At 40.8% G+C, this 72,089-nt stretch overlaps 2 protein-coding genes and 1 pseudogene across 2 annotated transcripts in view; 1 reads left to right on the plus strand and 2 right to left on the minus strand.

Annotated features, from left to right (window-relative positions):
* Positions 1–36,040: 36,040 nt before the first annotated feature.
* Positions 36,041–38,425, minus strand: LOC132655345 (disintegrin and metalloproteinase domain-containing protein 20-like). Its single transcript, XM_060388348.1, has one exon. It carries the CDS (start codon positions 38,423–38,425, stop codon positions 36,041–36,043), a length of 2,385 nt encoding a protein of 794 aa, XP_060244331.1.
* Positions 38,426–54,085: 15,660 nt separating this feature from the next.
* LOC110542932 (cytoplasmic aconitate hydratase-like) lies at positions 54,086–57,432 on the minus strand (annotated as a pseudogene).
* Positions 57,433–69,834: 12,402 nt separating this feature from the next.
* The window catches only part of LOC110542931 (disintegrin and metalloproteinase domain-containing protein 20-like), a 2,379-nt gene continuing 124 nt past the window's right edge, over positions 69,835–72,089 (plus strand). The window contains exon 1 of the mRNA XM_021629407.2: positions 69,835–72,089. This exon is cut by the window's right edge and continues 124 nt beyond it. Coding sequence (XP_021485082.2) covers positions 69,835–72,089 — 2,255 coding nt within the window.

Genomic DNA, 72,089 nt, shown 5'->3' on the forward strand with positions numbered 1-72,089 from the left:
AATGAAACTAGAAACAATAAAGAAAACACAATCTGTGGTAAACTTGGAGATGGAAAACCTAGGTAAGAGAAAAGGAACTACAGACACAAGAATCACCAACAGACTACAAGAGATGGAAGAGAGATTCTCAGGTGTAGATGATTGAAGAAATTGATATACTAGTCAAAGAAAATGTTAAAGCTAAAGAGTTCCTGACACAAAACATCCAAGAAATATGGGACACTTTCATGAAAAGACCCAACCTAAGAATAATAGGAATAGAAGAAGGAGAAGACTCCTAGCTCTGGGGTCCAGAAAATATTTTCAACAAAATCATAGAAGAAAAGTTCCTCAACCTAAAGAGTTTGAGATGCCTATAAATATACAAGCTTACAGAACACAAAATAGGTTTGACCAGAAAAGAGAATAACCCCACCACATAATAATCAAAACACTAAATGTACACAACAAAGAGAGACTATTAAAAGCTGCAAGGTAAAAATGTCAAATCATATATAAAAAGCATATCTTCCAGAATTACACCTGATTTCTCATCAGAAACTCTAAAAGCCAGAAGAGCCTGGACAGATATCTTACAGACACTAAGAGAACACAGATATCAGGCCTGACTACTATACCCAGCAAAACTTTTGATCACCATAGAGGGAGAAACCAAGATATTCCATGACAAAAACAAATTTAAACAGTACCTATTCACAAATATAGCCTCACAGAAGATACTAGAAGAAAAACTCCAACCCGAGGAGGTTAAGTACACCCCAGAAAACACAGGAAATAAATAACCCCACATCAGCAACACAAAAAGAAGGGAAACACACACACACACACATACTCCAACACTCTAACTAACATCAAAATAATAAGGAGTAATAACGACTGGTCATTAATATCTTTCAACATCAATGACCTCAACACTCCAATAAAAAGACAGGTTAACAGAATGGATGCAAAAACAGGACCCATAATTCTGCTGCATACATGAAACACACCTCAGCAATAAAGATAGACATTACCTTAGAGTAAAGAGCTAGAAAAGGTTTTTCAAGCAAATGGATCTAAGAAGAAAACTGGAGTAGCCATTCTAGTATCTAATAAAATAGACTTTTAACCAAAATTAATCAAAAGAGATGGAGAAGGACATTTCATACTCATCAAAAGAAAAGTTCACCAAGACAATGTCTCAATTCTGAACATCTATGCCACAAATGCAAGGGTACCCGCATTTGTAAAAGAAACATTATTAAAGCTTAAATCACACATCGAACCCTGTGCACACAATAATGGTGGGAGACTTCAGCACCCCACTCTCTACAATGGACAGATCACTGAGACATAAAATAAATGGGGAAATAAGGAAACTAACAGATGTCATGAATCAAATAAACCTATCAGATATCTACAGAACATTTCACCCAAACACCGAAGGATATAGCTTCTTCTCAGCACCTCATGGAACCTTCTTCAAAATTGACCATATACTCACAAAGCAAGCCTCAATAGATACAAGAAGACTGAAATAACCCCTTGTATCTTATCAGACCACCAAGGATTAAAACTGGACCTCAACAACAACAGAAACAGAAAACCTACTACCTCATGGAAACTGAATAACTCCATACTCAATGACCACTGGGTCAGGAATGAAATAGAATAAGAAGTTAAATACTTTCTGGTATTCAATGAAAATGATGACACAATATATTCAAACTTATGGGACACAATGAATGCAGTGCTAAGAGGAAAGTTCATAGTGATAAGTGTCTTCATAAAGAAATTGAAGCAATCCCATACTAGTAATTTAGCAGCCATACTAGTAATTTAGTAGCACACGTAAGCTTTAGAACAGAAAGAAGCAAATACTCCAAAGAGGAGCAGATGACAGGAAATAATCAAGCTCAGGGCTGAAATCAATAAATTACAAACAAAGACAATGATACAAAGAATCAATGAAACTAAGAGCTGGTTCTTTGAGAAAATTAACAATATAGACAAACCCTTAGAAAAACTAACTAAAAGACAGAGGAAGAGTATCCAAATTAACAAAATCAGAAATGAAAAGAAGGAATAATAACTGACAATGAGGAACTTCAAAAAATCATTAGGTCTTATTTCAAAAGCAATAATAATTTTGTATTATACAAAATTAGTAAATCTAAAGGAAGTGGATGATTTATTGCTAGATTTCACTTATTAAAGTTAGATCAAGATCAGGTAAACAGTTTAACCGTCCTATAACCCCTAAGGAAATAGAAGCTGTCATCAAAAATCTTCCAAGCAAAAACAAACCACAAAAAAACCCCATAAAAACAAAAGAGTTAATGCCAATAATCCTCAAACGATTCCACAAAATAGAAACAGAAGGAGCCTTGCCAAACTCCCTTTATGAGACCACAATCACCCTGATACCTAAACCACACAAAGAATCAAGAAAGAAAGAATTTCAGACAAATTTCACTCATGGACATCGATGCAAAAATATTCAGTAAAATACTTGCAAACCGAATGCAAGAACCCATCAATCACATCATCCATCATGATCAAATAGGCTTCATTCTGGGTATGCAAGATGGTTCAAGATATAAAAATCCATCAGTGTAATCTACCCTATAAACAATTTAATGAAAAAAAAAATCACGTGATCATCTCACTAGATGCAGGAAAACTTTGACAAAAATCCCACATGCCTTCATGATGAAAGTCTTGGAGAGCTCAGGGATACAAGGTCCATACTGCAACATAATAAAAGCTATATACAGCAAGCTGGTAGCCAACATCAAATTAAATGGAGAGAAACTAGAAGGAATTCAGGGACTCAAAGCAAAATCAGGGACAAAAAATCAGGACAAGGCTGCCCACACTGTCTCCATATCTCTTCAATATAGTACTTTGAAGTTCTAGTTAGAGCAAAAATACAATTAAAGGAGATCAAGGGATCCAAATCAGGAAGGAAGAAGTCAAAATATTGCTATTTGCAGATGATATGTCAGTATATACAAGTTACCCTAAAAATTTCACCAGAGAACTCCTATAGCTAATAAACACCTTCAGCAAAGTGGCTAAATACAAGATTAGGAAAAAAAAAAAAAAAAAAAGAAGTCAGTAGCCCTCTTGTATACAAATGACAAATAGATTGAGAAAGAAATTAGGGAAATTAGGGAACAACACCTTTCACCATAGTCACAAATAATATAAAAGTTACTTGGGGTAACTCTAACCAAGCAAGTCAAAGACATGCATGACAGACCTTCAAGTCTCTGAAGAAATAAATTGAAGAAAATATCAGAAGATGGAAAGATCTCCTATGCTCTTGGATTGGTAGGATTAACATAGTAAAACGACCATTTTACCAAAAGCAATCTACAGATTAAATGCAATCCCCATCAAAATATGAAAACAGGTCTTTACCTTGAAAGAATAATTCTAAACTTCACCTAGAAAAACAAAAACCACAGATTAGGTTAAACAATCCTATACAATAAAAGATCTTCTAGAGGTATCTCCATTCCTGACTTTAAAGTGTACTACAGAGCAACAGTAATAAAAACAGCATGGTACTTGCTTCAAAATAGACTGGTTGATCAATGGAATTTATTCAAAGACCTGAAAATAAACCCACATACTTACAAACACTTGATTGTTGACAAAGGGGTCAAAACCATACAATGGAAAAAAAAGACAGCATCTTCAAAAAATTGGTGCAAGTTTAACTGGATGTCTACATGTAGAAAAATGCAAATAGATCCATATTTATCACCCTGCACAAAATTCAATTCCAAGTGGATAAAAAAACCTCAATATAACAGCAGATACATGAAATCTCTTAGAAAAGAAACTGGGGAAGAACTTTGACTGCATTGGCACAGGAGACAACTTCCTGAACAGAACACCAACAGCATAGACTCTAAGAGCAATAATTAATAAATGGGACCCCTTGAAACTGAAAAGCTTCTATAAGGCAAATAACACTGTCAGTAGAATGAAGTGACAGTCTACAGATTGGGAACAGTTCCTCACCACCCCTACTTCTGAAAAGGGCTAATATCCTAAATATACAATGAACTCAAGAAATCAAACCCCAACAAACAAAATAACCTAATTAAAAATGAGGCAGAGAACTAAATAGAGACTCATCAACAGAGGTATCTTGAATAGCAGAGAGGCACTTAAAGAAATGTTCAGCTTCCTTAGTCATCAGGGAAATGCAAATCAAAATGACTCTGAGATTCTGTCTCACACTGCTCAGAATAGCTAAGATCAAAATCCCAAGTGACAGCACATGTTGGTGAGGATGTTGCTGATGGGATTCAAAATTTGCATGACCACTTTGAAAATCAATCTGGTGCTATCTCAGAAATTTGGGAATGGCTCTACCTCACGACCCAGGTATACCATTCCTGGGTCTATAAATCCAAAAGATGCTCAACCGTACAACAAGGGCACTTGCTTAACTATGTTCATAGCAGCTTTATTTATACCAGCCAGAATCTGGAAACAACCTAGATGTCCCTCAACCAAAGAATGGATGAAGAAACTGGCACATTTACATAATGAAATATTACTCAGCTATTAAAAACAAAGAAAATAGTGAAATTTGCAGGCAAATGGATGGAACTAGACAAGATCATCTTGAATGAAGCAACCCAGACACAGAAAGACAAACATGATGTAATCACTTATAAGAACGTTTTTGCCATATAGTGCAGGATAAACACACTATAAGACACAGATCCAAAGAGCTAGTAACAAGGAGGCACCAAGGGAGGATGCTTAACTCTCCCTTGGAAGGGGAGAAAGAATAGACAGAGGTAATGGTTGAAGAGAGGGAACATCATAGGAGAGGTGGAGTAGAGAGAGAGAGATGAGGGTGAAGATCTGTTCTTGGGAGAGTGGGGTCAAGTGGACAGAATGTCTGTAGAGGAAGTAAAAAGTGGGTGGTGCCATCTCTGTGACAAGCTGGAGACCTAAGTCAGTGTAGGCTCCTGGGAGGACATGAGGGGGACCCACGCAAAGATTCCTAGTAGCAGAGACCCTAGAGCCTGAAGAGGACACCCTCTAAATAGACAAAGCTTATAGTAAAGGGAGGACATCACCAACCCACTCACAAAAAAATTTGACCCAAAATTTACTTCACCTACAAGGTATATAGGGATAAAGATAGAGCAGATAAAGCAGAGACTGAAGGAATGTTCAGCCAATGCCTGGTCCAACCAAAATCCCACCCTATGGGAGAGTGCCAACCCCTGATACTATTAATGATGCTTTCTTGCAGACAGAAGCCTATCAGAGTTGTCCTCTGAGAGGCTCTACCCAGCAGTTCTTCAAAACACAAGCTGAGACACACAACCAAATGTTGGGTGTTGTAGAAGACTGAGAGGAAAGAGAAAAGGACCTGGACGTGACAGGAACTCTACAAGAATACCAAAGAACCACCTAACCAGGAACCAGAGGGGCTATTTGAGACTGAAACATCAACCAAGGACCATGCATACACTGGACCTAAGCCCCCTACAAAGATGTGGCTGATGGGCAGCTCAGGCTTCATGTGGGTTCTCTAGTAAGGGAAATGGAGGCTACACCTGACATGGGCTCTCTTGCCAGCTTTTTGGTCACTTCCTCCAGGTAGGACTACCTTGCAAGGCCACAGGGAAAGAAGACATGCTCAGTCCCGATACAACTTGATTAGCTGGGGTGGATGGGAAGGGGGGGGCTCTCAGTTTTAGAGTAATAGAGGAGGGTGAAGGGATGGAGGGAAAGAAGGTGGGACTAGGAGGCAAGGAGGGATGGGACTACAACCAGGACATAAATTGAATTTAAAAATAAAATATATTTAAAAGGAAAAATGAGCTTATTGCAAAAAATTATCAGTTATTTGAAATTTCAGTAAAGCTGAAAAATAAAATTTATCCCATGGAATTATCCTTATGTGGACCTTTAAGATTGTAGGGTTGAGATTGTAGGAGACAGAGGGGTAGAGAACAAGGCTCACAGAATCAACAGAGCAGGGTTTACAGGAGCTCACAGACACTGAAGGAGCAATCATGCAGTCTGCATGGGTCTTCATATATGTTATAATTATTTACCATGGAGTTTTATGGTACTTCTAACAGTGGGAGTAAGGGCTGTCTCTGACTCTTTTGCATACTCTTAGGACCCTTTTCTTGCTACTGTGTTGCCTCATCCAGCCTTGATATGAGGATTTGTGCCTCATCTTATTGCATCTTGTTACTGTGTTTGGTTGATATCTCTGGGAGGTCTGCTCTTTTCTGAAGGGAAATGGAGGAATAGTGAATCTGGGGGAGAGAGGATGTGTAGGGGAACTGAGAGGAGTGTAGGGAAGAGAAACTGTGGTTATATTGTAGGTTTGACAAATAAGGATGTCCTGAACAAATATATTCATGGATTTGCATGTTAATGTCTGTGACATGCATTATCTCTAATGCATCTACTTTGCATAAAAGCTGTATTTTCTAGCACAAATAATTAAAAATGTAGTCTAGTACCCTCATGCCTCTAAATTCCTTAGGTATCGATATCATAGATTAGCAATTTTTACTGTGTTTATTATTTTTCTGAACAATAGTACATAAGCATTGTTTCAATCAAGTACATGTACACTTTTTTGCTTCTAATAAATTCCTAGAGTAAAATTACCTGCACCAAAGCATATTGCTGAAAAGTTAGGACTCAGTACCCACTACATTTAAAGAAAGCTACAGAAATGTAAATTTTACTGGTGTTCTTCTGAACATTAGGCTGTGTATTTCATAGAGAAACTCTTAAAAAGACTAAGAGAAGTGTTAATTTCCTAGGAAAATCTTATGTAAAAGAAGGAAAAGTACCAGATAACGATATGAAAATTAAGATACTATGAATAAAAGCATCTAGGCTTGAATCTCTTTGAGGCTTGGGCAGGGGTAACTCAGTGTGGCTTTGATCCCCAACACTGGAGAATAAGGGGTTTAATAAAATGTTGAATCAAAAATATGATAATTATCAGGTAAAACTTACATTTACAGTGTCCAGTCCATACATATTTGACAATCTTGGAGAAAATATTCCACTTCATATCCTATCCAAGTAAGTTCTATCCTAGTGCCCAAAGTTCTGTACCTAAAGCTTGCTTATTTTGTCTGATTTATAACCTGCCATTCCAAGGAGACCAACACCAGAAGGCCTGCTAACGCTCCCATGCCCGCCCATTCCTTCAGATGATTCATGGCTGCAGCAATCCATGATGATAATCCTGTGGCTAGTCCTGCGTTCACTCTGGTAGAATTTACTGTGACAATGGCCACTCTCAGCTGCTCTATCGTAGTATCGAATTCTCCAGTCCAATTACCTAAAATATAGCTCTACAATTGTTTAGACAGACTTGCAGCACAGGAAAAATTCTCATGTTATATGCTAGTGGCTCAAAGTCCAGCATATTTTCATTGACAGCCAAGTTGAGTGATTTGCCATAGGGTATCAATTTGCTCCTGCACGAGGTCAATCCTCTGATTGAACACCATCAAGCTTCCTTTTAGTTGAGCATTAATTCCTTTATGTACAACTAAGGCATGAGCTACATTGGCTAAATGATTATTGAGGGTCTGAGCAGTCTGCCCAGTATGACTCATGGCTAATGCCCCGGTGGTACCATTCCCATGTTGTTTGCATCCGTATAGAATGCTGGTGCCTCTGGAATTGGTGTTCTCTTTACAATATGTAAAAGAATCCAATGAGTTCTTTTTATAAACAGGATACATTTGTTTTTTGGTTATTTGTTATTAATTTCTCCCAAGTAGTTACTACAAGCTCTTTGGCAATTTTCATTGATTACCCACAGTGACATAATCTCAGAATTAGTAAAAGGCACTTCAATTTCAGCTGGCTTTGTTCCTGATAATTGATGTAGAGTTATTATACCTTTCAGAATTAATTCAGAAATCTTTTCTATGTATATCTTCAATGGTTTATTTTGTTTATGTGCTAAAAGAATTCATTCCTAATACTATGTTCCATTTACATAATGAGCCCAATAGGAGAATTAGTTGAAGGCTAAATGGCCAAAATACATTCAAGTTAAGATCAATTTGATCCACATATCTATCTTGCAGTCTTTGTTCTATCAGAGTTTTTTTTTTTTTTTTTGCATCAGCTGTTAGACATCTTGGACTGTTAAAATCTGAATCTTCTTGTAATTTGAAACAAATTAGCTAACTCATAATTACTTAATCCAGTTGTAGGTCTTAGTCAGTTAACATCTTCCATTAATTTTTGAAAATCATAAAAGTTTGCAACTGGCCTCTATGGAACTGTACCTTTTGTGGTCAAATTTTTGTTGACTTATTTTATAACCCAAATAGCTAATTGAATCTCCTCTTTATATTTCTTTTTCTGCAACCATCTTTAATCCCTGGCATGGCAAAATTCTTTCTGTTTCTTTAAACATTTTCTCTAAAGTATCTGCATCAAAATCAGCCAACAAAATATTATCCATGTAATGATAAATGATAAACTGAGAAAAATTGACTATGAATTATTTCTAATGGTTGTCATACAAAATATTGACATAAAGTTGGACTATTTAACATTCCTTGTGTGAGTACCTTACAATGACAACTCTTTATTGGACCACTGTTTTTCAGAGTAGGTACTGAGCAAGTAAATTGTTCCCTATCCTGCTCATGCAAGGGTATTGTAAAAAAGCAATCTTTTAAGTCAATTATTACTATAGTGCATGATATAGGTAACAGAGAAGGTAAAGGAATCCCAGACTATAAAGGACCCATTGGTTGAATTCCTCTATTCACTACTCTTAAATCTGTTATCATCTTCCACTTTCTTGATTTCTTTTTTACAACCAGGGGAATTTCATGGGCTGGTAGAATCTTCTATATGTTGAGCCTCCAGTTGCTCTTGTATCATTTATTCAAGTGTCTGCAGTTTTTCTATTGTTATGGGCTATTGGTCTTGCTACACAGGTCTGTTTGATATTCATTTAAGGGGTAGAGCTGTTGGAATTTCAGCAGTGGCTACTCTTATAAATTTGGAAACTCAATCCCTGTGATGCCCTGTCTTTGAACAGTCGGCACAATTTGTAATTGTTCTTGATTACCTGTATCAAGACCTTCCCCAATGTATCGTTGCACCCCTCATTTCACAACAGACAGAATTCTGCCAATATTGGGCAAGCTTAAATGTAGACCAAGTCAACTGTTGAACTCTGCCAAGACAGTATAAGCATGTCCTAAACAGTTCCTACTTCATATATATGTCTGTCAAATATACTGAGCCAGAGAGAGTTTTGGGTGACTGTTCACACGGCATACCCTCTGTCAATTTTCTAATTTTTTGAAGCTGCTAACATGCACTTTCTATTTACTCAAGTAACTAATTTGATTCCTTCTCAAGTCTCCGGTGGGGTTGAAGACCAAATAGTCATAGCTCCACAATTAAGCTTAAGTTGTTTAGAATTTAAGAAAATGTTTTTATACAGATAATACCAATAAAGATAAAAATTAAATTAGGTATAGAACTCTAAACCTGTCAAGATAGAAGAGATAATCAAATACTTTCTCCTAAGTTGCCAAATGCACATGGACTGGGCATTGCACATGTAAATCTTACCTAATAGTATTTATAGCTGTATTATAATTGTTATTGTATTGAAAGAAAAGGAGCCTTTCATTAGATTTAGAAGAGGAATTGTTGGTATATTGTTCCTGTGGAACGTGTACAATTTACCCTTGTTCATTCAAAAATGCTGATTTCTCTACCCCACTATCCGGTTTCAATCCAGACATTGCATTGATGCTTAGAATAAGCATCATCTGTCTCAAATTTGTGTAAACATGGTACCATTTGTTCTCTGTATTGCCAATACAACCAGGCAGTGCTGAGCAATGGAGAGACTAGGATGGGACATCCTAGTCTGGAAGGGAGGAGAAAGAGGAGTAAGAGGAGAGACCTGAGAGGAGAGGATCTGGAAACATCAGGAGAAATGAATGGGACCTAAGATAAAAATGGGAGGAAGTTATGCAGGCTTGGATGGTTAGGATGGAGTAATTATTGGCCACTGCTTTGCTCTAGGTTAATTAAATAAATCCTAGTCTCTGTGTGGTGATTTTTGGCATACAGCTGGTTTAGGAATAACTGCTGTTTAACTGAAAGATAAATCTATATTAAACATTAATAACCATCAACAATCTACCAAAGCCTCTATTTCATCACCATTCATTTGTAGTATTAATTTGATTCTTTGATCATTAATTACTGTTTGCCAGAACACGTTTTCTAGTACTCCCAAATGCCCCTTTTCTTTCTATGGGAGTGGCTTTGCCCTTGATGTAAGGAAACAGTAACAGCTGAGGAATTCTATCCCCTGAATTAATTTGCATCTCTCTCTCTCTCTCTCTCTCTCTCTCTCTCTCTCTCTCTCTCTCTCTCTCTCTTTTAACATATGTCATGATGTTAATTTCTTCCTTGCAATCCCCATCTATAATACCTGGATGCACAATAAATCTTGGAGATGTTAATTCACTTCTCCCCAAGACCATGCTTACTGTCCTTGAAGATAAAGGACCATAAACACCAGTGCTTACTTTGCAACATTTAACTTTTGGGGATGGGGTAAGAGGTTTATCTGTGACCAGATACAAAACTACAGTGCCTTCATTAATACGTGTAAGATCAGCAATACTTAGTTTTAGTTTTCCTGCTTGTTTGTTACCTCCTAGCTGATCAAAGGAAATCAGCTTGTATTTATTGCTGCAGGTCTTCCATCTGACAGACTCCTCCATTCATTTCCCAATGACAAGAGGTTACCTTGTATGTCTCTCCTGGACCTGCAATCATTAGTTTGGTATTTTTTCTTTTCACAGTGGCTACAAAACCTTGGAAGTCTTGGCATTCCACTACAGCCAGAAGCTGCTTGTTCTCTTCTATGAATACCATGTTCTTCAGAGTTAATGTACCTGCTATTTTGAGCTCGGAAGCTTTTAACCTTATAATTTCTTTGTGAATGGCCAAATTCACTCCAATGAAACACCAGGTATTATGATATCTGAGACCTCTAGCTATGCTTGTCCTATGATACTGGCATGATGTTCCTGAAAGCCAATAGTAGTTGTGTCTCTTATCCATTCATCTATTGGGGCTGTTCATGCTTTTAATGGTCTAATTACTCTCTTGAATTCAGTATTTGCATTCTCAAATGCCAAGGTCTCTGTCAACACCTGTCTGGCATCATGGTTTGATATGGCTTTCCTTACAGCTGAAGCTAATATCTGTAAGAAGCCTGTGATGGCTTCTCCAGGGTCTTGTATTATCTTAGTACATGAAGTAGATATTTTCTTGGGCTCATCAACTATATCCCAAGCTCTTAAAGCTGCAATGTAACACTGTTCTATAACCACATCACCTGATCAGATTTGTTCTTTTAGGTAGGCATAATGGCCTTCATCAAGCAATTAATCTTTAACATTTGTCACCCCTTGGTATATTTTGTCATTCAATTTTGTGGCTGCATGCCTCCACCACAATGACCATTGTAACTGCTGACCAGCTTCTAGCACAGCTGACACCAGGTCCTTCCAATCTTTGGGAATAATTCAACTTTGTGTAGCCCAGTTGCTTATTATTTGTTTAATGACTGGGAATACATTCCATAGAAACACACTCTTTACAATGCTTTATATCAAACATTTCTATTGTACACTATGTCATTTCCTCATAATCCTGACCATCATCATTGGTAGGCATATGCTGTAGAATTACTGAGAAAGCTGATGGTGCCTGTGTGGTAACCAGGCAGCTCCTCGGGTGGCACACTCAACTCAGTATTAACCCGTTTGCCCTATACAGTCTCCTGCTTTTCCTGGTCCCTTGCCTCAAGGACCACTGGGAGTTGGCAGCAAAAGTGTATGGATCAGGGCAGGGTGAGGGAAACTCTAGCCCTCAGTTACCAGGAGTAAACCTGTTTTTTCTTCCTTTACCAGCAGCACTATTTGCTCTCCAAGTGATCCAAACTCTACCTGCAAACTCACTTATTGCACAGCTAACTCTGTAATTTCTTCTAAAATGAGAAAATTGAGTGACATTTCTGGTTTTTCAGCAATTTTCCTTACTTTCTTAAAACGGGAATATAGGAAGATGACTAAGCAAAAACATAAAATCCCATCTGGGAGCAGGGTAGGACAGAACCCAGTGGCAGTAGCTGCCATTTTGCTGACATCATGAAATAGTATTTCCATGCCTTCAAACCTGCCATTTCCTCAACAGCATTAGAAACTAAATTTTCCATTATGCCTAAGCCATGTCTGGGCACCACCTGTTCACTTTGATTTTTTTAACCTACTTTATTTGGAGTTTCTAAACACCTCTACCTCTCTTCAAACCTCCTATCCTAGGTAGGAGAAAAAAAGAGGGAAAGGGGATATATCCCTCTTTAGACTTAGTTCCTTCGGGAGATTCTACTCTTCCTTACCAGGATTCCAGAAGTCTAGCCAAACATCAGAAAGTAAACAGCAACCAATATCAGTGGAATGAATCAACAGCAGCCTCTTCAAAGCATTCTCCAGGGTGTTTCTCTCTAGAATACTCTTGAAGTGTCCTCTTTCTTTCTCTCTCTCACCCTGCCTCTTTTCCCCCTTTGCCCTTTCCCTAGTCCCCTGATAGCGGAGGACTTCTTCCCATTACTTTTGACCTTAGCCTTATCAGGTCTCATCAAGGCTGGCTGCATCATCTTCCTCTATGGACTGCCAAGGATGCACCCTACAGGGAGAGGTGATCAAAGAGCTGGTCTCTGAGTTCATGTCAGAGACAGCCCCTTCCCCCTTACTAGGGAACCCACTTAGAAACTGAGCAGTCTATGGGCTTTCTTTGAGCAGGAGTACTAGGTCCTCTCCATACATGGTTCTTGGTTGGAGTATTGGTCTCTGCAGGTCACCCTGGGCCCAGAGTTTTGGCTCTGCTGGTCTCCTTGTGTAGCCCCAGCCCCTCTATGTCTTTTTATCTCTCACTTCTTCCAACTTTTGAAATCAATCTGGTGCTTTTTCAGAAAATTAGGAATAGTGCCAACTCAAGATCCAGCTACATCATCACCAGGCATATATCTGAAATACGCTCAACTATACAATAAGGACATTTGCTCAACTGTGTTCATGGTAGCTTTATTCATAATAGCCAGAATCTGGAAACAACCTAGATGTCCCACAACTGAGGAATGGATACAGAAATTGTGGTACATTTGCACAATGGAATACTACTCAGCAATTAAGAATGAGGAAATCATGAAATATGCAGGCAAATGGGTAGAACTAAAAAAGATCATCCTGAGTGAGGTAACCCAGAAACAGAAAGACACAAATGCTATATACTCACTTATAAGTGGATATAAGCCATAAAATATAGGATAAATATACTAAAATCCACAGTCCTAAAGAAGCTAAGCAAGGAGGACTCTGGGAAGATGCTCAATTCTCGTTCAGAAGGGCAAACAGGATAGACATCGGAAGCAGGAGAAGACAGGTCAACAGGACAGGAGCCTATCACAGAGGGCCTCTGAAACTCTGCTGATCAGGGTATCGAAGCAGACGCTGAGACTCCTAGCCAATCTTTGGGCAGAGTGCAGGGAGTCTTATGGAAGAAGGAGGAGATAGATAGGCTCCACTTTTCAAAGGTTCCACCACCTTCCAATCTTGCCACTCTGAAGGACCATACCTTTAACACATGGACCTCTGAGTTAACACACTCATATTTAAGACTTAGAAATAATTAAAATTATAAAAATCCAGGGATGGGATGGGACTATAGCTGATTGTTAGAGTGTTTGCCTGCATGTGTATGTTCCCTAAGTTCAATTCCCAGACACAGAAATGCCAGGTAAGTGTATTATAAGCACATCCCTACTCTACTCATATTCTGGTTATAGCCATGTTTTTCTTTAGCCCAAGCTGCGTCTGTATGCACTGTTTCCTTGGTTTAACGCTGCAGCTTTTCTTTACTTATTATCTCATTGAGGACTCCTGTTATTGACATACTGCCAGTCTGCCTTATAAAGTCCTGTATGGCATCCATGTGAAAAAGCAACCTGGCAGATAAGGTCCAAGGTGACATGGAGATATTTCAAACAGGTCTCAATCTCAGGCTGGCACTCTTGCTTCTCGTCCTCTGCGATCTTTTTTAGTCCCAAGTTACTCACAGCATTTATACTCTGAGCCTCCAGGAAGATAACAGTAAATGGGGGGGGGGCAGACCTTAAGAGCATTCTAAATTCCATTTTCACTTGGGAAGGATCAAGTGGATTTCTTTCAACTGAACTGAATTTGCCTATGTACAACATTTGATAAGAACTGTTATACCCACATATCCCTTATTTGGATGAGATCTGAGACATCAGGTGTCATTCTAAGTGTTTTAAATATATTTATTCATGTCATCCTTATCCAATGAGGATGAAGTAAGCAAAGAGAGTATAATGCCAAATTAGAGGAGACATCCTTGGCAAAGCTTTAAGTGCATTGAATGATGGGTATATGTACAGCAATGCCTAGCTCCATTCTTGGTTTCATGTCAACCTAAAGGCCTATAGGAAGTAATTTTGATGTCTTTTGTACCTTGAGTTAGACTAGATTCAGATCCAAATGATGGTGGGAGTCGCCAAGTTACAGAGCAATACTTTGGAACCCCTAACACCAAGAAGCCAAACATCCCTTGGTGGGGTTAAAAGGAATGACTGACTAACAACAGAAGTTTATCAAATGCCAAGGGAAACTGAAAAGTTTCTTTAAAACAAGGGAAACAGTCAATAGAACAAAACAACAGTCTACAGATTGGGAAAAGATCTTCACTAACACTATATCCAGTAGAGGGCTAATATCCAAAATATATGAAGAATTCAAGAAATTAAACACCAACAAACGAAATAATACAATTAGAAACGTGGTACAGAACTAAACAGAGAATTCTCCATAGAGGGATATCAAATGCCTGAGAAACACTTAAAGAAATGCTCAATGTCTTTAGTCAATAGGAAGCACAAATCAAAATAATTCTGAGATTCTATCTTACCCCTGTATGAATGGCTAAGATCAATAATTAAAGTGAAAACATGCTGTCAAGGAAGTGGAGAAAGGGGAATACTCTTCCATTGCTGGAAGCAGTGCAAAATTGTACAACCACTTCAGAAAACAATCTGGTGCTTTCTCAGAAAACTGGGAATAGCCATACATTAAGACCCAGCTCTACCACTCCTGGACATATATTCAAAAGACACTCCACCATACAATAAGGACATTTGTTCAACTATGTTCATAGAAGCTTTATTTGTAATGGCCAGAATCTGGAAACAACCTAGATGTTCCTCAGCCAAAGAATGGATACAGAATTTGTGGTATATTTACACAAGGGAATGCTACTCAGCAATTAAAGACAAGGAAATCATGAAGTTTGCAGGCAAATGGTGGCATCTAGAAAAGATCATCCTGAGTGAGGTATCCCAGAAACAGAAAGACACACATGGTATGTACTCGCTTATAAGTAGATACTATCTCATGATTTCCTTGTTTTTTCATTGCTGAGTAATATTGCATTGTGTAGATGTACTACATTTCTGCATCCATTCCTCCACTGAGGGGCATCTGGGTTGTTTCCAGGTTCTGGCTATTACAAATAAAGCTGCTACAAACATGTTTGAACAATTGTCCTTATTGTGTACTTGAGCATCTTCTGGATATATGCCTAGGAGTGGTATAGCTGGATCTTGAGGAAGCGCTACTCCTAATTGTCTGAGAAAGCGCCGGATTGATTTCCAAAGTGGTTGTACAAGTTTACATTCTCACCAGCAGTGGAGGAGGGTTCCCCTTTCTCTGCATCCTCTCCAGCATGTGTTGTCACCTGAGTTTTTGATCTTAGCCATTCTCATGAGTGTAAGGTGAAATCTCAGGGTCTTTTTGATTTGCATTTCCCTGATGACGAATGAGGACAAAGGCAGAAGACTCCAACTGCTCTCAGTCTTCTCTGTCCTAGGGTGGCCACTGGGACTCAAACTGTGGCTAGTGCTGGTGGGAAATGGTGGAAAATTTTGTTTTGCTTTTATTTACAACTGAAATCAAAGACTTACATGGAGCTGTGGTGATTGCCAGGGACAGGAAAGCTCTAAAAGTAGAAGAAACAAACAACCTAGCTCCTTGACCTTTATCATTCCTTTTCTGCTCTCTACTTATCTCAGCTGTCTGGGTGTGAGGAGGCTTCTGTCTTCAGCCCAGGCCAAGGCCTTTCTAGAAGGACAGAGGGTATGTGGTGGGGCATTATGAACTGATTGGCCTGCTCTTTGATCACCTCCCTCTGAGGGGGGAGCAGCCTTACCAGGCCGCAGAGGAAGACAATCCAGCCACTCCTGATGAGACCTAATAGACTAGTATCAGAAGGAAGTAAAGGAAGACCTCCTCTATCAGTGGAGGGGGAGGGGCATGCGTGGGGAATGGGGAAGGAGGGAGTGATAGGGAGGGTAGGAAGGAGGGAGCTACAGGGGGGATACAAAGTGAATAAAGTGTAATTAATAAAAATTAAAAAAATGAAAAATAGCTAATAATTTAAGCAAAAATAAAATAAGTAGATACTAGACATATGATATAGGAAAAATACACTAAAATTTGTACACATAAAGAAGCTAAGTAAGAAGGAAGACCCTGGGTAAGATGATCAATCCTCGCTCAGAAAAGCAAATGGGATGGGCATTGGAAGAAGGAGAAAACAGGAAACAGGACAGGAGCCTACCACAGAGAGCCTCTGAAAGACTCTACCCAGCAGTGTATCAAAGCAGATTCTGAGGCTTATAATCAAACTTTGGCATAGTGCAGGGAATCTTATGAAAGAAGGGGGTGATAGTAAGATCTGGAGGGGACTGGAGCTCCACAAGGAGAACAACAGAACCAAAAAATCTGGGCACAGGGGTCTTTTCTGAGACTGATATTCCAACAAAGGATCCCTGCTCAGATGCAGCCCTTAGCAGCTCAGTGTCCAGGTGGGTTTTCTAGTAAGGGGAACAGGGACTGTCTCAGACATGAACTTAGTGGCTGCCTCTTTTGATTATCTCCCCCTGAGGGGGGAGCAGCCATGCCAGGCCACAGAGGAAGATAATGCAGGCAGTCTTGATGAGACCTGATAGGCTAGGGTCAGATGGAAGGGGAAGAGGACCTCCCCTATCAGTGGACTTGGAGAAGGACATGGGCAGACATGAGGGAGGGATAGCAGAAGGGTGGGATTGGGAGGGAAAGAAGGAGGAGGCTACATCTGGGATGCAAAGTGAATAAATTGTAATTAATATAAAAAAATAAAAAGAAAGAAAAAATACAGGATAACCATACAAAAATATACTAAAAGAAACTAAATAACAAGGAGAAACCTGGGAAGGATGCTTAATTATCATTCAGAAGGGCAAACAGAATAGTCACTAGAAACAGTTGCAGAGAAGGAACAGGACTGGAGCCTACAATAGATGTCTTCTGAAAGACTTTATCCAGCAGGAGATGGAAGCAAATGCTGAGACTCACAGGTAAACATTGGGCAGAGCACAGTGAGTCCTATGGAAGAATGGCGTGATACAAGAATCTGAAGGGGACAGGAGCTCCACAAGGAGACCCACAAGGCCAACAAATCTGGACCCAAGGGGGTCTGCAGAGACTGATGCACCAACCAAGGACCAATAGGCAGCTTAGTTGCTATGCGGTTTCCCTAGTAAGGGGAGCAGGGGCTGTCTCTGACATGGACTCTTTTGCCTTCTCTTTGATCACTTCCCCTTGGCAGGGCAGCCTTGCCAGGCCACAGAGGTAGAGGACTCTGGCAGTCCTGATGAGACTTGACAGTCTGAGGTCATATGGTAGGAGAAGAGGGCTCCCCATATTTATGAACTAAGGGAGGAGGATAGGGAGAAGAGTGAGGGAGGGTGGGACGGGGAGAAGATGAGGGATGAGACTATCTGTATGTATGTATATATGCATATATATATGTGTGTGTGTGTGTATAAATATTAGAAGAGTTATAAGGGACTGAAACTTGTCTAATAATCTAGGTTATTTCTTTCCCCTTATCTCTGATGCCTGCCATTCTGTGTTATGGGTTAATTCATCCGGATAACAGCAATATTACTGAGTCTCTGAGACTACTTGGTGGGCATATACCAATGACTTGACTGAATGTGTCTCTTCTGATGCTTTCCATACTGGGTAGGTAGGTTGGTATTAAAAGTTTTCATTTCTGAATTAAAACAACAGTTAGACTCCCTTGTGAAAATGATCCTACAAAATTAGAGCAGCTTAGATTTACCTCTCATGGGACAAAGAGGGACTGTATAGGACTTGGGGGAAAAACCTGTTGTGCCTATGATAATTGCTCAAAATGGAAAAATCTTACCATGGTAAAACAAAACAAAACAAAAACAAAACAAAAACTCTAAAAAAAAGACAAGGAAAGACATTAATCAGATAATTGGTATTAATCTCTGTTCTCATGGTTCATATGGCTGAATACTCTGCTATCAGTATGGTTGGGCCTTTAATTCTCATTCTGACTGGATGACTTATGGACCCCTACATCTTAAACTGTGTGGCCATTTGTGTATCATTTCAGTAAAATTAATGGTACTTAGGACCAACTACACCTCTTCAGAGCAGGAGTCTATGATTTGCCTTATTCACTAAGAGCAGTGTGGAATGTAACAGGGCCCCTGACTCTGTAGGGCCCCAGATCTTGGCACAACTGACTCCATGGAGGAAGAACCTTTAAAGTAATAAAACTCAGCACAGAGACAGCACCACCTGCCAAAATGAAAACAAAGACCCAATCTACTAAAGTCCATAGTTTTGGGGAAAGTCCCTAAATATACTAATCTTGCTTTTTGGCTTCTGTAGTTTCACTTCTGGCTAACTGTTCTTGTTAATTGAAGCATATCAACTCAGAACATGTTTTTTGTGCTTAAAGCTCATCCTGAGAAAGACTCAGGGCTACACTGGGATCCCAAAAACCCAGTGTAGTCACTGGCCAGCCAATAAAGACTTTCTATTGGCTTAAACCTAGTTCAGAGCAGTTTTCCCTGGTGACTACCCCACATCACTAACCTCTGTGGTGTGTATGAATTCCAGCTTGCTAATTAAAGACTTACTAGCCAACATCTACATATAAACAAACATGAGATTTGTCTTCCTGGGTCTGCATGAACTCACTCAGAATGATTTTTCTGGCTCCTCCCATTTACCTGATAAATTCATTGTCTTGTTTTTTTTAACAGCTGAGTAATATTCCATTGTGCAAATGTACCACACTTTCATTGCCCATTCCTCTTTTGATGCCCATATAGGCTGTTTACAATTTCAGATCATTATGAATAGAGCAGTACTAAACATGGATTTATTAGAATGGCTTACAGGCTGTGGTACAGCTAGTCTAGAAATGGCGTCAACCAATGGAAGGACTACGAATCCAGTAGATGTCCAGTCCATGAAGTTGGATGTCTCAGCTGGTCTTCAGTATACACTAGAGTCCTAATAGCCTCTACTGCTAGTGAAGGAATAAACTTGCTAGTGAATGTGATCTACAGCAAGCAGGCAAAAGGAGGGAGAGATTCCTTCTCCCATGTCTTTTGTATAGACTGCCAGCTGAAAGTCTGGCCCAGATTAAAGGTGTATCTTCCCACCCAAAAGAACTGCTTTAAGGTCATCTTCCCACTTCAAAGATTTGGATTAGAAGTAGGTCTTCATACCTCAAATAATTTATTGAAAAATGCCTCACAGGTATGCTCAGATGTTTGAGTTTTAATTAATTCTAGATGTAGTCAAGTTGACAACAAAGAATAGTTATCATACACACATCCTCTTTTCATCTTGAAAAGTGAGTATAATCACACATCCTTTTGTCTTGCTTAACTTCCAATGAAAACAATAACAAGGTCAACATTACACCTAATGTGATATAACTATTCATTGAACAACCAGAAACATAATAAACTCAGACTAGGGGGCACTTTCCCTTAGGGACATTCTTTTAGAATCTCAAATATAAATGTGTTAAACACTGATAATCTCATTATTGATGAGTAATGAAACTGAGGAAGGAAAACCTCTGTACAAGCATATTCCACTCCTTGATTCCTGAACCTTTGGATTCTGTCTATGGGGAAAACCATACCATATACTGGATGATAATTCAAAGTATAAACCATCTTCTGCAGAATTCTGTATCAGCCCTCCAGTCTGAACTCACATAATTGGCACCATAACTGTGTCTATGAAAGGCCATTCCATCTTTCTATCAGGTAACCTGCTTTAGGGCGGCAGGGAACATGATAAGATTCTATGATCATGGGCACACTGTCATACTTCAGGATGACAGGGAACATGGTAAGATTCTATGATCATGGGCACACTGTCATGCTTCAGGATGGCAGGGAACATGGTAAGATTCTGTGATCACAAGCACACTGTCATACTTCTCTGGCCATGAAGTAAGTCCGTTCCATACATGAAAATCCGTTCTCATGCATATTCCACAGACTTCTGGTTGAATGATTTAGCAAACTCATAAGCATCTTAGTAATATAGTGCACTTCCCCATAAACTGCGCTTTCTATTACCCCTCCAGGAAAGCCAAACTTCTGGTTCTCAGTCTAGAGGGATCTGTTAGTGTGCCTTGAGAGACATCATTATTGTTTTGCCTGGTATCTCCTTCAGAGAAAGTCACTGCTGATTGCCCAGAAATGGAGGATTAATTTCCTTAGGCGAAGGTGGAAAAGACAAGACAGTCTTTTAGGGGTAGGATTGGGGACATATCCTCTGCTGGGGGTAGGGAGATTACTTCCTCAGGAAAGATAAACTTTTGAGAATTAGTGCGTTCAGAATCTCAGCCTCAGTAGGGTCCTCCCACACATCAGCACCCCAAGTTACAGGATCCTATTCTTTAACAATTCCTGCCCTTACTTTAACCACTGACTCCCTCCCAGGCTGGGACTGGAATTTTCACTGAAATTCAGCCAGTCTTATAATGAGGGCTTCTGTCTGGTTTTCTACAACTTGGGCTCTGTGGCTGCCATAAGAAGATCCTCTTCCAAGGTACAATTAGAAACCGTTAGACTGTTTATACTTATCTGGTGCTGGCCATCACTGCATTCATTGGTGTCCTTCACTGTGTTCTGAGGTGCTAGATGTTGGTTAATTTTATCACAGAGATCATTCTTTTCTCTTGTCTGTTTATCTAGAGATGCTAGGAGCAACTCACCAGCATCATTCATTTTCTTATTTTGTGAGAAACTGCCAAAAGTTTCAGAGTCACCAAATCAGTTGCCTCCTCTCATAATATGTGAATAAGGATAATCAAATGCATTTGTCTCCTTAAGTTTGTAAAATACTTCACACTCTGGGCTTTCAGTACTTTTAGAGCTCCCAGGAGAGGCTTCAGTAAGTGTAGGTATTGGAAAATTGGAAAGCCTATTCCAGATAATTATTTCTTTTCCTCTTTCTTTAGTTGGTACCACATCTGGTACCAAAATCTGTATTAGGGTCTCTGGAGCAGCGATTCTCAACCTTCCTAATGCTGTAACCCTTTAATACAGCTTCCCATTGTGGTGACCATCAATTATAAAAACATTTCATGTTACTTCATAATTGTATTTTTGCTGCTGCTATGAATCATAGTGTAAATATCTGATATGCAGCATATCTGATATATGACCCCAAAGGGTCATGACCCACAGGTTGAGAACCACTGCTCTTCAGACACAGAACTTATGGGATGAATATATGTTTGTTAGAATTGCTTATAAGCTGTGGTCCAACTAGTCCAACAATGGCTGTCTGCTAATTGAACCTCTAAGACCCCAGCAGTTGGTTAGCCCATGAAGTGATAGTGAGATGGAAAGCAAGCAGGTGAATGGAGAGAGAACTTCCTTTTATATTGTTTGTATAGGCTGCTAGCAGATGGTGTGGCTTAGATTAAAAGTGGATCTTCACACCTCAAAGATCCAGATTAAAAGTGATCTTTCCATTTCAAATGATTTAATTAAGAAAAACCCTTCACAGGAGTTCCCTGCCACTTGAGTTTTAGTTAATTCCAGATGCAGTCAAATTGACAATCAAGAGCAACCCTCATGGTTGAGGTTTGCTCTGTGGCACAGCATGTGGTCTATTTTTTTGAGAAGCTTCCATGTTCTGCTAAGCAAAATTTATATTCTTTGGTGTTGGACAGAGAGGCCTTTGCGCCAAGCTGTGAAAGTGACACCCAATTATCTTGAAAGCCCCATGATGCTGGAGATGCCAGAGTTGTGAGATACTTGCCAAGGAGAGCTGCCAACCAGGTGTGCAATCAGCCCAGGAGAGAGAATTGTGTTGTAGTCAATAAAGGTGAATGGAGTTGGGGATCTGAAGAGTGCTTTGATATCACACCTAGAGATGCAGATTTCGGAGTTTTCCCAGCTGGTTTTGAACTTGTCCAGTATTTCCTAATTAGGCTCCCTTCCCTCCCTTTTGGAACAGTAACGAGTATTCTGGCTCATTGCATGTGAGAAGTGTATGACCTCCCCTCACCCCTTTTTGGGAGGAGGTTAGAGTTTAGAGACTTGGAATTTGTGGACTTTTAATTTTTTCATTTATTTATTTTATTCACTTTATTTTACTTTATTTTATTCAGTTCGCTTTACTTTATTCACTTTTCCTCAGAAAAGGGAAGCTCCCTTTTCCACCCACAGGAGCTCATCAACTTGCATCAGGATTGAAAATGTGTCCTGATGCAAATTGATGACTGTGTCCCGTCAAGGCAGTCCCAACAGGGAAAGTGATCAAAAAGCTGGCAAGTGAGTCCGTGTACCATTCAGTCCTCCTTTCCCTTACTGGAGGACCCAATTGAAGCCTAAATTTCCCATCTTCTGGTCTTTGTAGGTAGGTGCCCTAAGTCCAGTTCATGCATGGTCCTTGGTTGATGCTATGATCTCAGCAAACACTCTGGGCCCTGGTCAGTTTGCACTGTTGCTTCCCTTGTGGAGTTTCTGTTACTTTTGGGTCCTTTTCTCTTTCCTCCCACTATTCCCCAGAACTTCCTTCTCATTACCCAATGTTTGGCTGTGAGTCTCAGCATTTGTTTTGAGGTACTGCTGGGTAGAGCTTCTCAGAGTACAACTGTGATAGGCTCCCATCTGCAAGTTTAGCAGAGTGCCCTTCATAGTGTCAGAGGTTGGCACTATTCCAATAGGGTGGGCCAGGCATCAGTTGGGCATTCCCTCAATCTCTGCTCTATCTTTATCCCTGCACATCTCGTAGACAGTGTAAATTTTGGGTCGAAGTTTTTCTGGGTGGATTGGTATTCCCTGCCCCTTAGGAGAAGACTAGTTTAGATATAGGATGGCCTCTTCAGTCATAATAGCCAGTATCTGGAAACAACCTAGATTGCCCTCAACCAAAGAATGGATAAAGAAACTGTGGCACATTTAAACAATAGAATAGTTACCACTCAGCTACTAAAAACAAAGAAATCATGAAATTTGCAGGCAAATAGATGGAACTAAAAGGTCAACCTGAATGAAGTGACCCAGACCCCAGAAAGACACACATGGTATATACTCACTTATAAATGGATTTTAGCCATATAATATAGGAGAAGCATACTACAAGACCCAGATCCAAAGAAGATAAGTAATAAGGAGGACCTAAGGGAAGATGCATAAATCTCACTCAGAAGGGGAACTACAATAGACAGAGGTAACTGCTGAAGAGAGGAAACGAGGTAGGAAGAGGGGCACGGAGAGTTTAGAGGGTGATCAGATCTGAGGAGAGCAAGGGCAAGAGGACAAAGGACCCGTCGAGAAAAGAGAAACCTAAGGTGGTGACATCTCTGTGACAAGCTGGATAACTAAGTCAGGCTAGACTCCTGGGAGGACACGAGGGGGACTAAAGCAGAGACTACTAGTAGCAGAGACTAGAGAGACTGAAGAGGCCATCCTCTAACTAGAACTGTTGTCTTTTAAACAGTGGTGAAACTAGGATAGACTACGGCGACTTTTGACATTGGACCAAATGCTCTTTCCATTATGGTCTGGAAGATTCTCGGGGACAGAGAACGGAATGTGATGATTTGAATGAAAATGCTCCTCTATAGGATCATAACAAGTGGCATTATTTGAAGGAATTAGGACACGTGGCCTTGCTGGGGAAAGTGAGGATAGACTTTGGGGTGTCAAATGCTCAAACCAGGCCCATTATTGCTTTCTCTTTCTGCTGCCTGTGGATCCCAATGGAGAAGTCTCAGCTACCTCTCAAGTACGGTGTCGGCCTGTATGCCACCATGTTTCCTGCCATGATGATATGGGACTAAACCCTTGAAGGTGTAAGCCAGCCCCAACTAAATGTTTTCCTTTATAAGAGTTGCCATGGTCAAGATGTCTCTTTACAGCAATAGAACATTGACTAAGATAAGTAGAATTTTTGTAGATATATATGTTAGGTCCATTTGATGTAAGATATCATCTAAGTCTGAGATTTCTCTGTCATTGTCTAGATAATCTGTCAATTGGAGAAAGCATAGTGTTGAAATTACTGACAAATCATTGGATTTGTATTATTATGTGTCTTTAATTTCATTAGTGTGATATTTGTGAAATTAGGTGCACCAGAATTTGGTGCACATATGTTTAGGCGTATGATATATAAATACATATATACAATATATATACATATATATACATGCATATATGTATGTGTATATAGGCATATAGACATATATATGTATGTACATATATACATATATGTACATATGTATATATATACAACTCTCACTCCTAATTCTACATTTGGATCCACAGGTAGCAGGAAGAAAAAGCAATAATGGGCCTGGAGTTTTTGAGTTTTTGACACCCCCAATTCCATCCCCAGTGGCCTGCTTTCTCCCACAAGTCCACATATTTGTGTGTGTATAATTAATCGACCACTTTATTTGAAGTGCAAGTCTTTGTCTCTTAGTCACATTAGTTTTAATTTGAGGTTGATTTTGTGAGATATTAATACGGCAACACCTGCTTGCTTCTTGATCCTATTTTCTTGGAAAACTTTTTCTTATCCTCTCGTGTTAATGTGGGCCTATCTTTAAAGCCAAGATGAATTTATTATAGACAAGTGACAGATGGGCTTTGCTTTTTTTGTGTGTGTGTGTCAGTGCAGATTCATGGTTTATTTATTTTATTTTATTTTTTTCTTATCAGTTACATTTTATTAACTCTGTATCCCAGCCATGTCCTGATCCCTCATTCCCTCCCAGTCCCTCCCTCCTTCCCTCCCTCATCTCCACCGTTCCCCTTTTCAAGTCCACTGGTAGGGGGGGACCTCCTCCCCATTCATTTGATCCTGTTTTATCAGGTATCTTCAGGACTGGATGCAAAGCCCTCCTCTGTGGCCTAATAGGACTGCTCCTCCCTTGGGAGGTGGGGAGGCCAAAGAGCCAGTCATTGAGTTCCTGTTAGAAATAGTCCTTGTTCCCCTCACTTTGGGAAACCAATTGGTTACTGAGCTACCACAGGCTACATCTGAGCAGAGGTTCTAGGTTATATCCATACATGGTCCTTGGTTGAATGTCAGTCTCAGAAAAGACCCTGTGCCCACATATATTTGGTCATGTGGAGCTCCTATCCTTTCCCCATCAGACTAACTCCCCTTCTTTCTTATGATTCCCTGTACTCTGCCAAAGATTTGGTCATGAGTCTTTGCTTTGAAAACACTGCTAGTTAGAGTCTTTCAGATGCACTCAGTAGACTCCTGTCATACGTTCAATGCACATCCCATCTGTCTTTCTAAACAAGGATTGATCATCTTACCCCATGCCTGCTCTCTTGATTATCTTTTTTAGGTGTCTAGATTTCATTATGTTTATCATATCTTACAGGTCTATATAAGTGAGTATATACCATGTTTGTCTTTCTCCTTCTGGGATATTTCACTCAGAATGATCTTTTCTAGATCCCACCATTTGCCTGCAAATTTCATGATTTCCTCTTTTTGATTGCTCAGTAGTATTCCACCGTGTAAAAATACCACATTTTCTGTACCCATTCCTCCCTTGATGGACATCTGGGTTATTTCCAGGTTCTGGCTATTACAAATAAAGCTGCTATAAGCATGGTTGAGCAAGTATCCCTTTTGTGTACTTGAGCAAACTTTGGGTATATACCTAGCAATGGTATAGCTGGGTCTTGAGGAAGCACTATTCCTAATTGTCTTAGAAAGCGACAGATAGATTTCCAGAGTGGTTATACCAGTTTACATTCCCACCTACAGTGGAGGAGGGTTCCCCTTTCTCCACAACCTCTCCAGCATGTGTTGTCACTTGAGTTTTTCATCTTGGCCATTCTGATGGGTGTAAGGTGATATCTCAGGGTCCTTTTGATTTGCATTTCCCTGATGGCTAATGAGGATGAGCATTTCTTTAAGTGTTTCTCTGCCATTCGATATTCCTCTGTCAAGAATTCTCTGTTCAGCTCTGTTCCCCATTTTTTTATTTGGATTACTTGGTTTGCTGCTTTTCAGCTTCTTTAGTTCTTGTATATACTGGATATTAGTCCTCTGTCAGATAAAGGGTTAGTGAAGATACTTTCCCAATTTGTAGGCTGTCGTTTTGATTTGATGATGGTGTCATTTGCTTTACATAAGCTTTTCAGTTTCATGAGGTCCCATTTATTGAGCCTGTGCTGTTGGTGTTCTGTTCGGGAAGTTGTCTCCTGTGCCAATGAGTTCTAGGCTGTTCCCCACTTTTTCTTCTAAGAGATTTAGAGTATCTGGTTTTATGTTGAGGTGTTTGATCCACTTGGACTTTAGTTTTGTGCAGGGTGATAAATATGGATCTATTTTCACTTTTCTGCATGTAGACATCCTGTTGGACCAGCACCATTTGTTGAAGATGCTGTCTTTTTTCCATTGAATGGTTTTGGCTTCTTTGTCAAAAATCGAGTATTCATAGGTGTGTGGGTTTATTTCTGGGTCTTCTATTCATTTCCATTGGTCCTCCTTTCTGTTTTTATGCCAATACCATGCAGTTTTTATTACTATTGCTCTGTAGTACAGCTTGAGATCGGGGAGGAGATACCCGATGATGATCTGTTGTTGAACAGGATTGTTTTGGAGATTCTGGGTTTTTTGTTTCTCCATATGAAGCTGAGAATCTTTTTTTCAAGGTCTGTAAAGAATTGAGTTGGTATTTTGATGAGAATTGCATTGAATCTGTAGATTGCTTTTGGCAGGATGGCCATTTTCACAATGTTAATCCTACCAATCCATGAGCATGGGAGATCTTCTTCATCTTCTAAGATCTTCTTCAATTTCTTTCTTCAGAGACTTGAAGTTTTTCTCAAACAGGTCTTTTACTTGTTTGGTTAGTGTCACCCCAAGGTACTTTATGTTATTAGTGGCTATTGTGAAGGGTGTTGTTTCCCTAAGTTCTTTCTCGGCCCTTTTGTCTTTGGTATACAGGAGGGCTTCTGATTTTTTTGAGTTGATTTTGTATCCGGCCACTTTGCTGAAGGTGTTTATCAGCTGGAGGAGTTCTCTGGTTGAATTTTGGGGGTCGCTCATACATACTATCATATCATCTGCAAATAGTGACACTTTGACCTCTTCCTTTCTGATTTGTATCCCCTTGATCTCCGTTAGTTGTCTTATTGCTCTGGCTAGGACTTCAAGTACTATGTTGAAGAGGTATGGAGAGAGTGGGCAGCCTTGTCTTGTCCCTGATTTCAGTGGGATTGATTTAAGTTTCTCTCCATTGAGTTTGATGTTGGCTATAGGCTTGCTGTATATTACCTTTACTATGTTTAGATATGTGCCTTGTATCCCTGATCTCTCCAAGACTTTAAACATGAATGGGCGTTGGACTTTGTGAAATGCTTTTTCAGCATCTAAGGAGATGATCATGTGGTTTTTCTCCTTCAGTTTGTTTATGTGGTGGATTACATTGATGGATTTCCGTATGTTGAACCACCCTTGCATGCCTGGGATGAAGCCTACTTGGTCGTGGTGGATGATATCTTTGATGTGTTCTTGGATTCGGTTTGCAAGTTTTTTATTGAGTATTTTTGCGTCAGTGTTCATAAGAGAGATAGTTCTGAAGTTCTCTTTTTTTGTTGGGTCTTTGTGTGGTTTAGGTATCAGGGTGACTGTCGCTTCATAGAATGAGTTTGGTAATGTACCTTCTGTTTCTATTTTGTGGAATAGTTTGAGGAGAATTGGTGTTAGCACTTCTTTGAAGGTCTGGTAGAATTCCATGCTCAAACCATCTGGCCCAGGGCTTTTTTTGGAGGGGAGACCGTGAATGACTGCTTCAATTTCCTTGGGGGATATAGGGCTATTCAGTCTTTCTACCTGATCTTGACTTAATGTTGGAAGATGGAATCTATCAGGAAAATTGTCCATTTCATTTAAGTTTTCAAATTTTGTGGCATATAGGCTTTTGTAGTAAGACCTAATGATTGTTTGAATTTCCTTAGTGTCTGTAGTTATGTCACCCTTTTCATCTCTGATTTTGTTGATTTGGATAGATTCTCCCTGCTTTTTAGTTAGTTTGGCTAAGGGTTTGTCTATCTTGTTGATTTTCTGAAAGAACCAGCTTTTTGTTTCATTGATTCTTTGAATAGTTTTATTTGTTTCTAATTTATTGATTTCAGCCCTGAGTTTGATTATTTCCAGCCATCTGCTCCACTTGGGTGTATCTGCTTCTTTTTTTCTACGGTTTTCAGTTGGGCCATTAAGTTGTTTGTATGTGATGTTATGAATTTCTTCTTGCAGGCATTTAGTGCTATAAATTTTCCCCTGAGCACTGCTTTCAATGTGTCCCATAAATTTGGGTATGTTGTGCCTTCATTTTCATTGAATTCTAGGAAGTCTTTAATTTCTTTCTTTATTTCTTCCTTAACCCAGCTGTCATTGAGTAAAAAGTTGTTCAGTTTCCATGTGTGTGTAGGCTGTTTGTTATTTCTGTTGTTGTTGAGGTCCAGCTTTAGTCCATGGTGGTCAGATAGAATACAAGGGATTATTTCAATCTTTTTGTATCTGTTGAGGCTTGCTTTATGACCAACTATATGGTCTATTTTGGAGAAGGTTCCATGTGGTGCTGAGAAGAAGTTATACTCTTTTGAGTTTGGATGAAAAGATCTGTAGACGTCTCTTAGGTCCATTTGATTTAGGGTCTCTGTAAGTGTTTTTATTTCCCTATTTGTTTTCTGTCTAGTTGATCTGTCCTTTGGTGAGAGTGGAGTGTTGAAGTCTCCCACTATTAGGGTATTAGGATCAATGTGTGATTTAAGCTTTAGTATTGTTACCTTTACGAAGGTAGGTGCTCTTATATTTGGGGCATAGATATTCAAAATTGTGATGTCCTCTTGGTGGATTTTTCCTTTGACGAGAATATAGTGGCCCTCCTTATCTTTTTTGATTAACTTGGGTTGAAAGTCTATTTTATTAGATATTAGGATGGCTACTCCCGCTTGTTTTCTGGAACCATTTGCTTGAAAAACAATTTTCCAGCCCTTTACTCTGCTGTAGTGTTTATCTTTATTGCATAGGTGTGTTTCTTGGATGCAACAGAATGATGGATCCTGTTTCCGCAACCATTCTGTTATTCTGTGTCTTTTTATTGGGGAGTTGAGTTCGTTGATGTTGATAGAAACTAGTTACCAACAGTTGTTACTTACTTTAGATGTGGGGTTGGTGGTGTCACTGAGTTTCATTGCTTGTATTCTTTTGGTTTTTTTGTTGTGTAGTTATCTATTTCCTCTGTTTCCTTAGATGTAGTTGTTTTCTTTGGTTTGGAGTTTCCCTTCTAGTAACTTCTGTAGAACTGGGTTACTATGTAGATATTGTTTAAATTTGGTTTTGTCTTGGAATATTTTGAATTCTTCATCTATGTTGATTGAAAGTTTTGCTGGGTATAGTAGTCTGGGTTGGAATCTGTGGTCCCTTAAGGACTGTATGATTTCTGTCCAGGCCCTTCTGGCTTTCATAGTTTCTGTTGAGAAATCTGGTGTGATTCTGATAGGTCTACCTTCATATGTTACTTGGCCTTTTTCCCTTGCTGCTTTTAGAATTTTTTCTTTGTTCTGTAGGTTCAGTGTTTTGACTATGATGTGACTTGAAGAATTTCTTTTCTGGTCTAGTCTACTTGGTGTTCTGTAGGCCTCTTGTATGTTTATGGCCATCTCCTTCTTTAAGATGGGAACGTTTTCTTCTATAATTTTCTTTTCATGGTGTCCTTGATTTCTTGGATGTTTTGTGTTTGGAACTTTTCTGATTTTATTTTTTCTTTGAGAGACTTGTCAATTTCTGCAAGTATAACTTTGGCTCCTGAGATTCTTTCTTCCATCTCTTGTATTCTGTTGGTGATGCTTAACTTTGTAGTTCTCGATCTTTTCTCTATGTTCTCCAGCTCCTGGTTTTTTTCTATTTGTGTTTTCTTTATTGATTCTAATTCTGTTTTCATGTCTTGCACCATTTCCTTCATCTGTTTGAATGTGAAGTCCTGCTTTTCAATGACAGCTTCTATTTTTTTGTCCATTTCCTCTCTATGTACGACTAATTGTGCCTCTACTTCTTTGGTTATAATTGCCTTTATTTCTAGGAGAGCTTTGTTTATTTCTTCTTTATGTGCCTTCATTTGTGTGGACATTTCTTTGAGAGCTTTGTTCATTTCTCCTTTGTTTGCCTCAATTTTTATGGTCATTTCTCTGAGAGCTCTATTTGTTTCCTCTCTGTTCGTCTCGATTTCTTTGGCTATTTCTCTGAGGGCTTTGTTCATTTCACCTTTATGGGCCTCTGATAGCTGGAGAAACATAGTTTTGAGGTCATTTTCTTGTATATCTAGTGAATTGAAGTGTCCATTGTTTTGTGGGGTTTCTGGTGAGGTCATTATGTCCTGATTTTTGTTGGGAATGTTCTTATATCTGCCTCTAGCCATCTGGTTATTTATAATCCTCACTGTTTGTTCCTCGAGATTGTAGTTCGGGCTATGATCATCTCTTTCTGTTTTCTGGACTGTTTTTTCAGGAAGATGAGAGAGGTTCATTGGTTTGGGAGTATGCACTGTGGTTTCAGATTTGCCTAAGTAAGGAATGTGATTCTGGCGCTATTCGTGTGCGCTTTTAGCGGGCACAGTGTGCATGTGCAGTTTCTCTGACTATTGCTGTGGCCTGCAGGCCACTATTAAGCAGTTCTGTCTGAGATCCAGGGATTGTTTGCCTGGATTACACTGGTGGACCCGCAAGGCAGAGGCTTCAACGTTGGGGTCCCTATCCCAAGAATCCCTATGATGCCCACACTAGGGGTGTGGGTGGCAGGGATCTCGTCTGGTTGCTTCTGTGGAGAGGCCCTGGGTCTGGGGCAAACTCTCCCTAGAAGGCTCACTCACTCTCTTGCAGGACCAGTTGGAATGCACAGGGGTTCCCCTTGCTCACTACTCTCTGATTTGGTCCTGCTGTGGAGAGTGCACGGGTAGGCTAACAGTCAGCTCTGTGACAAGTGGCCACAGGACTCGGTGTCCACCTTTCCTGTGTGCTGCCTCTCTGTCCTTTCCCTCTGCCAGGAGGGGTTATGTTGACTGGTCCCGGGGTGGCTCGGGAAAGAGTTAGGTTGAGTGTTCTTAATCCCAGATCACGGGCCCAGATCTCTCTGCCAGAAGCAGCCTGGTGGTAGAACCTATGTTTGCTGATCCTGAGAGAGTACCAGGTAGGGTTGAGTGTCCTCAGATCCAGAGCTTGGGTTTCTCTGCTAGGAGCTGCTGGGTGAGCTGGAGAGAGGGTGCTGTGTCCTTGGCAGGCTGCCTCTCTGTCCTTCCCCTATGGCCTTCCCCTCCGGTAGGACAAGCTTATGGAGGTGCTCTCAGGGGAGTGCCAGAAGGGGTTGGGGCTTCTCAGTTCGATCCTGAGCCAGGGTATATGTGTATATAGGCATATAGACATATATATGTATGTACATATACACATATATGTATATAAACAACTCTCACTCCTATTTCTACATTTGGATCCACAGGCAGAAGGAAGAGAAAGAAATAATGGGCCTGGTTTGAGTTTTTGACACCCCAAAGTCCATCCTCAGTGACCTGCTTTCTCCCACAAAGTCACATATTTGTGTGCGTGTAATTAATCAACCGCTTTATTTGAAGTGCATGTCTTTGTCTCTTAGTCAAATTAGTTTTAATTTGAGGTTGATTTTGTAAGATATTAATATGGCAACACCTGCTTGCTTCTCGATCTGATTTTCTTGGAAAACTTTTTCTTATCCTCTCATGTTAATGTGGGTCTATCTTTAAAGCCAAGATGAATTTATTATAGACAAGTGACAGAAGGACTTTGCTTTTTTAACCCATTCAGAGATCTTGTGTCTTGTGTTTATTTTGAATGTAGACTTGAGGCGATTCATATTTGTGGTCCTTATTGAAAGGTGTGTGTATACTGCTGTCATTTGGATCTTTTTTTTTTTGTTGGTGGTGGTGGTTTGTTTTTCGTTGGTTAAAGAGTAAAAAGCTGGGCATGGTGGCTCATGCCTATAATCCCAGCACTCTGGATAGCAAAGACAGGAGGCTCTCTGTGAGTTTGAGGCCAGCCTGCTCTATGAAGGGAGTCCAGGTCAGCCAAAGCTACACAAGAGAAACCCTGTCTCAAGCACCCTGCCCCCAAAAAAGTTTTTTAAAAAGAAAAACTACATTAATAAAGAGCATAGTGACAATCAAATCAAAGAAAAGCCAAACTTCAGCAGTGTGACTTGTTGCTTGACAGCTGGGACCTGCAATCTTCTGGGCTCTGAAGGGCATGAGCAGTTTCACCTCTCTGGCTCTGCCATTCACAGCACACATAGTAACTAATGGCTCAAGCCAGTGCCACTCCACTCTAAACTGGCGTGCCCAAAACGCTGGTGGCTGCACTGCAACTTGGCTGAACCAATACCCGCTTCTCTCTCTTCAGCGACTCTGATCTTGCCACATGGTGTGGAGCCTCAATGTCTCTCCAAGGCACTTTCAATCCTGTGGACTCTTCTGCAGCAGAGTCAGGCCCTCATCAGTGGCTTCCACAAGCCTTTTACAGAGTGAGGCCTCAGCTGCTCTCCATGGTCCTTTCATGCCTTCAAAAGCAATACCCCCAAGGACACTACTACATGTTGCCAAGTTCCACTGACAGAACAAGGCAGCTTGGTTCCCCTCTGGTCCCATAGATAGACCCTGAGGACACATTTCGTGAAAGATTTCTCAGTGATGCCAGTTTCTTCTTAATCATGGCTGTCCCAAGTGGCAACCACACCAGTTCTCTTGCTTGTTAATCATTCTTTCTCATTTGGTGGCAACCCTAAATGTAGAGTCCTTATTCAGGGAAAAACATTTGCTAGAAGACTTCTTTTACTTAAGAGGAGGGAATATAATACTCATCACCCATCTCTCACATTCTGTGAAACTATTTCTGAAGTGAAGCTTCCTAAACCCTTCCAACCAACGTTTGGTCTGTACATGAGCTATAGTTATCATATAATTTATTCATACACACTGTGTTTACTCAGTTTTGTGAATTGATATATGAGATCCTATGATTTCTAAACATGAGCAGTATTAAAATAATTGAGCAGTACTTAGATAATTGAAAATTCTAGGTGATGATTCCTTGTTTGCTGGCTTTAGCTGAATGATACAAAGACTGAGCCCAGAATAGGCCACATTTAGCACAGTCCAGGCATGAGAATGTGTGCAGTTCCTCTTGTGACTTTTGAAGCTCTGTCTCATATGTAGCACAAACAAAGCTTGACCAGGCTTTGGAGCACAGCTCAGGACAGACGGTAGAAAGACAACAACAAAGACAAATAAAAACCTTCAGAAATTTGCTTTTAGATGGATCTAAACACAGAAGATAATTTTGTTAATAGCACCATGAATTTATTTCGATGAAAACCCCAGGCTGCTGGAGAATATAAAATTGACAGGGGAATCATGGATGACTCTCTCCTATAGCTAACAATACTTTCCTTCAGAATGTCACTTCCTTTGTTATGTGAAAAGAATTACTATGCTTGTGGGTCTCTGCATGTTTCCATCAGGTGCAGGGGAACACGGGGTGTGTGTGTGTGCAGGGAGTCTGTGGAAGAGTGGTTGGAAAGACTGAAGGACCCAGAGGGGACAGGAGCTCCACAAGACGACCAACAAAGCCAAGTAACCAGGGTCCAGGGTGGGGACATGTGGAGACTGAAACATCAACCAAGGACCATGCACGGACTGGACCTAGGTCCCTACACAGATGTAGCTGATGGGGAGCTCGATCCTCATGTGGATTGCCTGATAAGGGGAATGGAGGCTGACTCTGACATGGAATCTGTCACATGCTTCTTGATTACTTTTCCCTGGTGGAGCTACCTCACCAGGCCACAGGGGACAAGGATGGGCTCAGGCTTAATGGGACTTAATATGTTCGATGGATGGGTGGGTGGGTGGGTGGGTGGGGCTCTCCTTCTCTGAGGAATAGGGGAGGTGGTATAAGGAAAACAGGGAGGGAGGTTGAGACAGGAAATTAGGAGGGAAGGGCTATGGCCTAGATGTAAAATGAATAAATAAAATTAAAACAAAAAAAGAATTACTACTTTCAATCCCACCCCCATTCATTTTGCTTTGAAAGGTCCCCAGGCAAGCACTGTAATCATATAAAGAACAAAGTAAGTATCAGAGTGAGTGCCTTATTTACACCCTTGAACACCCTGGTTCACAGCCCTCCTATCCAGCAAGTAGAGGGCTCCTGTCTTCACTACTGCCCACTCATCTCTGATCACATGTTGGTGGCCTTCAACCACATAGACAATGTCAGTGCTTGCTGCTGTTACACACTCCTCTGCAATACAGTTCTTGACAGTTCACAACCCAAAGACAATGGTAGAAGCTGGAGTGGGAATTCAGCACCTAGAACATTCCAGCATTGCTGTAGGCACTGACATCGATTTTGTTAATTTGGGAGAAGTGTATTTCCTCTCAGCATCCTGCGTGTAATCACTGGATATTTGAAAAAAGAACAGAGTTTTCCCATTTTCACAGCAAACTTCAGTAGCACTACTGAAATTCCAGGTATCTATAATAGGAATGTTTATTTCATTCATGCATTCATATAATTTATAAATGTCTCTCTTGATACTTATTTTACATTAACAATAAACCAGATGACAATCCAATACAACTGCAAACAGACCATGACAATGGTAACAGTAGCCTATACCAATGCAGACCAACTTAGATGCAGAGGCATCTAGAAACCTCTAACAGACATCATAAATATGCAGGGTTTTTTCATAAAATATCTGAAGGATGGATTTTACATATAGGAGTATGAAGAATGTGATAAATATTGGGAGACAGTAGAGTAGCTGGGCATTTACCTGGCTTGGGTATGACCCTGGGTCTTGGCTGTGCTGCTTAGCACCACAAAACAGGAAGAGAAATTTTAAAACCAAAACAAATCCCCAGAAGTGATAAATGATGTGACACTATGAGGCCAAAGTGTTGACAGAGCAGTTAAGAGTACTTGCTGGTCTTGTAGACCCTGGCACCCATGCTCTGGGACCCACATCCACCTGCAACTCCAGCTCCAGAGGATCTGACGCTGGCCTCCCCAAGCAGCTGCACTCACACTGTACAAACACACAGAGAACTGGGGAGGAGAGGGCAAGCGACAGCAAGAGCAAGAGCAAGAGCAACTTTAAGAACGATGTATAAAGAGCAAATTTTAACAGAGACACAATGTTAATTTCCCAGCGGTTTTATTTCAAGATGAAAACCTCAGATTTGTGAATGGTCACATGACTGTCAGGGGAAATCATTCATTGAACATTTCTTGTAGTAATTGAGATGGATTTTGTTTCTTTTGAGGCTCCAGTTAGTATGGAATGGACTTACTCTACAGGAGGTGGTTGTCCTGCCTCTTTGTCTCTGATTGGTTGTCCTGCTTCTTTGTCTCTGATTGGTTGTCCTGCTTCTTTGTCTGTGATTTGGTTTCTTGTGTGGCTCCAGTTAGTTTGGAATGGACTTACTTTCCACGTGGCGCTTTTCCACCAGGCGCTTTTCCACTAGGTGCTTTTCCACTAGGCGCTTTTCCACCAGGCGCTTTTCCACTAGGCGCTTTTCCAACAGGTGCTTTTCCACCATGCGCTTTTTGACCAGGCGCTTGTCTACTAGGTTGTTGTCCTACTTCTTTGTCTATGAGTATCACGGCTCTTGTAATTCCACCAAAAAGAAGTGAAGCCAAGATAAGAACCAAACGAGTAATTAAAACAAGTAAGATCCTGTTTACACTCACATTTAAGGTTGCCTCAAGCATTTTTTCCCTGAAAGGTGGAGGGCCGCTGTTTATACTACCACCTGTTCCACTTTGTTGACATGTTGGTGGTCGCCAGCCGTGCACACAGTGACAATTGCCTTTGTTGTTACACACTCCTCTGAAGTTACAGGAGGTAATGTTGCACTTATAATGCAAGGTTTGATGAAAAACACAGGACTGACTTCTACAGTATTTCCCTGGGCCGCAGGCTGCACCATCCACTACAAGCCCCACAAATGGAATATCTAGTCCATAGTGTACATCATACCCAAAGCACTGTTGTTCTTTAACATCTTTTACCTTTATGTGATGAAATGTAGCGTGCTGACCTCCACCAGGAATACGAGTGACACCTTCACAGTGCAGCAGCCCACAAAAAATATCATCGTCTTGACATGGGATAGTGCTGCTTCCTCCTCGTTGTTTTCTAACCCCACAGTTTCCAAATCGGTCACCCTTGCGATTTAATTCTTTATAGCATGTTGGCGAACCATCCCTGACTTGGTATCCGAAAAGAGCTTGACACTGCAAATCACGGTCACTGCAGTTTCCTCTCATGCAAACTGCTCTTGATGAGCAGGGTGTTCCATCCATGATATAAACATTCGCCGGGCAATGGTTTGATTGTCCATTACAGTATTCTGGCAGATCACAAACACCAAGTTTGTCTCTGCACCTTGTTCCAGAAGGTGCAAAGACACAATCTTTACAGCAATCTCCCACATCGCAAGTACTGCCCTCAGTATACCGACAAGTGGTTGTACAACATTTATTACTGAAACAGTCTTTCAGGGAACCACAGTCACATTGCTCTTTCTCATCCACGGTCTTGTCTCCACATCGACGAGTTACATATTTAAAATTGTTATATTGCACACGATCCTCACTTAGGCACGGATCCCAGCCGTGAACCCATACATGTATTTGCTCTTGCGAACAATTGCTCAGCATATCCTGAAGAGTAGGAAATGCAGTCATGACACAACTGCTTCTTCTGAAACAAACACAGCCTGGTCGATCATGGTCCATTTTAAAAAAATGACCTATTCCATGAGCAAGCACTGTCGTAGTCAGAAAGTGATGGAAATGTGTATATAGATACATTGCTCCCCAGTTTGGGTTGCACAGTCCACCAGAATTGCTAAGATAATCCATATTTCCAACTCTATGTGCTGTCATAAGAATAGAAATGGAGTGTTCTATTGCATTATGGAAGGGTACTTTCCAAAGGCCAAAATCGCTCATCAAGGCCCAAGGATCTCTCCTATGCCTATACACATTATATGAGTCATGTTGATACCAAATACATAAAGCACGTAGAAAGATACTCATGCCAGTTGGCTGATATATGCTATCTGCTATGCTGTTCATAAGCATTACCATTTCAGCTGTTTTGCTAAAATTTGAGGTCCTTTTGTATACTGCATTAGTCACCACATAGTGCAGTCTTACATTTTTCCTATGCACACGCCACAAATACACTGGGGCTGCTCTGGCGCTTCCAGCAAACTTCATCTCTTCGGGGTATTCACTGCCCTCTGCCACATCCTCATCATGTCTACACTTTCTAGACTTACGTGTCTTTTCTTCCACCACTAGCAGAGAAACAACATGCTCAAACTTGGAAGAAGATGCCAGTGGTTTGATTTCATAAGTGAAGTCATCCACCTGTATCATGCCCTTAAGACCTCCATTGCAGGTATCTAGTGTAGCTAGGGACCCAGGGACCCCTTCCAGGTAGCTGTAGAAGTAACAGTCCCGAGGAATAAATGGGTACTCCTCCTGCTCAGCGCCTTGGTCATTGGTAGTGAATACAGGCAAATTTTCGGGAATCATGTTCTTCTTGAGCTTCATGTGGATCACATGTCTTTGTCCTCTAAAGCGCATGCTATAGGCGAGCTGGTCTGGCATATTACTTCCACCCATTCTCCGGGGAACCTTCCTGGGAATCACAACTTCAGAGGTAGTGAAGCGCCAGTTTGGTGGGCCATGGGAACAACAGACAGGAGACAGTAGTACAGACAGCACACATAACCAAAGAGCACCTCCCAGGAGTGCCTGAGTCCAGGCAGATGGCGTGAGGAAGGGAGCCATGGACCAAAGAAAATGTGGTCCCCTGGGATGCAGCCAACATCAAGACATCCGAGTTCACAGGAAGGCATGAGGAGGGCAGAGTGAGGCAAGAGCTTTCCAACCTCTGGCAGGTAAAAGGAGAGAGGCTGTTAGGTAACAATGCTGTTCTCCTCCTGGCATTGTGTGCTCAGTCATCTGGAGAGCCTATCTTAGCCCCAGGAAAGAGCAAACAGTGGGAGGCACTTGGAGAAAGGAGTATAGATTTTTATTAGAGTATCTCATATTTGAATGTAAAAATATCTGTGAGAAAAGAACTTTGGTTTTTAGGACAGATATGAGTTATAGTATGTGTGTGTGCACACATATTACACGAGAAAAGGATGAATTACATCAGGAAAAAATCATTAGTGAGACAGTAGCTGCTTCTCTAGCAGGTATCTTGTGGGGAGAATTATAGCTTTGTTTGGGCATTTTTTGTGTGCTACTGGTCTTTTGCTTATATGTTTTATGAATTTGTGGCTTCATGGTGTGTGTTTGTGTGTGTACATGTTTCTCATGCAGTTTTTTCCTTTTTAGTTGTAAATTCCAGTTTATTTGTTTTCCTAATTGCTTACCTTTTTTTTTTTCAAGAGAAAACTTGCACAGATCTAGGTGGGTGGAGAGGTGTGGAGGATCTTGAAGGAATTGGAGAATGCTGAACCATGCATGCTCATAATGCATTGTATGAAAATTTTTCTCAATATATTTTAAAATAAGTAAACCAAATGGATGCAATCTATGGAATGTAAGAGTACATAAATGTCATGAAAAGAAAATTTAGGTTGCAAGGCATAGTTTCTTATCGAATTCAAGTGAGGGATAGCAGTCCCCAGAAAGCTATGAACATGTTTCTACCTGTGAAAGTTCATAGCATTATTATTTCTAAGCTTATTCCAAGTACTCAAAGTAGAGAAGCATCGCTAAATCAGCGAGAGCTAAACCTTTCCTTTGAATAATTCTCTGCATCATAATCAACCAGTGTCTAACATCTGAAATGTCCCAGGTGACTCTCACAGAGAACAAGACTGGGGAGGAAACCCGACCAAAGATCATTCTGTATACATGATTTCATTTGAAAGGAGCTGCTGAACAGTGCAATCTGATCAATGGGATTAGTGAGACAACCAGCAATTTCCTGTTGTATGGTGTAATGGAGAATGGAGGGACATGTCTGGAGTCATGGAAAATAAGTCAATCCTTCCTACATGGTGGCCTCCATGTAAAACTCTCCATGATTCATTTTAAGTGTCTGTATCTGATTGCATTCTGCGTATACTGCAAATAAGTATGTGTAATGGAGCTTCTTCCTTTAACTTTTTTTTTACACTTCTTTCATCATTCACACATCACTAATATCCCAGGAGACACTTTTCTTCCCTTTAAAGTACTGTTTTATCCCTGGAATACATGTATATAGAGTCAACTCACTATAGAAAATTACTGACTTCACTTACCTCCTTCTTTTCTCCCTCTTAGTTGGAGTCTGTCTTAGGGTTTCTAGTGCTGAGACAAAGCACCATGAAGAAAATCAGCTTGGGGAGATAATGGTTTGTTTCAGGTTACAACTCTCAGGTTATACTCTATCATGGATAAAAGCTTGGACAGGAACTCAATCAGGACAGGAAGCTGAAGTCAGAACTTAAGCAGAGACCATGGAGCAGTGCCACTTACTGGCATGCACTCCCTTACTTGCCCAGCCTTCTTTCTTATAGCACTCGGGGGGCATCACCCAGTGAGCTGTGCCTTGTCATATCAATTAATCAAGAAAATGCACCATAGGCTTGCCCACAAGCCAATCTGATAGGTACATTTTCTCAACTGAGGTCCCCTTTTCCAAAATGACTCTAGCTTGTGTCAAGTTGACATGAAACAAGACAGCACAATTAACTTCTTGTCAATTTGACACAAAGATATCTCACTGTCCAACCAGAACCTTTTCTTTCTCATTTGTTCCCAAGATAGCATGTTAACATTAACATTTCAATATAAACCACTGAGTAACTTGAAAAGTCTCAATCTCTAAAAAATTCAGTCTCTTTAAAATAAATAAAATCAAAGCCAGGGACTAACCCTCCTCCTCTTAATAGGGAACCCCCATGGACTCTGAGCTGCCCATGGGCTACATCTGATCAGGGGGTCTAGGTCCTCTCCATGAATGATGCTTGGTTGATTCTTCAGTCTATGCAAGCAAGCCCCATGGGCCCAGAATTTTTCTTAATTCTTTATTAATTACACTTTATTCACTTTGTATCCCCCCATAAACCCCTCCCTCCTCCATGCCCAATCCCTCCCTTCCTTCCCCCTCTGCACGCATGCCCCTCCCCATGTCCACTGATAGGGAAGTTCTTCTTTTCTTTCCTTCTGACCCTAGTCAATTAGGTCTCACAGGAGTGGCTGCATTGTCTTTTCCTGTGGCCTGGTAAGGCTGCTCCCTCCTCAGGGGGAGGTTATTAAAGAGCAGGCCAATCAGTTCATGTCAGAGACAGTCCCTGTTCCCATTACTATGGAACCCACTTAGACACTGAACTGCCATGGACTACATCTGTGCAGGGGTCCTAGCTTATCTGTATGCATGGTCCTTGGTTGGAATATCAGTCTCAGGAAAGACCCCTACACTCAGATTTTTGGTTATGTTGCTCTCCTTGTGGAGTTCCTGTCCTGTACAGATCTTACTCTTTCCCACTTCTTTCATAAGATTCTCTGAACTCTCCCCAAAGGTTACCCATAAGTCTCAGCATCTGGGTTGATAGTCTGCATGGCAGAGCCTTTCAAAGGTCCTCTGTGTCAGGATTCTGGCTTGTTCCCTGTCAGAACTTTTTTTGCCTCTGTTAGTCTCCATCTGGAGCTCTTGTCCCCTCCAGGTCTTTCTGTCTTCCTCCTCTTCCACAAGATCCCCTGCACCCTGCCCAAAGTTTGGCTATGAATCTCAGCATCTGCTTCAATACCCTGTTGAGTAGGGTCTTTCAGAGGCCTCTGTGCAAAGCTTTTGTCCTGTTGCCTGTCTTCTCCTACTTCCGATGTTCATCCTGTTTGACCTTCTGAATGAGGATTGAGCATCTTCCCTAGGAGCCTCCCTGTTGTTTTGCTTCTTTAGGACTATAGATTTTAGTATGTTTACCCTGTATTGTTTGGCTAATATCCACTTATAAGTGAGTATATACCATGTGTCTTTCTGCTACTGGGTGAACTTGGTTGCTTGCTTTTTGATCTTGTTCCCCTGGCTAGGTGGCCTTACTTGGCCACAGTGAGAGAGAATCCAGATAGTCTTGATGAGACCTGATAGGCTAGGGTCAGAGAGTAGGGGAGGAGGACCTCTCCCATCAATGGACTAGGGGAGGGACACAGTGGGGGAAGAAGAATGAGGATGGGACCAGCAGGAGATGAGGGAGGGGGCTACAAAGTGAATAAAATGTAATAATAAATTATAGTAATAATTTATTACTATACGTTATAAATAATAATAACAATAATAAAAAATATTCAAAGATTCTTTCCAAATTGAATCTTCCATGTTATTCTTATTATCCAGCATTATGTTTAGACCAAAGCCAGATAAAGACACAAAATAAAAAGGGGGAAGAGAAGGAGGATGAGCCGGAACACGAACAACATGAGAAAGAAGAGCAGGAGGAAGAGGAGGAAGAGGGAGATTATTTTAGAACAATCTCTCTGATGAAAGTAGATGCAAAAATTGTCAATAAAATACTGACAAACTGAACTCAAAATTTCATTTAAAATATTATTCTTCATTGCTGGGCATGATGGTACATGGCTTTAGGTCCAGCATTCAGGAGGCAGAGAAAGGTGGCTCTCTTTTAGTTCAAGGCCAGCCTGGTCTACAAAGTGAGTTTCAGGATATCCAGGGCTGGTATAAGGAGAAACCCTGTCTAAAAAATATTAGGAAAAAAATCTTATTCATTATGATAACATTAGTTTCATTCCAGTGATATCTGGTTGGTTCAGCATATATAAATCATATATAGATGTAATCTATCACATAAGCAGATTCAAAAACAGAAATCACATGGTCGTCTCATTAGGTGCAGAAAAGCTGTTGACAAAATCTATAATTCTTTCCTGATAAAGTCATGGAAAGGCAAGAGGTGGAGAGAGCATTCAGGCTGTCACTAACACCATGCTAAGTAGAGAAAAGCTCATTGTTTCTAAGATGACTAGGAACAAGACAAAAGTGTCCACTCTCTTCAATTCTATTCGGTAGCTTGAACTCTTAGCTAGAAAAGTAAGAATAGAGAACAAAATAAAAGAGACTCAAATAAGAAAAGGCAAAGTGTTCTTCCTTGCAGATGCTATGAATCTATACATATACATAGGAAACTCCTAGAGCTGATAAATCCTTCTGGTAGGGTTCGAAGATTCAAAATGAACACACAAAAATCAGTAGCTTTTCTATATACCAATAACAGAGAGACTAAAAAAGAAATCAGGTAGATACTCTCTTTCATGATAGATACACTCAAAATAAATAATAAAGAAATAAATAAATACCTTTGGGGAGCAATATCTCTACAATGAAAATTTTAAGACCTTAAAAAGAAATTGAGAAAGATATTAGAAGATTCCCTCGTGTAAGTGTTGGAAGAACCAATACTGTAAAAATGACTACCCTACTGTCCTGCTTAGTTTTATGTCAACTTGACACAGCTAAAGTCAAATGGGTGGAGGAGCCTCAATTGGGAAAATGTCTCTACTTGATTTCCTAAAGTTCCTGCCTCCTTGTTCTTGTCCTGTTTGAGTTCCTGCCTTTTCATCCTTCTTTGCTCCCCAAATTGCTTTTGGTCATGATGTTTTATCACAGGAATAGAAATCAAACTAAGACACCTACCAGAAATCACTGGATCCCCTGGAGATAGAGTTATAAATAATTTTGAGCTTCCTGACATGGGTGCTGATGACTAAAATTCTGAAGTGCCTGCTTCATATGAAAGATGTCTTCTGGCCACTGAGCACCAAGTAGATTGTTAGCATGTCTTCTTTTTAAAAATTATTTTGTTCATTTTATATTATGTTCATTGTTGTAAGGGTGTCAGATTCTCTGGAATTTGAGCTATAGAAAATTGAATCTGCCATATGGGTTCTGGAAATTAAACCCTGGTCCTCTGGAAGAGCAGCCGTTTTTTTTTTTATCACCAAGCCATCTCTCCAGCCCCTCAGCATGTAACCCCTCAAGTAAATCCTTCCTTTCATAAGAGTTGCGGTGATCATGGTATCTCTTCCCAGCAATAAAACAGTGACTAAGAGAGAATTTTCTACCTTGCATCCTTTCGCTTGTTTGAGGTGTCTATCTTCAAGCTGCTGCAAATGCTGCTGCTTCTTACTCATACTCCAGGGGTCTCAAGGGAGCTGCCTTTGGCAGGTTAAAGCAGCATCTTCTGGATGTCTGGAAGATGGGCACTAATTCCTGTCACACTCTGTAATGGATTATTGGTCCCCAATAGAAAGCTTCAAAAGATTCATCCCCTGACCTTAAAGTGGAAACAAACTGTGGTGTGACAGCTGCTGCAGAGCTCCTGAATCATAGTTTGTAGAACAACATGCCATTAGCTGATTTTCAAATAATAAGGATGTTGTAAAGTTTTAATTCTGATTACTCAAAACTTTTAATCCTCCAAATAGACACTTTTCTAGTCAGTCTGTATTTATGCTCATTCCTGTTTACCACATTCACATTGCATCCTAATCAACTGAATTTCTTGTACGTAAAAAGGTATTTTCAGTGTCACCAATTACCCCCTTTAAAGAGAGAGTTCATTTTCTGAGTTACCAGTTCTGTCTTTTTTCTGTTTAATTATTTTTATTTTTTATTAGTTACAGTTTATTCACTTTGTACCCCCCCTGTATCTCCCTCCGTCCTCTCCTCCCAATCTCACCCTCCCTCTTCCCTACCCATGCCCCAAACTTTGGGCAGAGTACAGGGAATCTTATGAAAGAATTGGGAGATAGAAGACATGGAGAGGACAGGAGCTCCACAAGGAGAGCAACAGATCCAAAAAGTCTGGGCACAGGGGTCTTTTCTGAAACTGATACTCCAGCCAAGGACCACTGATGGAGATCGCCTGGAACCCCTGCACAGAGGTAGCCTATGGCAGTTCAGTATCCTAATGGCCTCCATAGTAATGGGGACAGGGACTGTCTTTTTTCTTAATGGAGGGTTTGTGTGTGTGTGTGTGTGTGTGTGTGTGTGTGTGCTTCCGTTAGTACCTATGGTGTGCAGGTGTGTGGGCCCAAACATGTAGAAACTAAAAGCTGGAATTTAATCAGGATTGTCATTTTTTATTGCAATTTATTTTATTTTTAATAGTTTTATTCAAAAGATTAAGCATGATGTTAAGAGTTAATAAATACAAGGTGAGATTTATTTTATTTTATTTTTTTTTTAAATTTTTCATTAATTACACTTTATTCATTCTGCATCCCCCCCATAAGCCCCTCCCTCCTCCCCTCCCAATCCCACCCTCCCTCCTCCCTCTGCTTGCATGCCACTCCCCAAGTCCACTAATAGGGGAGGTTCTCCTCTCCTTTCTGATCTTAGTCTGTCAGTTCACATCAAAAGTGGCTGCATTGTCCTCTACTGTGGCCTGGTAAGGCTGCTCCCCCCCAGAGGGAGGTGATCAAAGAGCAGGCCAATCAGATTATGTCAGAGACAGTCCCTTTTCACATTACTATGTAACCCAATAGGACTCTAAACTGCCCTGGGCTACATCTGTGCAGGGGTTCTAGGTTATCTCCATGAATAGTCCTTGGTTGGAGTATGAGTCTCTTGGAGGTTCCCTGTGTTCAAATTTTCTTGTTCTGTTGCTTTCCTTGTGGAGACCCTGTCCTCTCCAGCTCTTACTATTTCCCAGTTCTTACCTAAAATTCCATTCACCTGCCCAACAGTTGCCCATCCGGCTCAGCATCTGCTTTGATAGTCTGAAGCGCAGAGGCTTTCAGAGGCCCTCTGTGGTAGGTTCCTAGGTTGTTTCCTGTTTTCTTCTTCTTCTGATGTCCATCCTCTTTGCCTTTCCGGATGGGGATTGGACATTTTAGTTAGGGTCCTCTCTCTTGCTTAGTTTCTTTAGATGCACAGGCTTTAGTGGGTTTTTCCTATGTTGTATGTCTATATGAGTGAGTATATACCATGTGTGTCTTTTTGCTTCTGGGACAACTCACTCAGGATGATCCTTTCCAGATCCCATCATTTACCTGCAAATTTCATGATTTCCTTATTTTTCATTGCTGAGTAATATTCCATTGTGTAGATGTACAACAATTTCTGCATCCATTCTTCAGTTGAGGGGCATCTGGGTTGTTTCCAGCTTCTGGCTATTACAAATAAAGCTGCTACAAACATGGTTGAGCAAATGTCCTTTTTGTGTACTTGAGCCTCTTTTGGATATATGCCCAGTAGTGGTATGGCTGGATCTTGAGGAAGCGCTATTCCTAGTTGTCTGAGAAAGCGCCAGATTGAGCAGCAAACCAAGTAATCCACTTAAAAAATGGGGAACAGAGCTAAACAGAGAATTCTCTGTAGAGGAATACCGAATGCAGAGAAGCACTTAAAGAAATGCTCAACCTCACTAGCCATTAGGGAAATGCAAATCAAAACAACCCTGAGATTTCACCTTACACCCATGAGAATGGCCAAGATCAAAAACTCAAGTGACAACACATGCTGGAGAGGTTGTGGAGAAAGGGGAACCCTTCTCCACTGCTGGTGGGAATGTACACTTGTACAACCACGATTTATTTTATTTTATATCATTTCATTTCATTTGAGACAAGGTCTCTCAATGAATTAAAAGCTTGTTTTGAACAGACCAATTGGTCAACAAGCCACTGGAATCTGCTTATCTCTCTCTGCCCATTTCAGCTCTGGATTGTAGGCATGCACCACCACATTCTACTTTTGCACAGATGCTGGGGATTTGAACTCAGGTCCTCATGCTTACACATCATGCACTTTATCCATTGAGCCATATCCCCAGTCCCTGAATTTAGTGTGTGTGTGTGTGTGTGTGTGTGTGTGTGTGTGTGTGTACTCGTGCATGTGTGCGCTTGGGCTAGAAAGTCTTGGGGACCCACTGGTCTTGTAATAACAATTTTGGAATTTTGGTCACTGTAAAACACATACACACACACACACAGAAATATAAGAATATGTTTCGTTTTAATTCCAGGTGTGGGGTTATGGGGCTGCTTTTCAGCAGCTGGCTGTGATTTGACTTGTGCTCTGACAGGACATAATTTTGCCAGCTGCAGGTAATTTCTGAGGTTGTATGAGGTTTGGTATTCTGGGGACTTTTTAGAAGACTACAAATGCTAGGGCCCTGACAGGCAGGGTATGTTGTCAGTTGTTGGTTGGTTGCTGTTGTTCATAGTTGGGTAAGTAGTTGTGCACAAAAAACCAAGAATTTAGATATCATGATAGCCATAATCCAACTTGCCCCATGATGCCTGATTCCCCTAATCATCAATCTAATTGATAACGTCACTCCTTTTCCACCCAGTAGTTTATTCAAAGATCTCTTTCCTTTCTTCCCTATCTTTTTTTTCTCTCATATCTAGTGTTAACAGGTTAAAAAAGAAGAAAAAAGATATCAGAGAAGGGTGGAAGAAAGAAGAATCCAACATAGCAAAGACCAGCCACACTGTCTCCACCCATCCAGCTCTGGAATTATGTACCAAACATTTTTACCTGGGCTTTGATAATCAATCTCAGGACCTCATGATTACATGGTAAGTGCTTTTCCTGCTGAACCATCATTCCCAGCCCTGTTCTGGACTTTCATTTCACACCTTGAAGGTGTGTTTCTACTGTCTTGACAGCACCATGGTCTTGAAAATACACCTATAAACTTCCCTTGTCTTCTGGCTTGCCTACGCTTTTTCCTTGGTTCTCTTCCAGTCTTCTTTCTTTGCTCTTCTGGAATGCTCTGTAATTTGTCCCAGTGTGAAATTCCTTTAGCTATCTAGATTAGAGTTTGGAAACCCCCAATCTAAGTATTCTTGTCTTTCATCTACTTGAAAAGAAATCCAGCCTTCATCTCCAATTTTTTTTTTCTTTTTCTGATTCTACCATGAGGCTCCATGCTTCAAGGTATAAGGTAGGAGATCTTACTCTCAACTTCTAGGGACTCTTTGATTATTTTGTACTATTTATGCTTTTTTTCTAGAGTGCTTGTCTCAGTTCACTAAGTTTTCTTTAGTTGTATATAAACTGCCATTATTCCTTTGACTTTGTGTTTCAAAATATGCTATATTTTCATATATTGTACATATTCATACTTTTCCAAAATATATGTTTTTATTAAAAAAGAAACCAATCCAGCCATTTTCTAGTGTATTACCTGTATCCTCAAGATCTTGTTTTGTTTGAAGTTTAGAGGATCAAACCCCAGCTCTTATAGATGTTATACAAGCATGATACCTCTTTTCTTACAACTTTAAAAAAAACAGGGGACTAAAGAGATGGCTTGGTGGGGAAGAGCATGTGACCCCAAGTTTGGATTTGTAACACTCTGGTAAAGACTAGGTGTGTCTGTGACGCTCATGCTGTGGGACAGAAGACTCAGGAAGATCACTGGGTGTTCTGATCGCCAGCCCGTCTCCAGGTGCACTGATAGACCTTATTTCTAAAGCACAAGGTGGGGTGATAAAGCAGGCCACCTGGTGTCCTATTCTGGCTTCCACAAGCAAGGTGGAATTTGTCAGCCCCACCCCCACCCCCAGCACTTCTGTGTAGACTAAGTCTGCCTCCAGATACCTGAAGGATAACAACATTGTCTCTTCTTTGTAGACTGAGCAGTTTTTACCTCTCTACAAATATAGTTCCATTCCATGAGATCCTCCATTCTCTCACTTCCTACAGTGTTCAAAAGGCCTCTAGTTATGTCCAACCCGCAGACAGATGGTGCATGTCACCAGTGCCAGCTATGAATGCAGTGTAACACAGAATTGTAAACTTACTTAAAATATTATGAATTGAAGATTTTTTTAGAGCACAAAATATGTTCATGGTGGGCAGTCGAGGTGCACACATCTAGTCACAGCACTCTGGAGACAGAGGCAGGGAAAAACCCTGAATTTGAGACCAGATTGTCTGTAGTCTATAAAGCAAGTTTCAAGACAGTCAGGGCTACCTAGAGAAACCCTGTCTTTGTGACTATTGTGAAGGGTGTAGTATTGTCAATTTCTTTTCTTTGTGTGCAGGAAGGCTATTAATTTTTAAAATTTAATCTTGTACCCAGCCACTTTGCTGAAGGTGTTTATCAGCTGTAGGAGTTCTCTGGTAGAAATTTTGGGGTCGCTTACATATACCATCATATTGTCTGCAAATAGCAATACTTTGACTTCTTCCTTTCCAATTTGCATCCCATCAGTAGGATTTGTAATTCCAGGATCACGGGATCCTCAGAGACCACCAGGAGATGACTTGATGCAAGAGCAAGAGAGCTTTATTATGAGAGCGATCGAACTCGGACCCCAAGTCTCATTGACGCAGCAGTAGAGAAATGGGACCTCAGGCCCTGAGTGAGCAGGGTTTTTGAAGGGAAAGACTGTGAGCAGGGGGGGCACATCCCTTGACATTACAGGATTAGATAAAAGTTAGAGGGGCGAGGTGACCTTCTCTGAGGCACCTAATCACAACTTCCTAAGGCATATGATCACAATTGTTATTCTTCTAAACTATGTCTGAAACATTGGGGAGAATGTTTCAGCTGATTCCCAACCGATTCTCATTGATTATTGCCAGGGAAATTGTCTCTATTTTCTATGAAGTATTTATTCTGTGATATTTCCTGGTACCTGAGTTCAGCTCCCAGTCAAGATGGCTCTCTATATCAAAATGAAGTTATACCCAGGCTAACTTAAACTCTTCAGATTAACATTGTAAAACTGGACATCTTACCAAAAGCAATCTACAGATTCAATGCAATTCCCATCAAAATACCAACACAGTTTTTGATAAACCTTGAAAGAACAATTTTAAACTACATATGGAAAATCAGAGACCCCAGAATAGCTAAAACAATCCTATACAATAAAAGAACTTCTGGATCTATATCCATCCCTGACTTCAAGCTATACTACAGAACAATAGTAATAAAAAGAACTATATGGTACTGGCTTAGAAATAGACTGTTTGATCAATGGAATCAAATCAAAGAGCCAGAAATAAACTTATGCACACCTGATTTTTGACAAAGGAACCAAAACCATAGAATGTAAAAAAGACAGCATCTTCACAAATGGTGCTGGTCTAACTGGATGTTTACATGTATAAAAATGCAAATAGATCCATATATATTACCCTACACAAAACTCAAATCCAAGTGGATCAAAACCTCAACATAACTCCAAATACAATAAAGCTATTAGAAGGGAAAGTGGGGAAGAGCCTTGAACTCATTGGCACAGGAAACAACTTCCTGAACAGAACATCAACAGCACAGGCTCTAAGATCAACAACTGGGATGTCTTGGAATTGAGACGCTTCTGTAAGGCAAAAGACACTGTCAGTAGAACAAGATGACAGTCTACAGATTGGAAAAAATTCTCACCAATCCTACATCTGAGAAGGGCTAATACCCAAAATATATAACGAACTCAAGAAATCAGACACCAACAAACTAAATAACCCAATTAAAAAAAAAAACTGGACACAGAACTAAACAGAATTTTCAACAGAGTAATCTCTCATGGCTGAGAAGCACTTAAAGAAATTCTCAACTTCCTTAGTCATCAGGAAAATGCAAAACAAAACGACTCTGAGGTTCTATCTCACACCTGTCAAAATGGCTAAGATCAAAACCTCAAGTGAGAGCACATGCTGGTGAGGGTATGTAGAAAGGGGAACACTCCTCTCTTGCCAGTGGGAGTGAGCACTTGGACAACCAGTTTGGGAAATCAATTTGGTGCTTTCTCAGACAATTGGGAATAGTTTTAACTTAAGACCCAGCTATACCACTCCTGAGTATATACCCAAAACACACTCTACCATACAACAAAGACACTTGCTCAACCATGTTCATAGCTGCTTTATTTATAATGGCCAGATCCAGAAACAACCAAAACTGGATGTCCCTCAACCAAAGAATGGATAAAAAACTGTGGCACATTTAAACAATCTGACTACTACTCAGATACTAAAAACAAAGAAGTCATGAAATTTTCAGGCAAATGGATGGAACTAGAAAAGATCATCCTGAATGAAGTAATCCAGACACAAAAAGACACATATGGTATGTACTCACTTATAAATGGATTTTAGCCATATAATAAAGGATAAGAATACTATGAGGCACAAAGACTAAGAAGATAAATGACAAGGAAGATCCAAGGAATGATGCTTAAATCTCACTTGTCAGGGGAGACAGACTAGATGGAGGTAGTGGATGAAGAGAGGGAGCAAGGTAGATAAGGCACAGAGTTAAGGGGGGGGAGAACTCCCCCTTTCAGTGGACTAGAAGGAGGGGAAGGGAGGAAGAAGGAGGAAGAGTGGGACTGGGGGAATTGAGGGAGGAGGCTTCAATTGGGATATATAATGAATACATTGTGAACGAAAAAAATTTAAAAAGATGGTGGAGATTAGAACTGGGGTGAGCAAGGTCAAGAGGACAGAAGGCCTATAGAGGAAAGCAAACTGATGCTGGGGTTATCTTTGACAAGTTGGAGAACTAAGTCAGGGAAGTGTTTGGGAGGGTATGGGGGGGTCAAACAAGGACTCCTAGTAGCAGAGGCCACAAAGACTGAAGAGGATAGCCTCTAACTAGACTAGTCCCCTATTAGAGGGAGGGGAACACCAACCCACCCACAAATTTGACCCCAATTTTACCCTGCCTACAATATGTGCAGGGATAAAGACAGAGCAGATAGAGCAGAGATAAAGATAGAGCAGATAGAGCAGAGATTGAGGGAATACCCAACCAATGCCTGGCCCAATCAAAGACCCACCCTATAGCAGAGTACCAACACCTGACACCCTGAAAAATACTCTGCTATGCTTGCAGACAGGAGCTTGTCAGAGTTGTCCTCTAACAGACTCCACCCATTAGCAACTCAAAACAGATGCTGATACTCACATCCAAACATTGGACAATGTGTAGGGAGTCTTGTGGAAAAGTGGGAGGAAAGAGAAAAAGACCTGGAGGTGACAGGAGCTCCACAAGAATACAAACAGACCCAATTGACCAGGGCCCAGAGGCAAGGACCAGCCAAGGACCATGCATGAACTGGACCTAGACCTCTTAAAAAGATGTAGCAGCTTAGGCTTAATATGGGTTCTTGAGTAAGGGAAGTGGGGACTGCATCGCACAAGGGTTTATTTGCTTGCTTTTTGATCACTTCCCCATGGCAGGCTTCCTTGCCAGGACACATGGGAAGAGGACATGTTCAGTCCTGATGCAATATTGATGAGCTGGGGTGGATGAGAAAGGGAGCTCTCCTTTTCTGAGTAATAGTCCAGGGGGGATGGATGGAGGGTGGAACTAGGAGGGGAGGAGGGATGGGGCTACAACCAGGATGTAAAGTAAATGAAAGATAAATTAATTACAAATAAAATATAAGGAACACCGGTTGCTTCACCAGGATAAGATCCACTTGACAAGGCTGTGTTCTCTAAACTCACTCAGGCAAGCAGCAACACTCTTCCCAGGACTACCTTGAACCTCATTCAGAGAATTTATAGTCTCCAACACATCTCTGTCTGAAACACACTGGAAAGGGGTTCTTAAACACACAACATTCACTACTTGATCTGGATTATTTGAATCAGGTTCAAAAAGGAAAATCAACTCTCTCTTTAAGGACTGAAGAAAAAGAAAGAACAGACAACTGTTGAAAGATCCCAACAGCAATTATACAAGAACAGATGGACAATAAATATTTTATGTATGTAATTTTAACAAAACAGAGTTTAAGGACCACTATACCTTGAAATCTATTCTTTTCACGTTGTGTCTGAGTTACTAATATTGTTTAGTGTTGATGTATTTGCCTCTGAGCTTTAGGATGCTCAGTCTAATGTATACAATCAGTTCCTTGCATTTAGGCATTTAGAATGCTTCCCAGTTCACTAAGACAACAATAATGTGAAAATTACTCTTGAATACTAAATTCGTCTGCACTGGAATTTTTCCTTAGATTTGTTTTTTCTTAAGTCTTTTTTGTTCACGCCTGGAAATAATTCATTTTTAAGAATAAAATTAAATACCCCAATTTGAATGTCTCATCCATTTTTCTTAGACTCCAATTGACACAGAATGTTTACTCTGTGTGCAGGACTTTATATTTTGTACTTAAATGGGCTGGAGGTTTGGGTGATTAATAGTATCGCTCTCCTTTTCAAAACTGAGGCTCTAAGAAATAAAATAGTATGTCCAAGGTCATGAATAGATAATGGAGGAACTAAAATTTAAATTCTTACTGAATTTAAAGTTTAGGCATATTTTGGAAGTGGCTGCATTATTTAATTTTTGTGTGCATCCAGTAATATTTAGAATATGTGATAAAAATGATCATAGTCATGTGTCAATGAAGGAATTTGCAAAACAAATGATCACCCATTAGTCAAAACTTTATAGATACAAAAATGTTAACATGTGGCTGAAACCAAGAGGCATTTCCAGTTTCTTTTGGACTCGGGAACACACAGTTTGTACGTGTGTGGGAGGAAGATGCTTGCTCAAGCCCTTTCCCCAGTGTCTGTCCCCCACTCTTTATAAGTTCTCTAGTCATGAGACTCACTCCTGCCTTTGATAGTTTTTATCAAAAACATCAATGTGATTGCCAATATATTTAAACTACAACCAAAGCCACACTTGTCTTAATTAGATTTTCATCACTGTGGACAAATAGCTGAGAGAAGGGTTTAGCAATAAAAAATGAGGTTAATTTGGTTTATTTCAGAGGTTTGGTCCATGGTGTGTCAGCTGGTTTTGCAATGAGTCCACGGTGAGGCAAAACACCATGGGGATGGCAGCGTGTGACAGAGGCTGCTCACATCATCAAGGCCAGTAAGCACAGAGTGAGACAAAGAGGGACTTGGAACTAGATATAGCATCCAAGAATGTGCCCCAAGTAACCCCTTTCTTCCACCTGGGCCCCACCTCTGAAAGTTCCTATCACCTTCTAATAATGTTATCAAAGTATGAATCCATCCATAGATTACTACATTGGTTAGATCAGGACCTCAGAACCAAAATACTTTTTTTTTTCATGAAAATATATTTAATCTTATTCAAATGAGAAATCCCATCTCCCTCCACAGTTACTTTCAAACAAAGGATCCCTCTCAACAAATGCTGAAAGCGATAAAAGACAATCTGAAAGTTACATAATCAAACTCTTGATGGCTGACCTATCCAGAAGGTCTTTGCTCACTTGGAAGGAGGGGATCACATCACTGCTATGAATTTGAAGTGTGGAAAGGTTCTTAACCTAAGTCAGTTAACACTGATGTAATATAGACTAATGGCTCTCCAGGAAAGGGTTTCACTGAGTAGAGAAAAACAGAAGAGCAATGAAAAGAGTAGGAGACATTTCTGAGAATACTGGCTAGTATTCAGATGAAGATTAGTCAGAGGGAAAAGTCAATGCCTGGTGATCAGTAACGTTAAAGAAAAGGTAGTTCTCTTTTTGGTATTACAGACCTTCCCATGATTCTAGATTCCAGATTATAGAAAGGAATGAAAAGATTAACAAATCAAGAATGTAGAAACTCCTGGCTTTTGCCTCCAGGAATGGCAGTATGTACTTGCTCATCTTGGTAGCACCCTCATTAGAGGCTGAGGTGGCTGCTTCAAGAGGCCTCCACCAGCTGGGGCCTGCTGCCTCATTGCACCAAGTACGGGTGTCCTGAGAGGCCGGTGCCTGCTGGGCCATCTTGCAGATCATGTAGTTCAGGATGCCTCCATTTCAGAAGTAAGTGAGCCCCACGTCAGTGTTGAGCCTCATCACAGCCTGTAAGGTCTTCCCCATGTCCAGCTCTATCTGGACCATCGTGCGCGGCTTCAGGTTTTCAGGAATGTAGACAGTGTGTCCTTCCCGACCCGTGAGTCTCAGAGTGTCCGCAGTCTCACCAGAGAGATACTCGAGGGGGATCACCCCCATCCTGACCAGGTTACTGCGATGAATGTGCTCATAGCTCTCTGCCAGGACAGTTTTATTCCCAGCAGGAAAGGGCCTTTGGCTGCCCAGTCTCGGGAGTTGCCTGAACCATACTCTTTGCCAGCCAGAACAATCAGCGGAAATCCAGCCTGCTGGTACCACTCAGCAGCATCAAACACATCAAGGGTTTCTCCTAAAGGAAGATACACAGTCTGAGGTGCCTGTTTGTTCAGAAAATTGTTCAGCAAGTGAATATTGGCGAAAGTCCCCTGTGCCATGATAGCATCACTACCCCGGCAGGAGCCATAGGAGTTGAACTCTCGTGGAGTTAGGCCTCTGTTGGTCAAGTAGTGTGCAGCAGGAACATTTCTTGCAATATTTCCTGCCGGAGAGAAGTGGTCTGTTGTTACTTAATCTCCTAAATTGAGTAGCACGTAAGCATCCACTATAGACTTGGGTTGCTGGAGATCTAAAGTCAAGTTTTCAAAGAATGGTGGTGACTTAGTATATGTCGATTTGTAATTCCATGCATACATCTTCTCTGATGCGGCGTCTAAGGCATTCCAGCTTTTGTTTACAGTCTCTATTCTCTGATAGACCTCCTTAAACATCCCAGGGATGAAATACTGCCGTTCCACCACCTGGATCTCATCTCGAGTTGGCCAGATGTCCTTGAAAAATACTTGCTAGCCCTGTGCATTCACTCCCAATGGCTCTTTCTCGAAGTCAATCCTGATGGTCCCTCAATTGCAGATGCTATCACTAGTGGTGGAGAGGCTAAGTGGTCGGCCCTCATCTTTTGTGGATGTACCCGACCTTCAAAATTCCTGTTCCCAGACAGTACCCCAACAGCTACGAGATCTCCCTGAGTGATTGCCTCTACCACAGGTTCGGGAAGGGATCCACTGTTGCCAATGCAGGTCATGCAGCCATAGCCCACCACATCAAACCCTAACTGGGAGAGGTATGGCATGACACCATGAAGGTAGTAGGTGAACACACCACTTCCAGGAGACAAGCTGGTCTTGATGTAAGGCTTCACATTCAGCCCCACCTCCACAGCTTTCTTTGCTAACAATCCGGCTCCTAACATCACAGATGGATTGCTGGTGTTTGTGCAGCTCGTGATGGCAGCAATTACCACAGACCCATGAGCAAGAGTGAATTCACTGTTATTGTGGACAAATGTCTTGTGGTCATTGTGATGGTCTGGAGCAACTTGAAAACCCTTAAATCCTTGCTTGGTTCTAAGGCAGCTTTCAAAGTCCTTTTTCATGTCAGACACAGCAACTTTGTCCTGAGGTCTTTTTGGTCCACTGCAGCATGGCACAACTGTTTTCAAATCTAACTCCACAACCTCGGTGAAGTCAGGATCTTGAGAGGGGTTGTTGAAATCTCAAAACATGCCCACAGCCTGAAGATACTTTTTAATGTGCTTTACTTTGTTTTCCCCACAACCTGTCTGCAGCATGTATGCTATGCTGACTTCATCAACCGGGAAGAAGGCTGCGGTTGCATCATACTCTGGGCACATATTGGCAATTGTTGCCTGGTCAGCAATGGATAACTTGGCCACTCCTGGCCCGAAAAACTCCACAAATTTGCCCATGACTCCAACTTGCCATAGGTGCTTGGTAATGGTGAGCACAATGTCTGGGGATGTTACCAGAGGGTGAGGCTTCCCCATCAGCTTGTAGCCAGTCACCTGGGGAAGCACCATGCTGGCCCAACATGGCAGCTTCTGCTTCGATTCCACCTACACACCAACCAAGGACTCCCAGGCCATCAATCATGGTAGTGTGTGAATCTGTGTCCAAGAGGCTGTCTGGGTAATAACATCCATCCTGATCAAATACTAATCTTGCCAAATACTCCAGATTTGCCTGGTGAATGATTCCTGAGCCAGGAGGAATAATCCGCATGTTGCAAAAGGCCTGGGAACCCCACTTTAAAAATTCAAATCATTCTCTATTTCTTTCAAATTCCAGGTCTTGATTCTTCTGTAAGCTGTCTGCCCTTCTGTTGAAATCAACCTGGATGGAATGGTCAATTACAAGGTCAGCAGGACAGACAGGGTTTATTTTCTCTGGATTTCCTACCAGCTTCTTCACAGCATTGCACATTGCTGCAAAGTCAGCCACAGCAGGCACACCCGTAAAGTCCTGCAGGATGACATGGGCCGGTATAAAGGGCACTTCTACGTTCTTATGCTGCATGACATTCCAATTCAGGATGTCTTTTTAACTTTTATAAATTACACTTTATTCACTTTGTATCCCCCATAAATCCCTCCCTCCTCCTCTCCTAATCCCACCTTCTCTCCCCCTTCTTCACTCATGCCCCTCCCCAAGTCCACTGCTAGGTGAGGTCCCCCTCTCCTTCCTTCTGATCTTAGTCTATCAGATCACATCAGGAGTGGCTGTATTGTCATCTTCTGTGGTCTGGTTAGGCTGCTCCCCCCTTAGGGGGAGATGATCAAAGAGCAGGCCAATCAGTTATGTCAGAGGCAGTCCCTGTTCACATTACTATATAACCCACTTGGACACTAAACTGCCATGGGCTACATCTGTGCAGCAGTTGTAGGTTATCCCATGCATGGTACTTGGTTGGAGTATGAGTCTCTGGGAAGGCCCCTGTGCTCAAATTTTCTGGTTCTGTTGCTCTCTGTGTGGTCAGGATATTTTCAATGTCATTTTTCTTCATTAAAAACTCCTCACAGTTTCGAATGGCTGCCTCCACGAGAACTCTGATAGAAAATGGTAAGCGTCCATATCTGGAATCCTCTAATTTATTCAAATTGAAGAATCTCTTTTCTGGTTGTGCAGGGTCCAAGGGCTCAGCAAGGTGTGTAAATGGGTTCTTCATGATTATTGGTGGTCACGTGTCCCACTCACACTGGAGCTCCATGAGCACATAACCAGCTGCCCCCAAATAGTTTTTAATGGTTAATCTGCCAGCTGTGAACAAAGCCTTCAATGCACATGTCTTTACAGGGTGATGGGGAAGCATTATACACAAACCACAGCAATATTAAAAGCATGACCTATTCTCTTACTCAGAGTGTTGTGGGATTTAGATTTTGGTTGATTCATTTTCACTCACTATTTCATCTAAATCTGTACATCTTCTAGGAAGATAAACATCTTCTAGAAAGATAAGATCATTTCCTTCTGATCTTACTCTATCAGATCTCATCAGGAGTGGCTGCATTGTCATCTTCTGTGGCCTGGTAAGGCTGCTCTCCCCTCAGGGGGAGGTGATCAAAGAGCAGGCCAATCAGATTATGTCAGAGGAAACAAGCTAGAAACCCACCATGGAGGGACTCTGAAAGGCTCTGCCCTGCAGACTATCAAAGCAGATGCTGAGACTTATGGGCAACTGTCAGGCAATGTGCATGGAATCTTATGTAAGAAGTGGGAAATAGTAAGATCAGGAGAGGACAGGAACTCCACAAGGAGAGCAAAAGAACCAGAACATTTGAACACAGGGGTCTTCCCAGAGACTCATACTCCAACCAAGTACCATGCATGGAGATAACCTAGAACCCCTGCACAGATGTAGCACATGGCAGTTTAGTGTCCAAGTGGGTTACATAGTAAGGAAGGAACTCTTATTCACTGGTTGAGGTACAAATTAATAAAGAAAGCCAACAAAGAAAAAAAAAGTTTGGAGAGATATCAAAAAGATTTATAACTAGAAGTCTTGTATGGCCTTACTAGTTCACTCCTAGGCATGCACCCAGAGTTTTTTTTCTGTCTGAGTTTATGTGACCTTATATGATGTTATAAATTCTGAGTATATTCATTTTCCTGAAATATGATTTTATTTTTCTTTAGAGATGAATAATGTTTCATTTTATGTTTATTTTTATTTTCCATTCATCAGTTGTTAGACAACAAGGTTGGTTTCTTTTCCTTTCTACAATGAACAAAGCATCAATAAACATGGGGTGTGTAAATAACTCTGTGATAGATTATCTAGTTCTCTAGGTATATACCTAGGAATGAAATAGCAAGGCCATACAGGAATTCTAGTTATAAATATTTTTGAGAAATCTCCAAACTTATTTTTCTACATTGGCTTTATTAATTTGTACCTCAACCAGTGAATAAGACTTCCTTCCTCAAAGCTTCTGAAGAGGTTAGACAAAACCCACAAAAACAGTTCAATGAAATAAAGAAAAAAGAGCTTAAGGAAAATAAACACTTGTGTGGTGCTCAAGAAAACACAAACACAATGCTGGTAGAAATGACAAAAAAAAAAAGACTTGGGAACAGAATTCAATCAGGATATAGTAACTTATAGGTTTCTCCATCTACACAATAAGCTAGTACAAGCCAAATCAAGAGTATAAAAGCAGGCTTATTGAGAGGCAGCTCTCAGGCAGGTTCACCAATCTCACAGGTGGAGGTTTTCAGAGTCTTTGATGAAGTTTATGATTGTTCTTTTAAGTTCTATGTCCTGGAGTTCAGTTGGGTAGTTCTCATTGGCAATCATTTCTACAGGACTGGTAAGTTTTAGAGGAGATTTTGGCTTGATCTTTCAAATTGTTGGTAATTTTGTGATTATATCTGGGCATGTGGACATCCTTTGCTCATTCTGAGTTTGCTGTTGTCTTAGACAGTGCTCTAATGCTGTGAAGAGATACCATGACCACATCAGTCCTTATTAAGGAAAACATTTGACTGGGGCTTAGTTATAGTTTCAGAGGTGTAGGCCATTAGCTACATGGTGGGAAACATGTTGATGCACAGGCAGACATGGTAGCTGAGATTTTTACACCTGGATCCATAAGTAAAGGAAGAAAAAGAGAACCCCAAAAGCCCACCCGTAGTGACATACTTCACCAACAAGGCTACACTTACTTCAACAATACTATGCTTTCTAATCATTCTAAGTAGTGTCACTTCCTAATGACTAGGCATTCAAATGCATGAGCCCGTGGGGGCTATTCCTTTTCAAACCACCACAGTTATTCATGAAGCATATTTGTGAAAGAGAAGATGTAGAGGTGGCTTGGGTCTAGGCCTAAAAAATGGCTTGGATGGAATGAAGTCTGCTTAACAGAGGAAGCTGGGTTGGTACAGAGGATGCACTTGCTTCCTGTTCCATCTCAGGAGCATAGAAGGAGATATATCTGAGTAGAAAGGTTGCATATGACATAGGAGAGTCCTGTTATTTAGTGGACAGGTAGGGAGGCTTCTGGTCCAAGTTTAGAGCTCATTTGCAGTGAAGGCAAAAGAAGACAGACAAGGCTAGTACACCAGCATGGGATTCAGTCTAAACCTGGTGATCTGCTAAAAAAAGCCATGAATGAGGTCAGGGGTAATCATTAAGACCCTAGAGAAAGAATTGAAAGTCTGGGTACAAAGTGAGGATGGTGGAGGTAGCACAATGAGGCCTGAGAGTGGGTGTGTTTGTTATAATTTTTTTTATTCATTTTCTGTTTTGGTAAATAGTTAATACTATAATTCCTTGTGGTTGTTTCAGACATATTTATTGGTATTTTACTTTCATCTCTCCTTCTATATTTATTTCTCCTCCTTTGCTTCCCTAAAAAGCTCTACCCCTTTTCTAATTTCCCCTATCAGAGTACTGTACACAGATTTTTCTCTCTTTATTGTTCCCAACCACCCTAATATTGGCTATAATATCATTTACTTTCCTGATTTCTGTAGCTATATACTCACATCTGAAGTTTTGTTGGAGCTAGAAGACTTCAATGAGAAAGACCATGAAATGTATGTCTTTCTTAGTCAGGGTTACCTCACTCAATATGAATCTTTTCTTGTTCCATCCATTTACCTTCAAAGTACATGACTGAATTTTTCTTTACAGATGAGTAGTATTCCAAGTATCCACAAGCCACATTTTTATTATCCTTGTGTCAGTTGTAGGCCATTTAAGTTGTTTCCATTTTCTAGCTATGGTGAGTATAACAGCAATAAACATGGCCAAGCAAGTGTCTATAGATTAGGATGAGTCCTTTGTGGATATGCCTAAAAGTGGTATAGCTGGGTCTTTTATTTGTAGCTTTTTGAGACTTCTCTACATAGATTTCCATAGTGGCTGTACAAGTTTGCACTCCCACCATCGACAAATAAGCGTTTCCCTTTTCCCAAATCCTCCCCAGAATAAGCTCTCATATGTTTGAAATTTCTCTGTAGGAATGTAATCAAAAGTATCTCTTGTCAATGAGGTCTCCTGTCTTTTACTTTGTGTCAGGCTGCTCTTTGGCAGAGATTTTCTCGAATGTCTACAGCATTTGTTTGTTTTTTAGTTCTTTGAGAATACTGTACAATGTATTTTGATCATATTCATACCCTTCCCCAATTTCCCAGATCTACTTTCCCTAGCCACCCAACTTTGTTTCCCTTTTCCCATAACCATTAAGTCATTTGTCAGTAGTTCCTCATCTAGGTATGGGGTTTTTGTTTCCACCTCTGCCGGAGCCTGCCAGCAGAGTCAAACAGTTCTTGAGTGGAGAGTGAGGATTGAAAGAAAAGTAAAAAAAAAAAAAAAATCAATAAACTACACATGGGATCTGTTCAAGAAGGCAGCCTGACAAACCAGCGGTTCTCCACACATCTCTCCTCTGCATGCTAAGGATTTGTCTGGCTTGGTTTTCACATGTCTTGTGCATGCTGTCTTAGCTGTTATGAATACATAGGTGCAGCTGCCCTTCTGTCTCTGAAAAGACACCATTTCCTTGTATTAGTCATCAGTCGTGGTTCTCAGTCTTTCTTCTCTCCTTTAATGATTTTGAGTATTGGGTGGAGGGGGTGTGATGTAAATGCCCTATTTGGGTCTAAGTGGTCTCTTGTTCTCTGCCCCCTGGCCAGTTGTGGGTCTCTGTGTTAATCTGAATCTACTGTGACTAGAAAAGTTACATCCTTTTGAAGATGGATTTTGAGTTTGGCTCCCCAGAAACTCCTATGGAGTTGGTTCTCATTATAGAGTTTGGAGTTCATTCTCAGTGTTAATATTGGGGGGAGTGGATCTTGAAGTTTCCTATTGTGACATTTTACTAATGTTGTCACCAAAATGGCAGAGTCACCCTATCTGTTACCCACAGACAGCAGTGGGCAGAATTTTTGTCTCAGGGATCTGGTGATAGGCTAAGGCAGTAGGTTAACACTACTAGAAACAAAACACCTGCCTTGTGGCTCCTCTCTAGTCTGCAGAATGTAAAGGTAAGGAGAAGTAAAAGCAGCAAGCCATTTCAAAGCCTGTCCTTAACTCACTGGTCATGTGGTCAAACAGATCCCTGAGGTTTATGCTGTTGATGCCACTCTCCTCACCATCTTTTACATTTCTTCATGGCTGTCTCTCTGTGTATTTGAGATCAGATGTTCCCACAGATTCTAAGTTTGGTTATTGTCTGGTCATCTCAGTCTTGTATTATTCCTATTGCATTCTGAGCTTAAGGACAAAACCTCTGAATACAAAAACCTTAATAGTTTGTCTATGCTCAGCTGTTAATAGCATGCAGGTGTAGATTTCTTTTTACAAAGGGCAATAAAAAAATAACCACATAGTGAGATATACTAAAGTGTCCCTATTCTCTATCCTACATCACTCTCTGATGTTAGTAAAAGTTCATACAGTAAAGATGTTTCAAACTGATAGCTCACATTTATAATCTTAGCACTTGTAAGGTAGAGAGAACAGCGACACTGTAGATTGAAGACTACCCTGGCCTATGAGTTCTAGAATAGCCTGAGCTACAGCACTAGAACTTATATATAAAACAAAACAAAACAAAGCAAATATCTGTTTCATATGAATGTTGCAATCTGATCACTGAGCACCTGGTATATTGTCAGAATGTCTTCTTATCAGTAATGAAATTTTCTAAAACAAATCTGTACATATTGAAAATACTGCATGCAGTAGGAAACAGTCATTGATTAAAGGATAAAATATGGGCTCCAGAGATAGCTCAGTTGGTAGAATACTTGTCACACAAACCTAGACCTTGAATTCACATCCTAAATACACATTATATAGTCCAGAGGTCTATAATCCAAACACTGAGGTGATGGAGTCAGACAAATCTCTGTAGATCAAACGCAAACCAGTCTCATCAAATTGATGAGCTCCAGGTTCAGTGAGAAACTGCCTCAAAGGCTAGTTGGAAATGAAGTGAGGGAGATACCTGTTATTGACTGCTGCCTTCCAGGAGCACTAACACCTCTATGTGGATACACATTTTCATGCACACACAAACATAAACAACAAACACACACACATGCATACACGTATGCAGGCACAAAGAAAACTAGGAAAAAGCATGGATTAGGAAATAAAAGAAAATACTGAATCCACCCTGAAAGCTAGAGAGATGGTTCACTGCTTAAAAGCTGGTCCTGCTCTTATGGAGGATCTGATTTTGGTTCCTCAGCACCCATGTCAGGAAGCTCAAAATTATTTGTATCTCTACTCCAGGGGTCCAGTGATTTCTGGTAAGTGTCTTAGTTTGATTTCTATTCCTGTGATAAAAGATCATGACCAAAAGCAATTTGGGGAGCAAAGGATGAAAAGGCAGGAACTCAAACAGGACAAGAACAAGGAGGCAGGAAATTCAGGAAATCAAGTGGAGACATTATCCCAATTGAGGCTCCTCTACCCATTTGACTTTAGCTGTGTCAAGTTGACTTAAAACTAAGCAGGGCAGTAGGGTAGTCATTTTTACAGTATTGGTTCTTCCAACACTTACACGAGGGAATCTTCTAATATCTTTCTCAATTTCTTTTTTTTTTTCTTTTGCTGTGCGCATCATCATTGTTTTATTTGGCTCTAACAATCCATCTATTGATTTATTTTATTTTATTAATTACACTTTATTCATTTTGTATCCCCCCATAAGCCCCTCCCTCCTCCCCTCCCGATCCCACCCTTTCTCCCCTTTCTGCATGCATGCCACTCCCCAAGTCCACTGATAGGGGAGGTTCTCTTCTCCTTTCTGATCTTAGTCAATCAGTTCACATCAAAAGTGGCTGCATTGTCCTCTACTGTGGCCTGGTAAGGCTGCTCCCCCCTCAGGGGGAGGTGATCAAAGAGCAGGTCAATCAGATTATGTCAGAGGCAGTCCCTCTTCCCATTACTATGTAACCCACTTGGACACTGAACTGCCATGGGCTACATCTGTGCAGGGGTTCTAGGTTATCTCCATGAATAGTCCTTGGTTGGAGTATGAGTCTCTGGGAAGTTCCCTGTGTTCAAATTTTCTTGTTCTGTTGCTCTCCTTGTGGAGACGCTGTCCTCTCCAGCTCTTCCTATTTCCCACTACTTATATAAAATTCCATTCACTCTGCCCAACAGTTGACCATCAGGCTCAGCAGCTGCTTTGATAGTCTGTAGGGCAGAGGTTTTCAGAGGCCCTCTGTGGTAGGTTCCTAGTTTGTTTCCTGTTTTCTTCTTCTTCTGATGTCCATCCTCTTTGCCTTTCAGGATGGGGATTGACTGTTTTAATTAGGGTCCTCTCTCTTGCTTAGTTTCTTTAGATGCACAGGTTTTAGTGGGTTTGTCCTATGTTGTATGTCTATATGAGTAAGTATATACCATGTGTGTCTTTTTGCTTCTGGGACAACTCACTCAGGATGATCCTTTCCAGGTCCCACCATTTACCTGCAAATTTCATGATTTTCTCATTTTTCATTGCTGTGTAATACTCCATTGTATAGATGTACCACAGTTTCTGCATCCATTCTTCAGTTGAGGGGCATCTGGGCTGTTTCCAGCTTCTGGCTATTACAAATAAAGCTGCTACAAACATGGTTGAGCAAATGTCCTTTTTGTGTACTTGAGCCTCTTTTGGATATATGCCCAGGAGTGGTATGACTGGATCTTGGGGAAGCACTATTCCTAGTTGTCTGAGAAAGCGCCAGATTGATTTCCAGAGTGGTTGTACAAGTTTACATTCCCACCAGCAGTGGAGAAGGGTTCCCCTTTTTCCACAACCTCTCCAGCATGTGTTGTCACTTGAGTTTTTGATCTTGGCCATTCTCATGGGTGTAAGGTGAAATCTCAGGGTTGTTTTGATTTTCATTTCCCTAATTGCTCATGAGGTTGAGCATTTCTTTAAGTGCTTCTCTGCCATTCGATATTCCTCTGTCGAGAATTCTCTGTTTAGCTCTGTTCCCCATTTTTTAAGTGATTTACTTGGTTTGTTGCTTTTCAGCTTCTTTAGTTCTTTATATAATACTGGATATGAGTCCTCTGTCAGATAAAGGGTTGGTGAAGATTCTTTCCCAATCTGTAGGCAATCGCTTTGTTTTGATGACTGTGTCCTTTGCTTTGCAGAAGCTTTTCAGTTTCATGAGGTCCAATTTATTGATTGTTGCTCTTAGAGCCTGTGCTGTTGGTGTTCTGTTCAGGAAGTTTTCTCCTGTACCAAGGAGTTCTAGGGTATTCCCCACTTTTTTTTTTCTAGCCGATTTAATGTGTCTGGTTTTATGTTGAGGTCTTTGATCCACTTGGACTTCAGTTTTGTGCAGGGTGATAAGTATGGATCTATTTTCATTTTTCTACATGTAGACATCCAGTTGTACCAGCACCATTTGTTGAAGATGCTGTCTTTTTTCCATTGTATGGTTTTGGCGTCTTTGTCAAAGATCAGGTGTTTATAAGTGTGTGGATTTATTTCTGGGTCCTCTGTTCTGTTCCATTGATCCACCATTCTGTCTCTATGCCAATACCATGCAGGTTTAAAACTGTTGCTCTATAGTACAACTTAAGATTCTTTTTAAGGTCTTAAAATTTTCATTGTAGAGATATTTCTCCCCAAAGGTATTTATTTCTTTATTATTTCTTTTGAATGTATCTATCATGAAAGAGAGTATCTACCTGATTTCTTTTTTAGTCTCTCTGTTATTGGTATATAGAAAAGCTACTGATTTTTGTGTGTTCATTTTGAATCTTGAACTCTGCCAGAAGAATTCATCAGCACTAGGAGTTTCCTATGTATATGTATAGATTCATAGCATCTGCAAGGAAGAACACTTTGCCTTTTCTTATTTGAGTCTCTTTTATTTTGTTCTCTATTCTTACTTTTCTAGCTAAGAGTTCAAGCTACAGAATAGAATTGAAGAGAGTGGACAATTTTGTCTTGTTCCTAGTCATCTTGGAAACAATGAGCTTCTCTCTACTTAGCATGGTGTTAGTGACATCCTGAATGCACTCTCCACCTCTTGCCTTTCCATGACTTTATCAGGAAAGGATTATAGATTTCGTCAACAGCTTTTCTGCACCTGATGAGACAACCAAGTGATTTCTGTTTTTGAATCTGCTTATGTGATAGATTACATCTATCCATGATTTATATATGCTGAACCAACCAGGTATCATTGGAATGAAACTAATGTTATATTAATAAATAAGATTTTTTCCTAATATTTTTGAGACAGGGGTTCTCCTTGTACCAGCCCTGGATATCCTGAAACTCACTTTGTAGACCAGGCTGGCCTTGAAGTAAAAGAGAGCCACCTTTCTCTGCCTTCTGAATGCTGGACCTAAAGCCATGCACCATCATGCCCAGCAATGAAGAATAATATTTTAAATGAAATTTTGAGTTCAGTTTGTCAGTATTTTATTGACAATTTTTGCATCTACATTCATCAGAGAGATTGGTCTAAAATAATCTCCCTCTTCCTCCTGCTCTTCTTTCTCATGTTGTTCGTGTTCCGGCTCACCCTCCTTCTCTTCCCCCTTGTTATTTTGTGTCTTTATCTGGCTTTGGTCTAAACATAATGCTGGATAATAAGAATAACATGGAAGATTCAATTTGGAAAGTGTCTGAATATTTTTTTATTATTGTTATTATTATTTATAACTTATACTAATAAATTATTATTATATTTTATTATTACAATTTATTCACTTTGTAGCCCCCTCCCTCATCTCCTGCTGGTCCCATCCTCATTCTTCTTCCCCCACTGTGTCCCTCCCCTAGTCCATTGATGGGAGAGGTCCTCCTCCCCTACTCTCTGACCCTAGCCTATCAGGTCTCATCAAGACTATCTGGATTCTCTCTCACTGTGGCCTAGTAAGGCCACCTAGCCACGAGAACAAGATCAAAAAGCAGGCAACCAAGTTCACCTAGAAGCAGAAAGACACACATGGTATATACTCACTTATAAGTGGATATTAGCCAAACAATACAGGGTAAACATAATAAAATCTATAGTCCTAAAGAAGCAAAACAACAGGGAGGCTCCTAGGGAAGATGCTCAATCCTCATTCAGAAGGTCAAACAGGATGGACATCAGAAGTAGGAGAAGATAGGGAACAGGACAAAAGACTTGCACAGAGGCCTCTGAAAGACCCTACTCAACAGGGTATTGAAGCAGATGCTGAGATTCATAGCCAAACTTTGGGCAGGGTGCAGGGGATCTTGTGGAGGAAGAGGGAGACAGAAAGACCTGGAGGGGACAAGAGCTCCAGATGGTGACTAACAGAGCCAAAAAAGTTCTGACAGTGAACAAGCCAGAAGCCTAACACAGAGGACCTCTGAAAGGCTCTGCCCTATAGACTATCAAAGCAAATGCTGAGACTTATGGCGAACCTTTGCGCAGAGTGCAGGGAATCTTATGAAAGAAGTGGGAAAGAGTAAGATCTGTACAAGACAGGAACTTCACAAGGAGAGCAACAGAACCAAAAAATCTGAGCATAGGGGTCTTTCCTGAGACTGATATTCCAACCAAGGACCATGCATACAGATAACCTAGGTCCCCTGCACAGATGTAGCCCATGGCAGTTCAGTGTCCAAGTAGGTTCCATAGTAATAGGAACAGGGACTGTCTCTGACATGAACTGATTGGCCTGCTCTTTAATAACCTCCCCCTGAGGAGGGAGCAGCCTTACCAGGCCACAGGAAAAGGCAATGCAGCCACTCCTGTGAGACCTAATTGACTAGGGTCAGAAGGAAAGAAAAGAAGACCTTCCCTGTCAGTTGACATGGAGAGGGGCATGCGTGCAGAGGGGGGAGGAAGGGAGGGATTGGGACTGGAGGAGGGAGGGGTTTATGGGGGGATTCAAAGTGAATAAAGTGTAATTAATAAAGAATTAAGAAAAATTCTGGGCCCATGGGGCTTGCATAGACTGATGAATCAACCAAGCATCATTCATGGAGAGGACCTAGACCCCCTGATCAGATGTAGCCCATGGGCAGCTCAGAGTCCATGGGGGTTCTCTATTAAGAGGAGGAGGGTTAGTCCCTGGCTTTGATTTTATTTATTTTAAAGAGACTGAATTTTTTAGAGATTGAGACTTTTCAAGTTACTCAGTAGTTTATATTGAAATGTTAATGTTAACATGCTATCTTGGGAACAAATGAGAAAGAAAAGGTTCTGGTTGGACAGTGAGATATTTTGTGTCAAGTTGACAAGAAGTTAATTGTGCTGTCTTGTTTCATGTCAAGTTGACACAAGCTAGAGTCATTTTGGAAAAGGGGACCTCAGTTGAGAAAATGTACCTATCTGGTTGGCCTGTGGGCAAGCCTATGGTACATTTTCTTGATTAATTGATATGACAAGGCACAGCTCACTGGGTGATGCCCCCCGAGTGCTATAAGAAAGAAGGCTGGGCAAGTAAGGGAGTGCATGCCAGTAAGTGGCACTGCTCCATGGTCTCTGCATAAGTTCTGACTTCAGCTTCCTGTCCTGATTGAGTTCCTGTCCAAGCTTTTATCCATGATAGAGTATAACCTGAGAGTTGTAACCTGAAACAAACCATTATCTCCCCAAGCTGATTTTCTTCATGGTGCTTTGTCTCAGCACTAGAAACCCTAAGACAGACTCCAACTAAGAGGGAGAAAAGAAGGAGGTAAGTTAAGTCAGTAATTTTCTATAGTGAGTTGACTCTATATACATGTATTCCAGGGATAAAACGGTACTTTAAAGGGAAGAAAAGTGTCTCCTGGGATATTAGTGATGTGTGAATCATGAAAGATGTGTAAAAAAAAAATTTAAAGGAAGAAGCTCCATTACACATACTTATTTGCAGTATACGCAGAATGCAATCAGATACAGACACTTAAAATGCATCATGGTGCATTTACTTGGAGGCCACCATGTAGGAATAATTGACTCTTATTTTCCATGACTCTAGACATGTTCTCCATTACAGCATACATCAGGAAATTGCTGGTTGTCTCACCAATCCCATTGATCAGATTGCACTGTTCAGCAGCTCCTTTCAAATGAAATCATGTATACAGAATGATCTTTGGTCGGGTTTCCTCCCCAGTCTTGTTCTCTGTGAGAGTCACCTGGGACATTTCAGATGTTAGACACTGGTTGATTATGATGCAGAGAATTATTCATTGGAAAGGTTTAGCTCTCGCTGATTTAGCGATGCTTCTCTACTTTGAGTACTTGGAATAAGCTTAGAAATAATAATGCTATGAACTTTCACAGGTAGAAACATGTTCATAGCTTTCTGGGGACTGCTATCCCTCACTTGAATTCGATAAGAAACTATGCCTTGCAACCTAAATTTTCTTTTCATGACATTTATGTACTCTTAAATTCCATAGATTGCATCCATTTGGTTTACTTATTTTAAAATATATTGAGAAAAATTTTCATACAATGCATTATGATCATGGTTCAGCATTCTTCAATTCCTTCAAGATCCTCCACATCTCTACCCACCTAGATCAGTACAAATTTTCTCTTGAAAAAAAAAAAGTAAGCAATTAGGAAAACAAATGAACTGGAATTTACAACTACAAAGGAAAAAACCGCATGAGAAACATGTACACACACAAACACACACCATGAAGCCACAAATTCATAAAACATATAAGCAAAAGACTAATAGCACACAAAAAATGCCCAAACAAAGCTATAATTCTCCCCACAAGATACCTGCTAGAGAAGCAGCTACTGTCTAACTAATGATTTTTTCCTGATGTAATTCATCCTTTTCTCATGTAATATGTGTGCACACATACATACTATAACTCATATCTGTCCTAAAAACCAAAGTTCTTTTTCTCACAGATATTTTTACATTCAAATATGAGATGCTCTAATACAAATCTATACTCCTTTCTCCAAGTGCCTCCCACTGTTTGCTCTTTCCTGGGGCTACGATAGGCTCTCCAGATGACTGAGCACACAATGCCAGGAGGAGCACAGCATTGTTACCTAACAGCCTCTCTCCTTTTACCTGCCAGAGGTTGGAAAGCTCTTGCCTCACTCTGCCCTCCTCATGCCTTCCTGTGAACTCGGATGTCTTGATGTTGGCTGCATCCCAGGGGACCACATTTTCTTTGGTCCATGGCTCCCTTCCTCACGCCATCTGCCTGGACTCAGGCCCTCCTGGGAGGTGCTCTCTGGTTATGTGTGATGTCTGTACTACTGTCTCCTGTCTGTTGTTCCCGTGGCCCACCAAACTGGCGCTTCACTACCTCTGAAGTTGTGATTCCCAGGAAGGTTCCCCAGAGAAGGGGTGGAAGTAATATGCCAGACGAGATCACCTATAGCATGCGCTTTAGGGGACAAAGACACGTGATCCACATGAAGCTCAAGAAGAACATGATTCCCGAAAATTTGCCTGTATTCACTACCAATGACCAAGGCGCTGAGCAGGAGGAGTACCCATTTATTCCTCGGGACTGTTACTTCTACAGCTACCTGGAAGGGGTCCCTGGGTCCCTAGCTACACTAGATACCTGCAATGGAGGTCTTAAGGGCATGATACAGGTGGATGACTTCACTTATGAAATCAAACCACTGGCATCTTCTTCCAAGTTTGAGCATGTTGTTTCTCTGCTAGTGGTGGAAGAAAAGACACGTAAGTCTAGAAAGTGTAGACATGATGAGGATGTGGCAGAGGGCAGTGAATACCCCGAAGAGATGAAGTTTGCTGGAAGCGCCAGAGCAGCCCCAGTGTATTTGTGGCGTGTGCATAGGAAAAATGTAAGACTTCACTATGCGGTGACTAATGCAGTATACAAAAGGACCTCAAATTTTAGCAAAACAGCTGAAATGGTAATGCTTATTAACAGCGTAGCAGATAGCATATATCAGCCAACTGGCATGGGTATCTTTCTACGTGCTTTATGTATTTGGTTTAAACAGGACTCATATGATGTGCATAGGTTTAAAGATCCTTCGTCCCTGGTGAGCGATTATGGCCTTTGGAAAGCACAGTTTCATAATGCAATAGAACACTCCATTTCTATTCTTATGACAGGACACAAACTTGGAAATAGGGACTATCTTAGCAATTTTGGTGGACTGTGCAACCCCAACTGGGGAGCAATGTATCTATATACACAGGAACATTACTTGCTGACTACGACAGTGCTTGCTCATGGAATAGGTCATTTTTTTAGAATGCCACATGATCAACCAGGCTGTGTCTGTTTCAGAAGAAGCAGTTGTGTCATGACTGAATTTCCTACTCTTCAGGATATGCTGAGCAATTGTTCCCACTCCTTTATACATTTTCGGGTTCATGGCTGGGATCCGTGCCTGAGTGAAGCGCGTGTGCCCTATGACAATTTTAAATATGTAACTCATCGTTGTGGAGACAAGACCGTGGATGAGAAAGAGCAATGTGACTGTGGTTCCCTGAAAGACTGTTTCAGTAATAAATGTTGTACAACCACTTGTGAGTATACTGAGGACAGTACTTGCGATGTGGGAGGTTGCTGTAAAAATTGTGGCTTTGCACCTGCTGGAACGAGGTGCAGAGACAAACTTGGTATTTGTGATCTGCCAGAATACTGTACTGGACTCTCAAACGATTGCCCAGATAATGTTTATATCATGGATGGAACACCCTGCTCAGCAGGAGCAGTTTGCATGAAAGGAAACTGCAGTGACCGTGATTTGCAGTGTCAAGCTCTTTTCGGATACCAAGTCAAGGATGGTTCGCCAGCATGCTATAAAGAATTAAATCGCAAGGGTGACCGATTTGGAAACTGTGGGATTAGAAAACTACGAGAAGGAAGCAAGACTGTCCCATGTCAAGACGATGATATTTTTTGTGGGCTGCTGCACTGTGAAGGTGTCAGTGTTGTTCCTGGTGGAGGTCAGCACTCTACATTTCATCACATAAAGGTAAAAGATGTTCAAGAAGAAGAGTGCTTTGGGTATGATGTACACCATGGACTAGATATTCCATTTGTGGGGCTTGTAGTGGACGGTGCAACCTGTGGCCCAGGGAAATACTGTAAAAGACAGTCCTGTGTTTTTCATCAAACCTTGCATTATCAGTGCAACGTTAGCTCTTGTAGCTTCAGAGGGGTGTGTAACAACAAAGGCAATTGTCACTGTGTGCAAGGCTGGCAACCACCAACATGTGAACATAGAGGAGGAGGTGGTAGTATAAACAGCGGCCCTCCACCTGCCCACGAAAAAATGTTTCAGACAACATTAAATGTGAGTGTAAACAGGATCTTCCTTGCTTTAATTACTCGTCTAGTTCTTCTTTTGGCTTCACTTCTTTTTGGTGGAATTACAAGAGCCGTGGTAACCATAGAAAAAGCAGCAGAACAACCAATCATAGACAAAGAAGCAGAACA

Source organism: Meriones unguiculatus, chromosome 7, assembly GCF_030254825.1.
Source record: "Meriones unguiculatus strain TT.TT164.6M chromosome 7, Bangor_MerUng_6.1, whole genome shotgun sequence".
Classification (NCBI taxonomy): Eukaryota; Metazoa; Chordata; class Mammalia; order Rodentia; family Muridae; genus Meriones; species Meriones unguiculatus.

What these genes read in the sequence shown, in the direction of transcription:
- LOC132655345 (XM_060388348.1), bottom strand. Translation starts at nt 38,425, where the DNA reads ATGGCTCCCTTCCTCACGCCATCTGCCTGGACTCAGGCACTCCTGGGA.